Source organism: Mytilus edulis, chromosome 12 (genome assembly GCF_963676685.1).
Source record: "Mytilus edulis chromosome 12, xbMytEdul2.2, whole genome shotgun sequence".
In the NCBI taxonomy this organism is placed as follows: Eukaryota; Metazoa; Mollusca; class Bivalvia; order Mytilida; family Mytilidae; genus Mytilus; species Mytilus edulis.
Window position 1 is genome coordinate 2,797,982 of NC_092355.1, and position 72,089 is coordinate 2,870,070.

Below are 72,089 nucleotides of genomic sequence, written 5' to 3' on the forward strand. Positions count from 1 at the left end.
AGTTCAAAAACCGGATGTTTATGTGTTGCTAGAGTCAGTGAGTGTATTTTAGGAAAAAGTTGCAAAACTGTTTAAGTGAATATTTTTTTACAATGTAGTGTACATTTACAGTTAATCATCTAATTTGATGATACAAATGAAAATATGGTAATAATGATGGCACGATTCACAGTAATTTAAAGGAAAATTTCAGCACCAAAATAGATCGACCTTCTTTCCCCATGCATGCGCATTAGCTTTGGATCATAAAAGTACCATTGCAACACTGACATGTCTGAATTCATTTGTACTATTTTATAGAAAAAAGTATATGAGGTTCTCTTCTGGGAATAGTATACTGTTAATCCATTATGTCGGTTGATTGATTTTGTTTGAAGTTAAACGTCAAGTGGCATCTATTTCATTCAAGTGCGCATTGAGTATAATTTTGACGAACTTGACGAGATTGTTGATAGTTTTGTCACAGCGTATGCTTACGGACACTGTACGATTTCTGTTAGAATATTCTGCGGAAAATAGAATAGTAAATCCATTGCAAACAAGTTAAATAACAATGAAATATCCATGCATGTATACATTTATGCATAAAGTAACATTTAGGAATGGACAGGTAAAAAACGGGGAACGAAGCAACGTCGACAATGTTGTTGATATTCCGTGATAAAAGAATATTGTTCCGATGCGTTGGATAACCTTTCTATCCGCCTTCTAATGAAAAAAACCCCACTCTCATTTGTTTTATGAGTAGCTGTATGTGCTTGTATAGCCATTGTTTTATGTATATAAGGAAACATGTATATCAAATAAAAAAAGGAGAATTTTGTATAATGTCTAGTACAGTCTAACGAGTAAATAATTAAATTTGATATCTGTGGAAAAACAATGCGAATGTTGTTTACATATTTTTATTAAAGCTCAAGTCTGATAAGAAAACTCCTATAACGACGATCTGTCATAAGCAGAATTCTCTTTTTTTATTTGACATACATGTATTCTTATGTACATAAAATAATGGCTATGCAAGCACATACAACTACTCATAAAGATAATGATAGTGTTATTTTTTCATTAGAAGGCGGATAGAAAGGTTATCTAACGCATCGGAAAAATATTCTTATATCACGGGATATCAACAACATTTTTGTCGACGTTGCTTCGTTCCCTGTGTTTTACCTGTCCCTTCATAAATGTTACTTTATGCATAAATTTATACATGCATGGATATGTCATTGTTATTCAACTTGTTTGCAATGGATTACCTATTCTATTGTCGAATGCGAAATTTCAAACGCGCAATTTTACACCGGTACCCATACCCTCCTTCCTTGATGGGTGCATTTTACATAGACAAATATAATCGTATAATATAATCAAAATGAGGATGTTAATTTGATGTATGCCTTTTTGTGCTTCTTCGTTACATTTGTTGTTTTTTAAAGTGATTAAGATGATAACACAATGTTGACTGCTGTACCCCTATTTTTGACATTTTTACCTATTATGTCTGTTTGTTTTGTTCACGCATCGGTGACTATATAATGGAATTTGATGCGACTGTCATACAAGTGAGAGGTTTAGCTAGCTATAAAACCAGGTTCAATCCACCATTTTCTACATTTGAAAATGCCTGTACCAAGTCAGGAATATGACAGTTCTTGTCCATTCGTTTTTGATGCGTTTTGTTATTTGATTTTCCCATGTGATTATGGACTTTCCGAATTGATTTTCCTCTGAGTTCAGTATTTTTGTGATTTTACTTTTTCCACAGAATTTTCTAACAGTAATTATACAGTGTCCGTAAGCATACAGATACTGTTCAATATTATAAATATATAGATATGCAATGCTGACACTCTCAATTTATGCCGAAATTATTTTGCATTAATTGTTTTCCAATATTATTGATAACATGTACATTTACAGTCCTTCTAAAATGTGCACAGTAGCGGCAGGAGAAGACATTAAGGCGCTAGGTACAATACTATGTGGGTATATAGATTTACAAATAATAGTTATCAAAAGTACCAGGATTATAATTTAGTACGCCAGACGCGCGTTTCGTCCACATAAGACTCATCAGTGACGCTCAAATCAAAATATTGATAAAGCCAAACATGTACAAAGTTGAAGAGCATTGAGGATCCAAAATTCGAAAAAGTTGTGCCAAATACGTGCCAAAATAAAAGTGCACATGTGGTCAGTTTTCGTCAAATAATTGTGTTGTACAAGTCAGCATGAGGTATCAAAACTACTGAAATTTTATTACGTATCAATATTTTGAATAAAAGGACATGCTGGCATCCTTAATTTATGCGAACAAAAATGTGTTGTTATTGAATTGCAATATTGCTGTGCATTGTATTATACATTGAACCCCGACATAAAAGCCAAATAAGTACAAAGTTGAGGAGCATTGAGGATCCAAAATTCCAAAACTGACTATATTTGCTCTTTATTATAAAAATCTTGTAGTCATAAAGTAAAACAGTAAAACAGTAATATTCAAGCAACTCTTTTTAGATTTTAAGAACATCCAAATTAAATATAAATATTAATATGGCATTAGCTCTTACATATGAGTTTTACTTCATTTGAATTTTAAAAATGTAAGAAAAATTGATTTCTTGTCTCGAATACAGTGTGTTTTAAACATTTCTTTCCGTTTTAAACATTCTAATTAATGAAGAAATGTTCATAATTACACGAGTTACATTTAAATATTTGATGAATTTGCATTTATTTCAAACATGCACTTAGAGTCGGCTGGCAATAACTCAAGTCTGACTAGTGAAACATAATATTTTTAGACTGCATCAACCAACACTTAAAACATTTGCACTCTTTTACTAAATATATATAGCCTCATAATAAAACAGTCATATGTCAGTAATATGTCTATGTCAAGATGGATTGTATTTAACTTGATAGCAATATTGGAACACAATGACGACAACATTGTGTCCGCATCAATTAAGAGTGCAAGAATGTCTTCTTTGTATCCAAAATATTGGTAAAAAAAGATGTTTCAGTAGTTTTGATACCTCAGGTGGACTCATATAACGAAAGTATCTGTTCGTATCAACTGAAACTGAGCATATTTGCCCTTTATTATATAAATCTTATAGTCATATAGTAAAACAGTAAAACAGTAATATTCAAGCAACTCTTCTTCGAATTTTAAGAATATCCAAATTACATATTAATATTAATATGGAATCAGCTGAATTTAAAGAGCTCAAAAACCTCATAATGGGAGTTGATAATAAAGTAAGTGACTTTTCACAGCAACTTAAAAAAGTAAAACATAACTTAACAGGTATGATCAAGGAGGTGACAACTAATGTGATTGAAAACAAAATATGATGAATCTCAATTAGAAATAACCATTTTACGACGAGACTGCTCAGAGTTCGAACAGGGTGTTGCAGGTATGGATTTGCAAATACAAGCAATTGAAAGTGAAAACTTACAAAAACAAAAAGCTTCAAACCCAGATGAATGAAATAAAGGATCAGGTAGCATTGCTTGAAAATCACGTAAGGAAATATAATGTTATGATTTATGGTATTGATGACAGTAATGCAGACGAGAATATCTATTCAGTTACTCGTCAGTTGTTTAGCCAAAATCTAAAAATCGGACAGAGATAAGCAAATGCCATTCCGATTGCTAATGCTCACCGTGTACCAACAAAGGGTAGTGGAACCAAACCGATCATCGTTCGATTTATCCACTATGGAGATAAACAACTCATTGTATTCAGTGCCCACACACTGAAAGTTAGTCAAATTCGTTCTTTAGATGATCTACCGGTATCTGTGAAAGAGGAAATATTTCTTCTGTCTCACGTAGCCTACAAAATACGCAAAAAAGAAAAATTGCAAACACGTATGCAACATGTCGGGTCACATATGAAACTTGAAATCAGTAAACATAGAGGGGAACCATTGAGCGCAAGAGAATGATGAACTATACATTACAATATAAATTGTTTCAATTTTATTTGGCAATCAGTTGTTCGACCAGTTAGTCAAATGCGTTTTGTTTTAATATACTTTTTCACTTTTTTGGTCTTTTGGAAAATGATGTTTGTGCTGTATTTAGACTCTTCTAAAAGAATTTTTTTTTACATGCACACATGCGGTTTTTATCCAAATCAATCATAGGTTTGAGCGTAGTTTTCAATTTAGAAATTTAGACTCGTATGTATATATATATATATATATATATATATAAGTCTGAAAATTACACCAAACAGTGTTAGAGTTAGATTTTATACTGACAAATTTTTGTCCGTCCCTCAGCGGGATTCGAACTCACACCTTTGATACACTACAGCACCAATCGCTTAGCCTCATGTCCAGCGCTCTAGACCACTCGACCACATCCGCTATATAAAAATATAACTTCAATAGTCGTAGTGTTACCTTGTCACGGAAGGTGAATCTAGAGATAGACATGAGACACGTGTTTTTAAGCGTGTGTAGATGTTATATTATTATTTCATACACAATGTATTTATTATTTGTCAGCAATCTAACTCAACAATTTTTATATATCATATAGGATCATGATTCATTTCATTATGCAGTCACTAGAAATAAGTATATTTTACAAACAAGTCTAAACAAGTGACAAACCATACAATATACATGTCCACTGGATCTAAGAGTGATATAGATACAAGGTTAATGCAAATATTTATATAAGTCTGAAAATTACACCAAACAGTGTTAGAGTTAGATTTTATACTGACAAATTTTTGTCCGTCCCTCAGCGGGATTCGAACTCACACCTTTGATACACTACAGCACCAATCGCTTAGCCTCATGTCCAGCGCTCTAGACCACTCGACCACATCCACTATATAAAAATATAACTTCAATAGTCGTAGTGTTACCTTGTCACGGAAGGTGAATCTAGAGATAGACATGAGACACGTGTTTTTAAGCGTGTGTAGATGTTATATTATTATTTCATACACAATGTATTTATTATTTGTCAGCAATCTAACTCAACAATTTTTATATATCATATAGGATCATGATTCATTTCATTATGCAGTCACTAGAAATAAGTATATTTTACAAACAAGTCTAAACAAGTGACAAACCATACAATATACATGTCCACTGGATCTAAGAGTGATATAGATACAAGGTTAATGCAAATATTTATATAAGTCTGAAAATTACACCAAACAGTGTTAGAGTTAGATTTTATACTGACAAATTTTTGTCCGTCCCTCAGCGGGATTCGAACTCACACCTTTGATACACTACAGCACCAATCGCTTAGCCTCATGTCCAGCGCTCTAGACCACTCGACCACATCCGCTATATAAAAATATAACTTCAATAGTCGTAGTGTTACCTTGTCACGGAAGGTGAATCTAGAGATAGACATGAGACACGTGTTTTTAAGCGTGTGTAGATGTTATATTATTATTTCATACACAATGTATTTATTATTTGTCAGCAATCTAACTCAACAATTTTTATATATCATATAGGATCATGATTCATTTCATTATGCAGTCACTAGAAATAAGTATATTTTACAAACAAGTCTAAACAAGTGACAAACCATACAATATACATGTCCACTGGATCTAAGAGTGATATAGATACAAGGTTAATGCAAATATTTATATAAGTCTGAAAATTACACCAAACAGTGTTAGAGTTAGATTTTATACTGACAAATTTTTGTCCGTCCCTCAGCGGGATTCGAACTCACACCTTTGATACACTACAGCACCAATCGCTTAGCCTCATGTCCAGCGCTCTAGACCACTCGACCACATCCGCTATATAAAAATATAACTTCAATAGTCGTAGTGTTACCTTGTCACGGAAGGTGAATCTAGAGATAGACATGAGACACGTGTTTTTAAGCGTGTGTAGATGTTATATTATTATTTCATACACAATGTATTTATTATTTGTCAGCAATCTAACTCAACAATTTTTATATATCATATAGGATCATGATTCATTTCATTATGCAGTCACTAGAAATAAGTATATTTTACAAACAAGTCTAAACAAGTGACAAACCATACAATATACATGTCCACTGGATCTAAGAGTGATATAGATACAAGGTTAATGCAAATATTTATATAAGTCTGAAAATTACACCAAACAGTGTTAGAGTTAGATTTTATACTGACAAATTTTTGTCCGTCCCTCAGCGGGATTCGAACTCACACCTTTGATACACTACAGCACCAATCGCTTAGCCTCATGTCCAGCGCTCTAGACCACTCGACCACATCCGCTATATAAAAATATAACTTCAATAGTCGTAGTGTTACCTTGTCACGGAAGGTGAATCTAGAGATAGACATGAGACACGTGTTTTTAAGCGTGTGTAGATGTTATATTATTATTTATATATATATAAGTCTATAAAAACGACCAACCAGCAAATTTACTATGTACCGGATCGTCTAGAATAGGCGATACTATGCAGATAAGGAAAAATTATATCAGTCTAAAGATTTGCACAACGGTACTTTGTTTTTCACTCATTTTTATTGTTAATATACACAGTCACGTATATTGAGTTATAGTGTTTTGTTTATTTTATGATATTCAGGATTTTGGATTAAAATCAATCGACCAAAACTTACCTGTATTATTACTGATCTGTTTTTACACCTTATACATTATGTATCAGTATTGTTAAAACTGGTGACACTTGAAGAAGGCCATTTGTTGAGCCGAAATATCTGTCAACACGATTTAATAACAACATTTTCGTATTATAACATCTTATATCTGTACCGTTGTGCAAATCTTTAGACTTTTACAGATCTAACATTGTTGGGTTGATGTTTAGACGAGTTATATATATATATATATATACAACTCGTCTAAACATCAACCCAATCAAGCAAATTTGTTGTTCTTCCCTCGCCGGGATCATTTCATTTAATAATTTGTTTTCGATATATCTTTCAATGTCTTCGTAGTTCAGCTTTTGTTCTTCCTCTATATTTCCTTGATTTAATTTTTTGGAGAAATCATAATGTAGACTCATCAAGTTGGGCGTAATAAACACTTGAGTTGGGTTCTATTGGTTTATTAAAGTAATCTTGAATAAACACCCTGTAACATATAAAATACACAATAAGTCACAATACATACGTTCAAAGAACGATAACTCTAAGTATTATCTCCATATTAATAAAATGAAATGAAATTATCCAAGTAGTTAACTTCAGTTCGAAATATACCATAATTAATAAAGTATGTTTTACTACAAATCACAAACATTATACCAAAGTCTATTTCCGGTAACTGTTCAATATGCAACTCTACAGATATCAATAATACCTTGTGTCAACGATCATTATCTAAAGTAATCGATTCTAATACACTATTCTATTCGGAGATATTCGTAAACTAAACAATAACACATTACAAACACAGACAAGACCCACATTAATTAAAACACATAGTACAAATAGACAACACGTAAACAAATAAGCATGTAAACACAGAACACAGCTTACTGTGTATATAATACAAGGGATGAGCAGTGCTCCTCTATAAAGTTACTGTACTCTTTAATATACTTCACATACTGAAATCTGAATGTAACGAAATATGACTTCATAAGTCTTAATGTCAAAAATAGTATATAATCTAGATAAACTCAATGCAAGACAATATTCCATGCTGGAATCTAATAACAGCCAAATATGAAAAATAATACAATAACTGTAATATTCTTTCTGTCTTGCAAATACCAACTTAAAGTAAAAATATGAACTCTTTCATACTCATGGGAATCAAAGTAGACTTTCATACGTATTTTCATAACACATTCATATCTTTTATACCAAGATAAAAATATAGAAATACATGCATCAAATACTAATGTAAAGAATATAACTGACCTGAATATAAAGAATGGTTGACAGAATAAGAAGAATAAATATATTTAAATCACAATAAAGTATCAGTGTGCTATATCTCTGTGTAGAATTTGAAAAGAGTGCCTCATTATCAAAGGAGTTCACAGAGTAACCAATCGGAATAAAGAAATAGAAAACCCAGGATGTAAATACCTAAGTGAATAGAAAATCTGTCACACTGTATACTATGTCAAAGTCAGTCAACAATTCAATGCATGAACAAATATATACAAATACTATTTATTAACATAAATGATAAAATCAAGCTGTACTACAAACTCCCCTGCACCGTCATTGCAGTCAAGTTTTAACAAAATACAATACATAATACACATATGAAGTTCTGACTCTCAGTACTTCCTACTAACAATTCATGAAATTAACTAATGAATATATAAAAGATAAAACACAGATCTCAATCACTGAATGGAATAGTCTCACTGAATTTCTAAGATGATTTCAAAATAATGTCTATCAAAGCTTTCCCAGCTTCTTTTTCTAATCCAGAGAGAGTTCCACCCTTAATGGCAGAAGCCATAAATTCTGCTTTTGCTTTCCAATCGCAACACACTGCACTTTTTACAACAAAATCTCCAGATCTAAGCCACTTTGGTTCTCTCCGAGCACGACGCGACCTTCTAAGTGGAGGTATCGGAGTAAAACCAAATCATCTAACGCGTCACTATGATCTGATTGAACGGTTTCATCTGCGTGCAATAAATCATGACTAGATTCATCATTTCCAGAAGCGCTTCCTAATTCAGAATCATCTCTGATTTCCTGAATATCAGATTGGGCGTCCCCAACTGATTCTGTTGTATCCTGTTCTATTTCCACTTCCTGTAATGCAACAGTATCCCCAGTGCTTGTTGGAGCACTGTCAGTTGTCATATCAGGTACAAAATAACATTCATCCTCTGATGAAGATTCACTAGCTAAGTCTGAAGTGTCTGTAATTATATCTGATTTCGGTTTCTGTGGTGATTTTATCGGTTTTAATCTTGGTTTCGGTTTTGGTGGAGTTTTAACAGTATTGTCTGAAATATGGCCAATAGGTAGAAGTAGATTTCTATGGAGTGTTTATAATCTTCCTTCTCCATTTTCCTTTTTAACAACGAAAACAGGTTTTTCTAAATTTGGTTGTGATACAATAATATACGGTTCATCCTCCCACTTATCAGCAATTTTATGTTTTCCGTGAAATGCAACTTTTCTAACTAAAACCTTGTCTACTTTTTCAATTGCTGCACCTCTTGCTCTGATATCATAACCTTCCTTTTGTTTCGCTTGAGCTTTCTTTGAGTGTGCAGCTGCTAATGCATACGCCTTAACTAATCTTTCTCTTAATTCCTGAACATATTTTGTTTGCGGATTGCGTTGTTTTTCAGTAACTAATCCAAAAGCTAATTTCGGTTCTCTTCCAAACATTAAAAAGTATGGTGATTGATTGGTTGATTCGTGTTTTGTACAGTTATACGCATGAAAAAGTGATCCTACATGTAATTTCAAATTAAGTTTTTGATTCGGTTCCAAAGTTCCTAACATAGATAGTATAGTACTTGTTTTTGAATGTTTTCTTTGCAGAAGTAACAGATATGTTCGTATTTTTTTCTACAGCTTTGTTAATAATGTTTGAATCAGCGGGAAAAGATTTGTTTTCTTCAAGATAATTTACTAGTTCAGAGATCTTTTTCTCTGTCGAGATTTAGAATAAAATCTTCTTTCTTGTTTATAACCCATTTCTTTATTTTCTCTCCACTCATTGAATTAACCGGCACAGATCCATAATCATTCACATGTACATTTATTTATGTCGACATCTATATCTGTAGGGCTGTGAATATCGGAGTATAAACAACTACAATCTAAAACTTTCGAATTTGAGATAATGTAAATAAAATCTAGCGACCCTATGAAATAATCAACAACTGCAGCATTTCTGCTCGTCCGTTCCCCGTCATATTTTCTCATATGCGACCGTTTATAATATACATATTTGTAAATTTGCATAAATCAAGTAACAGTTTCCCATTTTTAGTTTTTGTTTTATCTTTATTTTTTCTGGCTCTCTGTGTGTTATAGATGTCAAATTTATAGGTGTCGTTTTCTGTAGTTTATAGGTGTCGTTTTCTGTAATTTATAGGTGTCGTTTTCTGTAATTTATAGGTGTCGTTTTCTGTAATTTCTGGTAAATTCATCAATGACATTTCAATCAGTTGGGATGAAATCAGCATCAGTCGATGTTCTAATGTTGAAATCGCCATTTAAGCACATGTATTTGTATTTAGTTGAAAACTTTAGAATATCAGTTTCGATTTCGCGAAAGGCGTCGGATGAACTTCATTTTGAGTTTTCCGGTGGAATATAAACAGACCCAATGATTATTTCAGCATCTAGTTTAGTATATGATGGTGAGATTTTAAACCATATAACACAATTACTATCACTCGATAGAACTTTCATATGATTGCATAATTTTTCTTTATATAGAACCATAAGTACACCAGATTTTCTAAATGTCATATCGTGTCTGTTTTTCATTTTACAGATATAGCCAGGTACGAAAATTTAGTAGATAACAAATATCCAAAGCCAATCGGTATCAACATTTTGACAAGATATGAAAAATAAGAATACGCACCACATATGTCATTTGTATATGATTTTATATTAAAAATTTCAATGGAAAATAAGTTGAAAATGTTCGGATGGAAACTACTTCAGCATATTATCCCTACAAAGCAGCTCAGACTATTAAAGTGGAAAATATTTGAGAACGATATAGCAATTTTTGTAAATTAAAAAAAGAATATTACACGTTCATTGTTTTAAAGATATTTGGGAGAAAGTACATTATCTTCTAGCCAAAATGAATTTGCAAAACAGGATATTAGTAAAACATATAGTATTTGTATTCAAAATATCAGATCAAGGGTAACACGGTTTTAATTATTTCTTGACTATAGGTTTTTGTATTTACAAGTCGTACTATGTATCCGAGCAAAAACTGAAATATTTAGATGTGTATGATATGTTGATAAAGAAGCTACGAAGGTTTATGAATGAGAACAAAACACTATCTCCAAATGTATGTTTCATAAGGTGAAAAAGATTGATATAATTAATTGAAAAAAAAAGTTTATATTTTATCATATTATGTGTATTTTCCTGGATACTCAGAAAGTATTTCACAGGGATACTTTTGGACACTGAAGTAAAGTTGTAACAAGCAATTTGAAGAATAAAGAAAATTTATTTGTTGAAAAAAAAAATATTATTGAATCGTAAACAAATATTAGTAGTTTTGATACCTCACGCTGACTCGTATAACAAAGTTTATTTTACCGCATCAACCAAAACTGACTTTACTTGCACTTCTTTTTCTTAATATATATAGCCTCATAGTAAGTCAGTTGTATTTCTATGTAATTAAGGATTTTACAACAAAGATGACAGCAATGTTGGAACACAAATTACTACAAGATTTGGTCCTCATCAATTTATCTTATTTTTGCTTGCCTTGGATTATCGATTCTGTATTTGCCAAATGTTTAATCGAAAGTTGTTCAGTCTATCCAAAATGTCTTATTCCATTTTTACTTTATAATTAAAAGAAAAACAAGTTCGATTGTTAATAGTATACTGTAAGTATATTATATCGGTTGATTGATTTTGTGTGTAGGCTTACGGCCATGGCAAATATATCATTCATCTAAATTGATGAGATGATACATGTTCTTATTTATTCAAACACTGAACAATTTTCGATTGATCATTTAGAAAATACAGAATCGATAATCCAAGGCAAGCAAGTTTAATTTAAGTACATATTAAAATGCAAACGCATCGTACACATAGTTTAATATGAATAAAAACAAATGTTTAATAAATGTTTACAAGTTTAATTTAAATACATATTAAGATAGGAAACGCATCGTAAACATAATTTAATATGAATAAAAAACAAGTGTTTATGTTAGTCGGTATTTGTACATGTTCTTCTGAAAAGAAAATATACAACTTCTATACTTGAAGTTCTCGTAACTATTTTTTTGCTACGATAAAAGTTGATATATAAAAAAAAAAACAGTTTTGAATTGCTTCGGTTTTAGACACATATACTTACAATATCAAAGTAAAAGTGGTTTTAATACAATGAAATAAATGTACAAATGTTTCTGAAGTTTATTACATAATTTACATAAATTATGACAGGGTTATAGATATAATAACCGGGCCAAAAGAAGAAGTAACAAAAAGTATTAATGTTTATTCATTAGGAAATACTCCTGTTAAACTATCAGTCCAGGACAATTATTTAGAATTTTACCCATGTAACAATGTAGCACATGAAATTATGTCTAGTTTCACATATGTTTTTTCATTAAAATATTTTGACTCAAGAAAACCAAGGGAGATTCCAATTTAAGAAAATCATTACAGCTACCTAACATGTTGAAAAAAAAATAATGAAGGGAGTTCCTGTAATGCTACAGTATCCCCAGTGCTTGTTGGAGCACTGTCAGTTGTCATGTCAGGTACAAAATAACATTCATCCTCTGATGACGATTCACTAGCTAAGTCTGAAGTGTCTGTAATTATACCTGATTTAGGTTTCTGTGGTGATTTTATCGGTTTTAATCTTGGTTTCGGTTTTGGTGGAGTTTTAACAGTTTTGTCTGAAATATGGCCAATAGGTAGAAGTAGATTTCTATGGAGTGTTCTTAATCTTCCTTCTCCATTTTCCTTTTTAACATTGAAAACAGGTTTTTCTAAATTTGGTTGTGATAAAATAATATACGGTTCATCCTCCCACTTATCGGCAATTTTATGTTTTCCGTGAAATGCAACTTTTCTAACTAAAACCTTGTTTGCTTTTTCAATTGCTACACCTCTTGCTCTGATATCATAACCTTCCTTTTGTATCGCTTGAGCTTTCTTTGAGTGTGCAGCTGCTAATGCATACGCCTTAACTAATCTTTCTCTTAATTCCTGCACATATTTTGTTTGCGGTTTGCGTTGTTTTTCAGTAACTAATCCAAAAGCTAAATCTATAGGTAATTTCGGTTCTCTTCCAAACATTAAAAAGTATGGTGATTGATTGGTTGATTCGTGTTTTGTACAGTTATACGCATGAACAAGTGATCCTACATGTAATTTCCAATTAAGTTTTTGATTCGGTTCCAAAGTTCCTAACATAGATAGTAAAGTACGGTTAAATCTTTCCGTCATTCCATTTCCCATTGCATGATACGGCGTAGTTCTAGATTTTTTAGCTCCTAAAAGTTTACAAAGTTCCTGTATTAAATTCCCTTCAATATTTGGTCCCTGATCTGAATGTATGCGTTTCGGTATTCCGTAATGGACAATGAACTGATGAAATAAAACTTCTGCTGGAGTTTTAGCTGTCTGATTTCTTGTCGGATAGGCTTGAGCGTACCTAGTGAAATGATCTGTCACTACTAACATATGCTGATGTCCTCCTCTTGATTGTTCCAAAGTTAAGAAGTCTATACATACCAATTCCAAAGGTTGTGAAGTTGTTATACTTACCAGTGGTGCTCTAGATGGTTGTTTCTTCCTTTTGATGAAACGATCGGAGTTCTCTATCCAATTGTCAACATCTTTTGACATACCTGGCCAATAAAATCTGTCGTGCAATAATGATGTAGTTCTATCACGTCCAGGGTGTCCCATTTCATTATGTAGAGCCTCTAACACTGTTTTGATATAATCTGATGGTAGTACAAGCTGATTGAGTATCTTACCATTCATATCTGTTACTTCTTGGTATAAGATGTTGTCTATCAGTTTCAGATGTTCAAACTGTCTGAGTAACGGACTCTGTATAATTTCTCTCTTCTTCGGTTTCTTTCCTATCTTAACGCATTCAATCCATGGTTGTAGTTCCTTATCCTGATGTTGTATACTTACCCAATCTATGTCGTTGTAAATTTGATGTTCAGTATCTATTGTTGTTTCATCAACTACTTCTGGTGATATTGAGATAGTTTCCACTAATAGTGTTGAAATCATTCCACAAATAGCTTTAATAGATTCCATTGGTATGTTTGTCTCTTTGTTGGTTGGTATTCTTGATAAACCATCTGCATCAGAGTAGTTTTTGACAGGAAGGTATGTTATATCAAAGTCTATCTGAAAGAGCAGCTAACCACCTATGTCATGTGGCATCTAAGTTGGCCGTTGTTAAAGCATAGGTTAGTGGATTAATTTGAGTGCCGGATAATTCTTTTAAGATTTTGATAGTCCACGGCTTGCGTATGCTATTACTCTATCATGTCCTTCTTGATGTTGATATAAGACAGCACCTAATCCTGATCCACTAGCATCGGTGTGTAATTCAAACGGTTTCGTATAATCGGCATATCCTAAAATTGGTGCTGTTGAAAGAAGTTCCTTTAATTTTACAAATGCATTTTCCTGTTTTTCTCCCCAAGTCCAACATGTTTGAGTATGAGTTTTCTTTTTGTTCTTTTTAGCTGGTGTCGGCATTAATTCGGTGAATGGTTTAGAAATCTGACTGAAGTTTCGAATAAATCTGCGGTAATATCCTGCAAAACCACTAAATTTAAAGAAGGTACATTTAGCTGGTGCCATTTTCAAACAAGCATCTCTAATTCTGTCAAAAACAAGTTTCAATCTCTCCATATGTTCTTCAAATGTCCTAGAAAATATAATGATGTCGTCTTTAAATATGCAACACATTTTCAAGTGTAAATCTCCTAAACAATCTTGCATTAGACGCTGATAAGTTGCAGGTGAGTTAGATAGTCCGAACGGCATCCTACAAAATTCAAAAAATCCTAAAGGGCCTACAGTAAAAGCTGTGCGCTCTTTATGCGGTTCGTAAATCTCTACTTGATGATAGCCTGATTTCATTTCGACGGTAGAAAAGTACTTATTTCCTGCAAGACAGTCGAGTATTTCCTCTAGACGGGGAATCGCATATGCATCAAGACGGGACTTTTTGTTGAGTTGTCTAAAATCCACTCACATTCTTAGACTCTTATCTTTCTTCCTTACTAAGACTATATTTGATGAGAAAGGACTATGTGATTTCCTTATAATACCTGTTTGCATTAATTGCTGTAAGTAGGATCGGACTTCTTCAAACATTGAAGGCGGTATTCGGCGGTATTTTTGCTTAAACGGTCTATCATCCTCTTATTCTATTCTATGTTGTACAATTGTAGTATGTCCCATATCTGAGTCGCCTTTCGAAAATATATCTGAGTAATCACGGATAAGTTGTTTTCCTTTTTCAAGTTCCTGAGTCATTAAGTTATCTGTACTAACCTTAACTTGTTCTAAAAGCGGTGGAGTAAATTCCAAGTTTTCAGATCCAATATTGTCCTGAATAGATACAGGCTGTATCTCGCAAAGTACAGCATGTGGTTGAATATTTACTATTCTTGTTGTTACATTGCTAATATCAACTGAGATGTCATGATTCTGATGAAATTTATACTAAATGAGTGAAGGTGATAAATCTAAATCAGACGGTATAACGGAATTCTTAGTTGGATGTATCATAGCTGATGTATTGCAATACGGAAGTTCTTTATCTATGTAGCCTGGTAAAGTAACGTTACTGTTAGGTGGTATAATAATGTTGGTATTTCCAGCAAATTTGACAATAGCTAAACGATGGTTGTTTCGGCTTAGTTCCTTTTCTCTAAGTAATATACTTCTGAACGATGAATACCAAGGAGTGTCATAATGGTACTACAATAGTGAAATATTAGGTTGTTTCTTGCTAGAGCCTCCATTTAGAATTTTCCAGTACTCTTTTGAGTTCGTGGTTTCCATATTTTTCATATCTTTTCGCACTTTCCTTCTATATTTTTTGTATATTTCTGTTCATAGTATTTTTGTATTGTCTTTCACTGCGTTTTTTATATTCCTAGTTGACAATGGATTTGTTTAATTTATATTTTCTTCTGTATTTTCCCGCATATTTGCTAGCAATTCTACAATCTATGTTAAACCATTGTTTTTCATCTCGTGATCTTGTACTCTGAGGTGTATTTTCGTTCTTTGACTTGTTTTTGAATGTTTTCTTTGCAGAAGTAACAGATATGTTCGTATTTTTTTAATAATGTTTGAATCAGCGGGAAAAGATTTGTTTTCTTCAAGATAATTTACTAATTCAGAGATCTTTTTCTCTGTCTAAATTTAGAATAAAATCTTCTTTCTTGTTCTTAACCCATTTCTTTATTTTCTCTCCACTCATAATAAAATCTAGCGACCCTATGAAATAATCAACAACTGCAGCATTTCTGCTCGTCCGTTCCCCGTCATATTTTCTCATATGCGACCGTTTATAATATAAATATTTGTAAATTTGCATAAATCAAGTAAAAGTTTCCCATTATTAGTTTTTGTTTTATCTTTATTTTTTCTGACTCTCTGTGTGTTATAGATGTCGAATTTATAGGTGTCGTTTTCTGTAATTTCTGGTAAATTCATAAATGACATTTCAATCAGTTGGGATGAAATCAGCATCAGTCGATGTTCTAATGTTGAAATCGCCATTTAAGCACATGTATTTTTATTTAGTTGAAAACTTTAGAATATCAGTTTCGATTTCGCGAAAGGCGTCGGGTGAACTTCATTTTGTGTTTTCCGGTGGAATATAAACAGACCCAATGATTATTTCAGCATCAAGTTTAGTATATGATGGTGAGATTTTAAACCATATAACACAATTACCAGATTTTCTAAATGTCATATCGTGTCTGTTTTTTTATTTTACAGATATAGCCAGGTACGAAAATTTAGTAGATAACAAATATCCAAAACCAATCGGTATCAACATTTGGACAAGATATGAAAAATAAGAATACGCACCACATATGTCATTTGTATATGATTTTATATCTAAAATTTTAATGGAAAATAAGTTGAAAATGTTCGGATGGAAACTACTTCAGCATATTATCCCTACAAAGCAGCTCAGACTATTAAAGTGGAAAATATTTGAGAACGATATAGCAATTTTTGTAAATTAAAAGAAGAATATTACACGTTCATTGTTTTAAAGATATTTGGGAGAAAGTACATTATCTTCTAGCCAAAATGAATTTTCAAAACAGGATATTTGTAAAACATATAGTATTTGTATACAAAATATCAGATCAAGGGTAACACGGTTTTAATTATTTCTTGACTATAGGTTTTTGTATTTACAAGTCGTACTACATTGTACTATGTATCCAAGCAAAAACTGAAATATTAAGATGTGTATGATATGTTGATAAAGAAGCTACGAAGGTTTATGAATGAGAACAAAACACTATCTCCAAATGTATGTTTCATAAGGTTAAAAAGATTGATATAATTAATTGAAAAAAAAAGTTTATATTTTATTATATTATGTGTATTTTCCTGGATACTCAGAAAGTATTTCACAGGGATACTTTTTGACACTGAAGTAAAGTTGTAAAAAGCAATTTCAAGAATAAAGAATATTTATTTGTTAAAAAAAAAATATTAGTGAATCGTAAACAAATATTAGTAGTTTTGATACCTCACGCTGACTCAAAGTTTATTTTACCGCATCAACATTTATCCAATCCTGAGAATAATTCAATAAATGATTTTATTGATAAGTTCAGTGCAGTACGTTTCGGTGAACGAAGCTGCATGTTTTATTAATAGACACAACATTTGCCCGTTTTAGTCAGTGTGAGTAAAAGCGTTTGTTCGCTTGTTGCCAATTGCACTGCAGGATTTTGACTTGTTGGAAATAAAATTTACAAGAGCTTCGCATTGGATAATACAGCAAAAAAGCGAAAATGATAACCTTCTCCGTTGTTTAGATGCTTTTCTTTTTGTCGAGTCGAACCAAACATTACAAGTTTGCAATACTTTGAAGATATTCCAAGAGGTATGTGACAAAATATGTATTCCTCTTGCTAATGAAAAAACTACTTTGCCTACTACATTACTTATTTTTTTGGGTTTAGAATTTGATAAACAAAATTAAATTATGCAGCTGCCAATCTTCTTGGTCTGCTGAATTGTGTTTGTAAGGTGGTTGATCAAGGCCGCACCTTCTGTTGCAGACTCATAAATTCAACAATCGCGGTAAGAAAATCATATCACAAAATTCGAATTAACAAGCAGATGAATGCAGATTTAGAAGTTTGGTTAGACTTTTTAAAACCATACAATGGTGTCACTGTCATAACCGACAATGTATTGGTTTCAAATAAAAAGTTAGAGTAGTTCAATGATAGTGCAGGCGGGTCCAAAAGTGGGTATGGGACTTATTTGGAAGGTCAGTGGGCCCAAGGCATATAGCCTAAACATTAGGTTAAAACTGGAATCACCAGAGATATGACATTACTAGAGTTGTTTCTAGTTGTAGCAGCACTTACGTCATGGGAATTATATTTTGTTAACAAAAAAGTTATATTGATAATCAGGCGGTTGTTCAAATCATTGATATGAAAACTAGGAAATCAAGTAGAGTTATGACTTTAGTAAGACAAATGGTTGTAATGAACCTAAACACAATATGTCAATTAACGCAATTTATATCCCTTCAAAACAACACAAAATTGCTGATTGTCTTTCTCGTTCTCAATGGGAGAAGTTCAGAAGCCTAGTAGACCAGTGGCCAACCACAATTCCAACAAAGATCTAGAACATTTAAGGCAGGTGGCGGATTATATTGCCAATCAAATACACAAACATCATACAATTTGACTCTTTCTTGGGGTACCATATCATATTATATATCAGAAGTTTCATACCATCATGAAATACAAGGCATACAGGATACTACAAAATTCTTTATATAATTGCCAAGGCATTAGAAGGAATAACAATACTTCAAGGAGAAATCATATTAGAGCTAATTCCAGTGCAATTGTTATCAGATATGATAAGTTGTTTAGATAAAGTATGTCAGAATAATTATGAAGCAGTTTTTTTGCAGCAGTTTTTTCAGTTGCCTTCTTTGGTTTGCTAAGGGTAGGGGTAATCACTACTTCAAAAACTAAGTCTGTTATAAATGGCTCCAACCTAACAATTTCTGGAAAAGTCCTGGAGCTAATCGTAAGGTGGTCAAAAACTGACAAAATTTGAAAGTCCGTTACTTAATTGATACCTAAGAACAGAAAAAAAGTACTGTCTGATATGACTCATTTATGAAGTCTTAAAGGTACGACCTAATTGTAACAATAAAGATTTGTTTGATCATTATTGGATGATAACCTATTGTTGTTTAAATTGTATGTTATGTAGTGTCTCTTAAAAAGTTGAGTCATTGACAATTATATCACATCTGTTATCATTCTAAAAACTGTAAAAACTGCTTATGTTTGTATCTACATGTGTTTTCTTTAAACAATGTTAAATATCTTTATTTGACTGATGACAAACATTTTGCTGTTATACATATTAACCATAAAACGGTTTATAAGTTCATCTCTCTAAAAATATAATAAGTGAAGTATAGCACAATAAAAAAACGGAAACTAAAATCATACTATGTATGAGCACGAATAAAATCGAAAACATCGTAACATAGACTAAACATAATTGTAAGTCTTATTTCACTTAATTTTATTTCCTTACTGTGAAGTTTAACTAGAATAACACACTTATGACATGTATGATTGATTGATTGTTGGTTGCTTAACTTCCAGTGGCAAATATTTCATGCATATTCAGGACGAGAACAAGTTCACAATAAATACAATAGGTAGGTTGATTCAATAGAGGCCATCTTGGATGATGGTCGGGGAAATTTAGACTGCCACTGGAAAATGAGGGTATATGGGATAGGGACAGAAATTTTGCCTCGCAACAGGCCACCTACGGAACCCTCAAAGAGTTGTTTCAAGGGTTCTTAACGTGCAAAGAGCGTGGCACTTTCTTTACACGAGGCATCGGATTTAACGTCTCCCTTCTGACCGGACGTGACTGCGAACTTGATACATCCCGCACAGCCAAACGGACGCCCCACTTCGGCAAGCGTTTTACTGCCGCCGGTCGGGAGAAGACCAAGTGACCATATTTCTACACCCCAGTCACCCTTGGGGTTTATGACATGTATGATAATCACCTTTAAATATATTTGTTAAAGTATGAATCAATGAAAATTTTTCAATGAAAAGTATTGGAAATTTCCAGCAGGATTTTCTTTCGTTTTCATCCTTCTACGACTTCATCTTCCTACAACTATAGCGATATATCATAAAAGTGGTGTGGTGGTCAGGAGTTACAACTGTGAATGTGTCTTCAGTAAACAAAGGTAAGATTTCGCTCATTCCAGAAAAAAAAACTTCAAAATACTGGTTATTTAAAACAGAAAATTGTCATATTCCTGATTTGGTACACAGTGGTGGATTAAATCTGGTCTTAAAGCAAGTTAAAGTGACTAAATATTAGTTTATACATTTTCTTAAGTAGAAAATGGTGGATTGATATGTAAAGTCAGATAAAAAAAATGCATTTACAACTTTTACTTTTGGTATCATGTCGAAGCCTATTGGCATTGCATTTATAATAAAATGTAGATATTTTAAGTCTTACTTCAGCTACATGTGTCAATCATATTCAAACGCAATTCAACTGTATATATATAGGTAATATAGGACTATGGTAATGATTAAAATTTACACCACTCCAGACCCTTTTGTTGTCCACATAATTAATATTGCCAATAATTAACAAGTTCCGAGTCGAATCCGATACCGATACCAATAGTATATTCCCCTGTTACCTATTACCTTATATGTTCGTTCGGCATCTGACAGGCGCACTATCATACGGTGTTTGTAGGATTTTGCTACAAACACGGGTTATAACCACAGGGTTGACATTATTCAATCATTGTCACATTGTTCTCTATTGTAGTATTTTAATCAGCAGGACTTTCTAAATGACAATACGAATACTAAAAAGCTGGACTTAAATTAAGGCGTATATGTACAGTTTTCATTATTTGTTAGCCGGCATGACGTAAAACAGCGAACCAAAGAATTCAACTTTATTTATAACTAATATGGAAGGAGGATGTTGATAAAAAAATACTCCATTCCTGGCACAAGGATAATGCCAGGACAATCACCCATAGGAGTTTAGTAACTGGGATAATGCCAGAATAATCAACCACAGCAGTTTGTTTACTAGGATAATGCCAGGAGAATCAGCCACAGCAGTTTAATAACTATGATATTGCCAGGAAAAATCAGCCACAGCAGTTTAATAACTCGGACAATGACAGGACAATCAGCCACGGCACTTTGATAACTAGGATAATGTCAGGATAATCAGCCACAGTAGTTTGATAACAAGAATAATGACAGGACAATCAGCCACAGCAGTTTAATAACTAGAATAATGCCAGGAAAAACACAGCAGTTCAATTAGGAGGAAAATATCCGCTCATCAGTGATCTTACTAAGATAATGTCAGGACAAAAAATCACAGCAGTTTACTTACTAAGATGATGCCAGGACAATCAGCTAAATCAGTTTAATAACTAGGACAATGTCAGAGCAATCATCCAGAGCAGTTTAATTACTAGGACAGTGCCGGAACAATCAGCCACAACAGTTTAGTAACTAGGATAATGCCAGGACAATCAGCCACAGCAGCTTACTCACTAGGATAATGCCAGAACAATCAGCTATAGCAGTTTAACAACTAGGAAAATGCCTGAACAATCAGCCACAACAGTTTAAAAACTAGTATAATGCCAGAACAATCAGCCACAGCAGTTTAATAACTATAATAATGCCATGACAGTCAGTCACATCAGTTTAATTTTTAGGATAATGCAATGAAAATCAGTTAAATCATAAATCAGTTTACTAAAAAGAATAATGCCAGGACAATCAGCCATAGGAGTTAAATAACTAGGATAATGCTAGGATAATCAACCACAGCAGTTTGATTACTAGGATAATGCCAGGATAATCAACCACAGCAGTTTAATTACGAGGATAATGCATGGACAATCAGCCACAACAGTTTGATTACTAGGATAATGCCAGCAAAATCAGCTACAGCAGTTTAATAACTAGGATAATGCCAAAACAATCAGTCTAACCATCGACCTGTTCTGCATGGGTAACCCTACCAGGAGACGAAGCTCCAGCTGGCATAGCCCCGGGGGTCACTGAGACACGCAAGCCCCCCGATCCACAGAGTTAATCAAAACCTAGGATCTTTTGATTTAAGGTCCTTTGTCTAAAAAACTGAAAATGAAGGTCATATTCTAAATTTTGATTTTGGCTCATTTTCACTTTTATTCAAAAACGATAAAATATAGACAAATGATTTTTACGTAATGGTTAGTTGCGACATGTCGTAACACGTAAATTTTTATTGCAAGGGAACGTGGAACGCAAAATGGAGTTTTCTCCCCTCTTGTATTTAAAAATACGCATTTGGTGATATAAATCTTTAACCAAATATAATTAAGAACTATGGTCTTTTGATTTTGGGTCCTTGGTTTATAACCTTGAAATTGATCTCAAGGTCATTTATTGATTTGCCTTACTAGGTTTTTACCTTTGCTTTTATTTCATATGTATACATGATAAAGCCATGGAAAAAGCAACTAGAAGTGACCTTGTGTAAACTGGAAGTAGCTATTGTTCATACCTTATTAAAATAAAAGTATATAGAATCAGACATATTTGGAATCACTGTTAAGTAAATATTCAAATAGTATCGGGTGTACCATTTTTCAGACTGGAAGTTACAAATGATCTCCCTTGAATATTGAAACGAAACCATATATTTATTTTATCAGCGTACAATAAACTATCATTTGATGTTTGAAATGACATTTTACACCTAATTTTACTTATTTCATATTTGAAGACATGTTTTTTTGGTGAAAAGACCTTCAATTGTTCTCTGAACAATTGGTTTTTAATTATTATTTTTTTTTCTTCTGCCAAACTTTATTGTCGCGTAAAAATTTGGTTTTGCTTAGATATTTCTTTAAATTTACAGTTTGATGCAGTTTAACATGTTTAATATGCGGGTTTTTTTTATTTCCATCCATTCTAAGCCGATGAAATTTTTTTTTCTTTGTTCGTTACATCCGCTGAATTTTTGGACTAATTAGGACCTAAGTTAATTTATTGACAATCATATAACATCTGTATTGATTTTAAAAACTGTAAAAATTAATTAACTGCATCTTAATTTCACTGATGACAAACATTTAGCTGTAATACGTATTAGCAATAAACCGGTTTAAAAGTTCAACTCTCTAAAAATATAATAAGTGAAGTATAGCATAACAAAAAAACGGAAACTAAGATAAAAATAAAATCATATTATGTATGAGCACGGGGAAAGTCGAAACATAGCAAAATAAACTAAACATAATTGTAAGACTTATTTCAATGTTTCACTTCATTTTATTTCCCTACTGTGAAGTGCAGCTAGTAATAAACACTTGATCATTCAATTTATTTGTTAAAGTATGAACCAATGAAAAGTTTTCCACGACAAGTATTGTAAATTTCCAGCAGGAAGTTTTTCTTCTTTCGTTTTCTTTCTTCTACGACTTCATCTCTCAACAAGTACAGCGTAATATCATAGAAGTGGTATAGTGGTCAGGGGTTTCAACTGTAAATGTGTCTCCATTGAACGAAAGGTAAGGTTTCTCTCATTCCAGGGGGTGGGGGATTCTTGTACGACTACAGTGTTAAATGATAGAAGTAGTGTGGTGGTCAGGGGTTATAACTGTAAAAATAGTTAATAGTTATCAAAGGTACCAGGATTATAATTTAATACGCCAGAGGTGCAATTCGTCTACATAAGACTCATCAGTGACGCTCATATCAAAATATTTATAAAACCAAACAAGTACAAAGTTGTAGAGCATTGAGGATCCAAAATTCCAAAAGGTTGTGCCAAATACGGCTAAGGTAGTATATTCCTGGGATAAGAAAATCATTAGTTTTTCGAAATATTAAAATTTGTGAAAACAGGAAATTTACAAAAATGACCACATTATTGATTTTCATGTCAACACCGAAGTGTTGACCACTGGGCTGGTGATACCCATTGGGACGAAACGGACACCAGTAGTGGCATTGACCCAGTGGTGCAAATAGTTATTAAAGGTACCAGGATTATGATTTAATACGCCAGACGCGCGTTTCGTCTACATAAGACTCATCAGTGACGATCATATGATGAGTTATCACAATAGTACTTTCATTCTTTTTTAACTCGTATTTCACTTTGAATTATGAATACGACCTTTTACTGTTAGTTTCATATGCTGATATACCACATTGCACTATTGTTATTTCTCCTTTATTGGTTTGGACATAAACAAAATGTAATACAAAGTGTGTCCCTATTACATGTGTATATTAACATCCAGCTTATCAGGTACAATTGATAACATATAAAGCAATATTTTGACTGTTTGATGTGGTTTTCTGTCAATGCATGTATACAAATAAGAATAGAGTGGAGATTAAAACAGATGATTCATAAAGAGATGTTTCGGTTAAGTCCATTGATATAAGTGTTTATCAGGATTTCAATGTGTTTGTGTTAACAAAAACAATAGAATATATCATCTGAACAAGTTCTTTACAATAAAACTCAACTCCTCAAACGACGATATAAATATTTCAAGTGATATTGAGGTAGAAAGACACAAATGTTTATTAAGAACTCCCATGAATGTTTTCCTTTTAATTGTTTTACATTTATATTTTCGGGGCCTTATCCAATTTAATAACGGGATATCTTGGCTTATTTTAAAAGGCCGTACGGTTACCTATTTTGAAAATGTTCTATGTCATGTGGTATCAGGTGGAGAATTATCTCATTAACTATCATAATACAAACTTGTATGTTTCTGAAAAATATTGAGAAATTGTTTAGTCCAATCTTTTTTTTTTTATCTTTCCCTCGATTGGTTACATGAAAAGTATTATACTGTGTTTCGTTTCTTTCACGTTAAAGCTTATGTCTTTAACAAATAAAATATGGATAATTCAGTGTAACTTCAAGTCTCAATCACAACTCAAATATAACAATTAACGATGATTAAGACGAATATAACGTTGTATATCTCCAGTGGTAAATCTTTTTTTTTTAATGTTTAATAAAAACACATCAAGTCTACATCCAAACTAATCATCAGTAATAGTATTATACGTGTTTGCCCTTTCATTTGGTACACTGTTTGTTATGTGTGTACAACGTTAAGATAACCAGCAACTGCAGTTTACTTACTAGTAAAATGCCAGGAAAATCAGCCACATCAGTTGGATTAGCAGCATAACGCATTTTTAGGCTGGTATTATCTCAACAATTCACAATGTTAAGAGGAACAAAGTTTGAAAAGTCTAATCTTAATTCAATAGGATTGTCAATTGTAATGCGGCCGATCGTTGGTTCTATTCGGACTCCGGAAGTTCTGTGGTTCTTTCTGGTTCCGTCAGCTGTGCGGTGGTTCTTTTCTAGGCCCTCCAGCGTCCTATGTCAATAAAACCTGAACCTCATGAAAAACCAAAAGTACTGAAATTGATGTTAAAAAACAAGAAATAAATAAATCAAACAACAATATTTATATCGACTCTTTTATTTAGTAAAACCATGGTTTATCAAACCCGGGAATTACTTTGTCCGTTTTTTCGAGTTTTGCACACTTTTTGGCATCGATGAAAACACGGTCTAATTAAACGCAGCAGTAGTATACCGCTGTCCAAAATTCATAAATCGATGGAGAAAAAAACAAATCCGCGTTACAAACTAAAACTGAGAGAAAACGTATCAAATGCAAAAAAAAACAAAAAAAACTATGACACAACAGAGACACAACACCGAAACGTAGCACACAGAGAAACGAACTTTCATGTAACAATGGCCATTTTACTGACTTGGCACAGGACATTTAATGAAAGAGTTAAATTAATTCACGATGAAAAATATCGAACAGGGCTGTCACATCTCGAATACACTGCTCTTATATAATAATGTAGGTTTATGATTTCAACTTTGATAATTTCTTTTTTTAGATTCATCATGGACCAGGCAAATGACGACAAAAAGCATATGATTGGAATAAGAAAATTTACATACTGGAAGACATATGGGGTTAAACGTTTTCCTTACCGTGGAAAACGGAAATACACGCCATTGGTTTACCAGTCTGATGATGGAGGAATCGTAATCTCAAATGATGTTTTCGGATTGACAATCAGACAGTTTGAACGAATGTATAAAGATTGTTTAGACAGAAGAAAAACACACGAAAGCTGGATAATGAATCTTAGATATCCTGACAAAGCTTCAAATGAATATCTGGAATACTTAGATAATTGTACAGACTGCAATAAAGGTAATTTCTTTTTTTTTTAAATTTCTGTCACAAAATAGAGAGTTGGATTTGTGTCTTACATTTTGATGTAGAACAAATATAGCAAAAACCTTAAAAGACATGTGTTAATCTAGAACCATAAGTCATAGACACACAGAGTCAGGACCATATAATTCAGGCGTTGTCTTTTGTCTTTGTATATCATCATATTTATCTATTTGTGTTTGTTTATTTTTTCTATACAAGCAATTGATTGTTTCGCTTAACATTATTATGACAAAGCCATCAAACGCTTGCTTTTTGTAATAAGTTATGTTCATTTGGTGAGTCAACTACGACCTATAGCTTCAAAGCATCAACCCCAATTAATCTATGATGGATAGTTGTCTCATTTATAAGCATACAACATCTTCTTTTAACTTGACAACACCATGACCTGTTTCTCTTTCTTCTGTTTTTTGTATAGATTGGACTACTGTTGATTTTCTTGTTTGAATGGTTTTACACTAAAATGTGGTGGGGACCTTTACAGGTTCCTGTTCGATGTAAGCCAAGGCTCCGTGTTGAAGACCGTACTTTGAACTATAATAGTTTACTTTTACAACTTGTGACTTGAATCAAGAGTTGTTTCATTGGCACTGATGCCACATCTTCTTATATATGTCTACAAATAAAAAAAACTCCCCATGAAAACTAATCTGAAAAACACTAAAATTTTGACTTGGAAGGAAACTCAAAACGAGATTTTCGTCTCTATTATACATCTGCTAGGTAGTATTTGAATCAAAACAGTGGTTTGACATAATACATTGTACTGCTTTAGACATGTTTATTCAATGATGCCAATAGAAGTACATGTTCTTTTGGCAGAAAAGCGTCCGTTTCATATAACATTTACATTGTATCACACTGAAATTTACTATAAACTACCGAATGGTAGTTCTTCATCTTCAAATTAAGTAATAGGTCGAGGGGGTGACATATCCAACAATACTGTTTTGTTCAATTGGTTGTAAGATGTCATTTTTTATTATGTAACCTATGTCAGGGTATGTACATATATTTTACGAACGTCATTATACGATTTAAATATGGCGAAATATATTTACATATCTTTATTTATTTTATAGAGTATCTGTCTTGGACTGAAAATGATTCTATAGAAAACCACTTGGTTAACCACCTTATAAGAACAATAGGAACTGAAATAGACATACGTAAAAGACAAATTATGTTTATCTTACATGATAAAATATACAATGCACATGAAGAAAATATAACAAAAATATCAAGTGGGAGTTTAGCAGAAGGATTGGATTTACCAGGAAGTGACGTAGATATAATGCTTGTCGATGAAGTGGTAAACGTAACACAGATTGAAAGGAATATCAAACATCCGGTACAACGTACTGAAGTATTTATGGAGACAGATACTGATCATCCTGGATTTACTAGATTCAGATTGATAGCAGTAGGGAAAAGAGCAAATCCATTTGTATTTAAAGAAAATATTGTCTATACACAAACAGGTGTATATTTATCAACGACTAACTTTGTAAATCGTATGAAGCAGTCTAATATACAAAGGCAGAATGTCTTAACACACTGTCCCTGCTTATCAGATCAAAATCAAACTGTAGATATTGCATTCTGCCTTAGAAGTAAATATTTACCATACCATGCCATGCCATGGACATTGCGTTATCGACGGCAATGGCCCCCTAATGCAATAATTGACAGGATAATAAATTACGGTTGTTTATTAGTACCTATAGGACCCAGGATTATGGCAAATTGTAATTTATTATGGAGAATATCTTTCTCAGTGGCAGAAAAACAACTTGTACATTCGTTTAATTTAACTCAAGTCTTGTGTTATGGTCTTCTTAAATTAACATTAAAGCGTATCGTAAACACAAACGACGATGTTAAAGATTTGTTGTGTTCTTACTTTTTGAAGACGGCTTTATTCTGGGTCTCAGAGGAAGTTGATATAGACACATTTCAATTACCTAAATTGTTTATTTGTTTTTCTCTCTGCATTAATAAGCTAATATCATGGGTGAACAACTGTTACTGTCCGAACTATTTCTTACCTGAACACAACATGTTCTTAGGAAAGATCAATAAATATAACAATAACTCACTACTCAGTGCACTTAATAGTATAAAGTATAGTGGAATCAATGGATTGATGCAGAATTTATATCATTCTTATAATTGTAATATTAGTTGTTATCCGCCATTTAGTGAAACCAGTGAACAATCAATACTGATGTTAGACCTCCTGATTTACAAAACTTCTAGTATTATGTTGTATAATACAGGTACAATGTTAAGTCTTACAAAAAGTTATGACGTACTAACATATATTGAATCTTTACAAAATTCTGAATCGACATTTAATATCGGTGTTTGTAAGTTTTATTATGCTTCCATCAGTCAATATGCAGCACAACTGTTACCACCACCGAATACAAACTATAACATACGCACAAGTTATCATAGACATTTACAAAACGGTTTACAGAGGGATACTGTGACAGGTTGGTTGTTGTACGCGTCGTTTTATTATGAAACAGCACAGTACAATGTAACACTCAAACTTACGGAGTATGTGCTATCAAAATGTTTACCAGATATGGTGTGTTTAAAACGATACTACTACAATGAAGCAGATGTGGATAATTACAGACATAAGGTACATTCATCGATGTCACTGAATGTTAAGATGAAAACAGCTGTTGAAGATGATGTCATGTACATACAGAACTCATCATTAATACCAAAAGAACTAGAGCTGGATGTAGAAGACGAATATTTCATAGTTTCACCTATTATAATGGCTCACTGTCTAAGCTTCCTATGCTATCATCATATTGGTGATACTTTCAACAGACAACAGGCATTACGTCATTTATGTTTAACACAGTATGCGTCATCTACAGTAGCATCTAATTGTTTAACACTAGTTGGAGTATGTTGTGAAATATTCGGTGATAAGGACGCAGCTTTTCATTATTATGATAGAGCTATGCATTGTGATAATGGTATATGTACCTCAGCAGAAAAAAGAAAGTTAAGACTTTTAAAAATCTAAATCATAGTTTATCGCAACATTACTTCGACCTTCGAGGCCTCACTAAATATGCATCTGTTATCAAGCTGCAACATGTAAGAGGTGTTTGTCTTTTTTAGTTGAATTATACCGCACTAAAATATTGTATTGATACAGTGTCGATGCAACCTGATATGTGTACGTTTTTATGCTGCAAATAAATTATATATATATGAATAAAACCATCTCTTGATGGGGTTCGCTGGTATGAATCCATCTTTGTTTTACAATATAGCATCCCGCTATTTGTTTTTTTTTATCTATAAATAAACTTTATCATAAACGTAATAGAAAAATAAAATCAAACAAATGGGGTCACCGTTCATTAAAACTCACAATCTGCTTTCAAAAGAAACATAAGTTTTTATTCAGGTACTTTTGTTCTGTTGAACTAATAGGAGAAATGAAGGTCATATCGAAATAAAAAGAAACCAAATTACATGCAGAAATCGAATATTTTACAATTGTTAAGTTTAAGTACAGCTTGTTTGACACCCCTCCCCCTAAAAAAGGTCACCAATGAGTTTAAAAATATATTTGAGTTTAAATGCAAAAAATAGCATTTTCGCAATAAAAGGAGATAATTTGGAGCTTTTCAATTATATGAACATTTTAAAAATCATCTGGGACTAAAAAGAGTTTATTGTTTTGGTTGATTTTCTCACCATAGCATTAAGTAACAACTAATAGTGTAATAAAACTATTTGTAAGGGAACAACAATGTTTACATTGTTGCTGAAATTTTGTGCCATCGAGCCTCCTTAAAAACAAAATGATGATGTAACAATTTCTGGAATGATTTGTTTTCATTTAGTATGTTTGTTTAACTTATCATACAACATTTAAATAAAATGACGAGATATATTTCAAAACTTAGGTGTACTTGCTTAAACCTTCATGTCTAGCATAAATGGTCGAACATTTTTATTAAATCCGCCAAACCAGATCATTTAAATGAGGGTGGCGTCCTTTAATAAAGGCAACAGTATTATACCGTTGTTGAAAATTCATAAATCAATAGAGAAAAAACAAATCAGGGTTACAAACTTAAACTTAGGGAAACATATCAAATATAAGAGAACTACGACACAACAAAGACACAACACTGAAATGTAACACACACAGAAACGAACTATAATGTAACAATGGCCATTTTTCTGACTTGGTACAGGTCATTTTATGAAAAAAATGGTGGGTTGAACCTGGTTTTGTGACATGACAAACCTCCCTTTTGAATGGCAGTGTTAATTATAACATGAAAAGGACAACATTACAAGACAGGGCTACAATAAATAACTGGGAGTTAGTCTAATTCGGTAAGTCACTTTCATGAAAGGGAAGGGGAGTGTAGTTACGACGTAAGGAACATATCAGATATCATTTGTGAAACGGTTATTCGGTAACGGTCAACCAACTCGTGATGGCGTCCGTAAAATTTACGAAGGGATGATTATAACTTCACCATTTGGAACTCTTGGTTTGATAGCTTCCTTGAGAGCAGCAACCTTCTATCAAGAAAATCAAGATAGGAAATGCAAGCACGGAAATATCGTATCAATTGGGTGATATATACCCCGTATGCAGGTGCTTTTGGAATGTTCAACTTTGTACTCTGTTAAACTGTTTTGATCTGAGCGTCACTGCTGCGTCTTATGTAGACGAGACGCGCGTCTGGCGTATTAAATTATAATCCTGGTACCTTTGATAACTATTAATCAAGGCCCCCAATGAATGTTTTCCTTTTAATTGTTTTACATTTGTATTTCCGGGCATATTCCAACTTACTTACGCGGTATGTTGTTTATTTGTAAAGACCGTACGGTTACCTATTTTGCTAATGTTCCATGTCATGTGGTCTCAGGTGAAGAATTATCTCATTAACTATCATACTACAAATTTGTATTTTTTTGAAAACTGTAAAGAAACTGTTTAGTCCAATCTTTTTTATCTTCATGCGTTTTACCTAGATTGATTTAATGAAAAATATTATAACGTGTTTTGTATCTGTATCAAACCGGTGTATCTGCTCAACTTGAATAAAAATAACATTATCATATGAATACAATGAAGTTTAAAACATCGCAAAATAAATTAATCATATTGTAACTCGTATTTCACTTTATTTTATTTCCTTACTGTACAGTTAAACTAGTATTCAACACTTATGATAAGTAACTATTTATTAAATTATAGGCAAATGAAAATTTCTCTAGGGACAAGAATTGTAAATTTCGATCAGGAAGTTTTTCTTCTTTTGTTTTCATCTTCCTACAACGGCATTGTAAAATCATAGAAGTGGTGTGGTGGGCAGAGACTATTTACTCACGTTAAAGCTTACTGTCATTACATGAATAAAATATGCATAATTCAGTCTACCTTCACGACTGCTTTACGTAATTTATCCAATATTGAATAAGTCAGCAAAAACTGTTTATCCAGGAATCACAGACAGTTTGTCAAATCAATTGTTTTTTTTTATTTTTATTTTCGGGGCCTCTAATAGCTTATTACCACGGTATATGTTTGTTAATTTTAAAGGCTGTACGGTTACCTGTATTTGTTAATGATTTGTGTCATGTTGTCTCCGGTAGAAAGTTATCTCATCAACTATCAAACCAAATATTTGTATGTTTCTAAAAACTTTTAAAAACAACTGTTCTTTTCAATATTATGTTTTAATCTACATGCGTTTTCTTCCTAGATTCATTTATTGTCTGAGGAAGTTTTTTGCTGTTGTATGTATCTGTAACAAGCGGGAGGTTTAGCATTTCACTAAAGCAGGTTCAACCAACCATTTTTTTTATTAAAATTTTCTGCATCAAGTCAGGAAAATGGCAAATGATATATTAAAGTTCGTGTTCGTGTGTGTGTGTGTTATATTTTAATGTTGTGTTTCTTTTGTGTCATTTTTCTCCTCTTATATTTGATGTATTTCCCTCCGTTTTAGTTTGTAACCCGGATTTATGAATTTCGAACAGCAGTATTCTACTGTTGCCTTTATGTATATGCTCAACTAAAATAAAAATAATACCATCCTAAGAACATCTCAAAATATAACAACACATAAATGTAATTCCTATTTATTTTCATTTTATTTCCTTACTGTACAGTTGAATTAGTGTTAAACACTTATGATAATTATCTTTTTATATTTTTGTTAAATTATGAGCTAATGAAAATTTCTCCAGGACTAGAATTGTAAATTTCCCACGGGAAGTATTTCTTCTTTCTCTTTCATTTTCATAGAATTACAGCTCAATATCATAGAGGTGGTGTGGTGGGTAGAGGTTAAGACTGTTCATTTATCTCCATTGCAGAAAAGGTAAGATTGATGTCATTGTAGTAAATGTATCTTCATTGCAGAAAATGGTAGGCTTATCTCATCGCCATAGATGTATCTTCATTGCAAATGTGTTCTCATTTAAGGAAGTACAATGTGTATCTCATTGGTGTACATCTATCTCAGTTGACGAAAAGGTAAGAATTATGTCAATGCAGTAAATGTTATCAGAAATCAAAAACAGATTTCCAATACCACTTTATTTGCTAATTTATCACGTTAAAGCTTACTGTCATTAGATATAGGAAGATGTGGTGTGAGTGCCAATGAGACAACTCTCCATCCAAATAACAATTTAAAAAAAGTAAACCATTATAGGTCAATGTACGGCCTTCAACACGGAGCCTTGGCTCACCCGAACAACAAGCTATAAAGGGCCCCAAAATTACTAGTTACATGAATAAGATATTGATTCATACTGCAATCAGCTATTTTACTATACAGATAAAGCTATACGTATAAACTTTAGCTTTATACTTCAATGACCTCAACTAACATATAAGCCCCGCATACTTACCGGAACTACTGTGTTTCATCAACAAGTTTACGTCACAACCATGACAACGTGTAGTAACAATGGTCAAACTTACATGCATTTAAACTTGTTATGTATTCAAATTGGTTATTTATATACCATGTGTATCAATTGTTATTAATTAAGTTCATTTTTCCTTTCTAATTCCTCAAAATATCAATGCCTTACCCCCTCGACTACGCCCCAAAGGGAAATACCCCAAAATGGTAACCGAAGAAGGAAATTCCAAACATTGTTTTTAAACAATATTTGTTACACATTTTTATCATTATTATTATTTTTTTATTTCAGTATAAAACAATATACGTATAGTGTCTTGAAATATGAAATTTATTTGTATTCGGCACGAAACGCGAAAATGCTCTGTACAACCTCGCATTTCCCCCGTTTCTAAGCTCATACAAATAAATTTCATATTTCAAGACACTATACGTATATTGTCTAAATATTAGTCTAACTTCACCTGTCAACCACAAAAAAAGGTAACAATTGAAACGTGTACAACGTTGATTATCTGTAGATGTCTATCCTTTATTTGTGTATCATGTAAAACTCTGTCAAATATACCCCTTCTTAATTTTCAAGACATTTCGTGCTAGGTAAAAGTGCCAACGTAAATTAAGTCAGATTTCACTATATCTTGTGTCTGGTCAGCACCTGTTTTTTTTCTAATGTTGTGATTCCAGAGGAGGAGGATGTAGGTGGTGACTATTCTAAATTGTACTTATAACTCGTATATCACTTTGAATTATTATGAAGTATGTCAAAGGCTATTTACTGTTTGTTTAATAGGCAAACATATTACAAAATAGCCTTGTTTAATTTATCCTAGAGCTAATAGTGTTTGCTTTCTAAGTATAGTAACACAGCTATATTTTGTGCAACGTCAATTTCATCATGGAACACTTTTTCCATAATCATATGTTCATTTAGGGATGAACATAAGTTTGAAATTTGTGTGACAATTCTAATATTTATCAATTGATCAATTTAAGTTGTACTTTCAAAAACATATTAGGTCAATGCCGTAAAGATATCAACTTAAGTATATACCGCAAAACACTTGGGAAGGGCTCGGCAGTACATTCGGATAACAATACGAATCTACCGGAGGAAGATAGAGAGCATTCATAGGCAAATACAACATTTCCCCTTTGCTCTTTCTGGCTTATATTTCAATATCATGGATAGGACTTGTTACTCGTGATACTCGAAAATAATAGGCAAAGACGTCATGTCTCAGTGTAGTGACGTCACATGTTCTTGTCCATCCGATTTAATCTATTAATGAAAAGCACGTGACATTATTCTTACAACCAAACAACGAACCCAACGTTTTAAACGCGTAAAAGTAGTGTTACTTATTATTTAATTTTACTTCTTATTCTTGACAAAAAGCATAGAGTTGAGATAGATTGCTGATATTCCTGCCAATAAAGTCAGTAACAAAAACAAAAATGCCATTTTTCTATATCTAATTCACTTTTTTTCTATTGTTTAAGGTAAATGTATGTATAAAAGTAAAAATGGAGTGTGATTTCGAGGGATAATTCATAAAAATGGGTTTTCGTTAAGTCCATTGATATAAGTGTTTTGCACTGTTAATCAGAATTTCAATCTCTTTGTTTTAATGAAAACAATAAAAGATAGCATCGGAACAAGTGCTTTACAAATCGCCTACCAGGAAGTTTGTCTGTTTCAGCTTCCGTAAAACATTTTTAATAATATCTTTAAATGTTTTACATTTCTATTTTCGGGACCTTTTATGGCTTACTAACGCTGCTTTTTTTTTTTGAGAATTTTTGATTGCCATACGGTGATCTTAAATTAATATTTATTGCAGTTTTAAGTAATGGGTTGTGGCGGAGAGTTGTCTTATTGACAATTATACGGCATCATTTTTTATTGTTTCTAAAACTGTAAAACGCTACCTTTGTTAACTATTTACATTACTGGGTCGATGCCACTGCTTTTCGGGGGTATCACCAACCCAGTAGTCAGCACTTCAGTGTTGATATGAATATCAACTATATTGTCATTTTTATAAATTTCCTATTGACAAAACTTCAAATTATTAAAAAAATTAAGGATTTTCTTATCCCAGGTTTAGATTACCTAAGCCGTATTTGACACAACTTTTTGGAATTTTGTGTCCTCAATGCTCATTAACTTTGTACTTGTTTGACTTTATCACCATTTTAATCTGAGCGTCACTGATGAGTCTTATGTAGACAAATCGCGCGCCTGGCGTAATAAGTTATAATCCTGGAACCTTTGATAACTAATCCAATATAAATTATATATATCTTCATGCGTTTTGCCTAGATTAGTTAGGATTTTTGTTGTATGCGTATCTATCTTAAAAAAAAATAATTTGAAAACATCGCAAAATGATCAAAACAATATTTAAGACTTAATCTCTTATTTTTAGTTCCTGGCAGTTGAACTAGTATTTAACATGTTAAACAATTTAGCTAATTATCTTTTCATCTCTTTGTTAAATTATTAGCCAAATAAAATTTGACCAAAACTGTACGTTCATGTATCTCCTGTGAAGGTAATGCATGATTCATCTATTACAGTTATTATTGTCAGAAAACCATATATCATTTATAATTTTATTCACTTTTCTGTTACGGCAAAGAATTTTGGCAGCATTAGAATTATAAAATATGAATATTTTAGTCTAACACCAAAATGTACAATAAAAACCAATTAACATTGATCATCTTCAAATTTATGTCGTTTTTTTTTAGTTTTAATTGTTTATTATGTGAGGCTTTGTAAAATACACCCCTAAATAAACCCGACATTTGAGAGTAACAAGAAAATACAAAAGTTCCTTACTTAATTTAGTCAGGATATTAATCTGTTTGTTTGAATATATGCAATACAAGATATCATCTAAACAAGTGCTTTATGATTCTTTAACCAGGATTTTTTCCTTTCTGATTCAGCCTCCTTAAACAACTGCTGGTAGTAATTCATTCGATATTGAGGTAATAAGAAACATATGTTTAAAAAGGAATCCAAGGAAGTTTTTTCCCTTTAAAATGTTTTTTTCGGGGACATTATTGGTTAAACCCGGTATATGTTTGCTGATTTTAAACCTGTACCGTTTCCTGATTGTGTTAATGATCTATTGCATGTGGGATCCGGTAGAGAATTGTCTCATTACCTAATCATACGACATATTAGTATGTTTGTGAAAACTGTTAAAAACAGATTAGTTCAATATTATATTTATCTACAAGCGTTTTCTCTAGATTGATTTATTTGTCTGATGATAAGTAGTTTGCTGTTGTACATATAACAACAAAAACTAAAATAAAAATATGTCATCTTAGGAGCATAGAAAAAATCCTGGGATAAGAAAATCCTTAGTTTTTGAAAAATTCATAGTTTTGTAAACAGGAAATTTATGAAAATGACCATATAATTGATATTCATGTCAACACCGAAGTGTTGACTACTGGTCTGGTGATACCCTCGGGGACGAAACGTCCTCCAGCAGTGGCATCGACCCAGTGGTGTAAATTGTTATCAAATGTACCAGGATTATAAAAAATAAAAACACAAAAATACTGAACTCCGAGGAAAATTCAAAAAGGAAAGTCCAAAATCAAAAGGCAAAATCAATTTAGTACGCCAGACGCCCGTTTCGTCTACATAAGACTCATCGGTGACGCTCATATCAAAATATTTATAAAGCCAAACAAGTACAAAGTTGAAGAGCATTGATGATCCGAAATCCTTAAAAGTTGTGCCATATACAGCTAAGGTAATCTATGCCTGGAATAAGAAAATCTTTAGTTTTTCGAAAAATTCATTATATATTAAACACTTATGATAATTATCATTCTATCTCTTTGTTAATGAAAATTTCCCCACCTGTAAATTCCCTCAAGAAAGTTTTTCAGCTTTCGTTTTCATCTTTCTACAATCACATGTTTAAATTATAGAAGTGTTATTGTGGGTAGAGGTTCTGACTGTTGATATTTCTCAAATGAAGGAATGAACCATTACAAGCAGCGACGGTAGTTTATTAACTAAGATAAGGCCAGGATAATCAGCCACATCAGTTTAATAAATAGGATAATGCCAGGATAATTAGCCACAGCAGTTTGATTACTAGAATGTTGCCTGGATAATCTTCTACAGCAGTTTGATTACTAGAGTCATGCCAGGACAATCAGCCACAGCAGTGTGATTACTAGAATAAGGCCAGGATAATCAGCCACAACAGTTTGATTAATAGGAAAAAAACAAGGACAAATCACCAACAGCAGTTTAAATACTAGGATAATACCAGGACAATTTGCCACAGCAGTTTCATTATTAGGATAATGTCAGGACAATCACTCCAGACAGTTTAATTACTCAGATAATGCCAGGATAATCAGCCATATCAGTTGAATAACTAGGATAATGCCAGGATAATTAGCCACAGCAGTTTGATTACTAGAATAGTAACAGGACAATCAGTAACAGGAGGTTGACAACTTATATAATGAAAGGACAATCAGCGACGGCAGTTTAATAAATAAGATAATGCCAGGATAATCAGTCATAGCAGTTTGATTACTAGGATACTACTAGGACAATTAGTCACAACAGTTTGATAACTAGGAAAATTCCAGGACAAATAACCAAGAGCAGTTTAATTACTAGGATAAAACCAGAACAATTTGCCACGGCAGTTTAATTATTAGGATAATGTCAGGACAATCACTCTAGACAGTTTAATTACTACAATAATGCAAGGATAATCAGCCACCGCAGTGTAATATCTAAGATAATGCCAGGATAATCAGCCACAGCAGTTTAAAAACTGAGATAATTCCCGGATAATCAGCCACAGCAGCTTGATAACTAAAATAATGGAAGGACAATCAGCGACGGCAGTTTAATAATTACGATAATGCCAGGATGAGCAGCCACATCAGTTTTATAACTAGAATAGTAACAGGACCATCAGTAACAGGAGTTTGAAAACTTAGATAATGAAAGGACAATCAGCCTCGGCAGTTTAATAACTAAGATAATGCCAGGATAATCAGCCTCATCAGTTTATTAACTAGGATAATGCCAGGATAATTTAGCCATAGCAGTTTGATTACTAGAAAAAATATCAGGATAATCAGACACAGCCATTTGATTACTAGGATAATGCCAGAATAATCAACAACAGCCGTTTGCTTACTAGGATAATACCAGGACAATCAGTCACAGCAGTTTAATTACTAGTAGAATGCCAGGATTATCAACCATAGCAGTTTGATTACTAGGATAATGCCAGGATAATCACCATAGGCAGTTTGATAACTAGGATAATGCCAGGAGAATTATCCACAACAGTTTGATCACTATGATACTGCTTGGTCAATCACCCACAGCAATTGAATTACTAGGATAATGTCAGGACAATCAGTAACAGGAGTTTGAAAAGTTATTTAAGGAAAGGACAATCGGCGACGGCAGTTTAATAACTTTACATGGCCATAAAAGTGCGAGGTTTGGCATGCCACAAAACCAGGTTCAACCCACCATTTTTTCCTTTAAAAATGCCCTGTACCAAGTCAGGAATATGGTCATTGTTATATTATAGTTCGTTTCTGTGTGTATTACATTATAACGTTGTGTCGTTTGTTTTCTCTTATTTTTGAGTGTAAATTCACATTGCGATAAGACGTGTCACGGTACTTGTCTATCCCAAATTCATGTATTTGGTTTTGATGTTATATATATATGTTATATTTGTTATTCTCGTGGGATTTTGTCTATATGTGTTACATTTTAGTGTTATGTCGTTGTTCTCCTCTTATATTTAATGCGTTTCCCTCGGTTTTAGTTTGTTATCCCGATTTTGTTTTTTGTCCATGGATTTATGAGTTTTGAACAGCGGTATACTACTGTTGCCTTTATTTAGATAATGCCAGGATAATCAGCCACATAAGTTTAATAACTAGGATAATGCCAGGACAATCAACCACAAATGTTTGATTACTAGTATAATGCCAGAATAATCAATCACAGCCGTTTGATTACTAGGGTAATGCCAGGACAATCAACCACAACTGTTTGATTACTAGTATAATGCCAGAATAATCAACCACAGCCGTTTGATTCTTAGGATAATGCCAGGATCATCAGCCACAGCATTGTGATTACTAGAATAATAACAGGACAATCAGCGACGGCAGTTTAATAACTAGGATAATGCCAGGACAATCAACCACAACTGTTTGATTACTATTATAATACCAGGATAATCAGTCACATCAGTTTAATAAATAGGATAATGCCAGAATAATTAGAGACAGCAGTTTTATTATTAGAATATTGCCTGGATAATCTTCTAGTACAGTTTGATTACTAGAGTCATGCCAGTACAATTAGCGACAGCAGGTTGATTACTAGAGTCATGCCAGGACAATCAGCTACAGCAGTGTGATTACTACGAGAAAGCCAGGATAATCAGCCACAACAGTTTGATTACTAGGAAAATTCCAGGACAAATCACCAAGAGCAGTTTAATTACTAGGATAAAACCAGAATAATTTGCCACAGCAGTTTAATTATTAGAATAATGTCAGGACAATCACTCTAGACAGTTCAATTACTAAAATAATGCAAGGATAATCAGCCACCGCAATGTAATATCTAAGATAATGACAGGATAATCTGCCACATCAGTTTAATAAATAGGATAATGCCAGGATAATTAGCCACAGCAGTTTGATTACTAGAATATTGCCTGGATAATTTTGTACAGCAGTTTTATTACTAGAGTCATGCCAGAACAATCAGCCACAGCAGTTTGATTACTAGAATAAGGCCAGGATAATCAGCCACAACAGTTTTATTACTAGGAGAATTCCAGGACAAATCTACAGCAGTTTAATTACTAGGATAATACCAGGACAATTTGCTACAGCAGTTTCATTATTTGGATAATGTCAGGACAATCACTCTAGACAGTTTAATTACTAAGATAATGCCAGGATAATCAGCCACCGCAGTATAATAACTAAGATAAAGCCAGGATAATCAGCCACAGCAGTTAGATTACCAAAAAAATACCAGGACAATCAGCCACAGCATTTCAATAACTAAGATAATGCCAGGATAATCAGCCATATCAGTTTAATAACTAGGATAATGGCAGGATAATCAGCCACAGCAGTCTGATTACTAGAATAATAACAGGACAATCAGTAACAGGAGTTTGAAAACTTAGATAATGAAAGGACAATCAGCGACGGCAGTTTAATAACTAGGATAATGCCAGGATAATCAGCCACAGCAGTCTGATTACTAGAATAGTAACAGGAAAATCAGTAACAGGAGTTTGAAAACTTAAATAATGAAAGAACAATCAGCTATGTCAGTTTGATAACTAAGATAAAGCCAGGATAATCAGCCACATCAGTTTAATAACTAGGATAATGCCTGGACAATCAGTCATATCAGTTTGATTACTAGAATAAGGCCAGGATAATCAGCCACAACAGTTTGATTACTAGGAAAAATCCAGGACAAATCACCAAGAGCAGTTTAATTACTAGGATAAAAATCAGAACAATTTGCCACAGCAGTTTAATTATTAGGATAATGTCAGGACAATCACTCTAGACAGTTTAAATACTAAAATAATGCAAGGATAATCAGCCACCGCAGTGTAATATCTAAGATAATGCCAGGATAATCAGCCACAGCAGTTTAATAACTGAGATAATGCCCGGATAATCAGCCACAGCAGCTTGAAAACTAAGAAAAGGAAAGGACAATCAGCGACGTCAGTTTAATAATTACGATAATGCCAGGATGAGCAGCCACGTCATTTTAATAACTAAAATAGTAACAGGTCAATCAGTAACAGGAGTTTGAAAACTTATATAATGAAAGGACAATCAGCGACGGCAGTTTAATAACTCAGATAATGCCAGGATAATAAGCCACATCAGTTTATTTACTAGAATAATGCCAGGATAATCAGACACAGCCGTTTGATTACTAGGATAATGCCAGAATAATCAACAACAGCCATTTGATTACTAGGATAATATCAGGACAATCAGCCACAGCAGTTTGATTACTAGTAGAATGCCAGGATTATCGACCATAGCAGTTTGATTACTAGGATAATGCTAGGATAATCACCCTAGGCAGTTTGATTACTAGGATAATGCCAGGAGAATAAGCCACAACAGTTTGATTACTAGGATACTGCTTGGTCAATCACCCACAGCAATTGATTCACTAGGATAATGTCAAGACAATCAGTAACAGGAGTTTGAAAAATTATACAATGAAAGGACAATCATCGACGGCTGTTCAATAACTAAGAGAATGCCAGGATAATCAGCCACATTAGTTTAATAACTAGGATAATGCCAGGATAATTAGCCACAGCAGTTCGACTACTAGAATATTGCCTGGATAATCTTCTACAGCAGTTTGATTACTAGAGTCATGCCAGGACAATCAGTCACATCAGTTTGATTACTAGAATATTGCCAAGATAATCTTCTACAGCAGTTTGATTACTAGAGTCATGCCAGGACAATAAGCCACAGCGGTGTGATTACTTGAATAATGCCAGGACAATCAGCCACAGCAGTTTGATTACTAGAAAATTGCCAAGATAATTTTCTACAGCAGTTTGATTACTAGAGTCTTGCCAGGACAATAAGCCACAGCGGTGTGAATACTTGAATAATGCCAGGACAATCAGCCAAGGCAGTTTTAATACTAGAATATTGCCTGGATAATCTTTTACAGCAAGTTGATTACTAGAGTCATGCTAGAACAATGAGCCACAGCGATGTGATTACTTGAATAATGTCAGGACAATCAGCCACAGCAGTTTGATTACTAGAATATTGCCAAAATAATCAGCTACAGCAGTTTGATTACTAGAATATTGCCAGGACAAACGTTTGTTAAGGCTGGTATCCCTACGACTTTTCACAATGTGTCGGTTTTAGTTTGTAGCCCTGATTTGCTTTCTCTCAATCGATTTATGACGTTTGAACAGCGGCTTACTTCTTTTGCCTCTGTCTTTCAGAGAATATTTTTTGAGAAGTCTAGTCTAAAGATTGTCTGTTCAGTGGTTCCTTCTTGGCCCTATGAAATTTAAACCATAACGTCATGAAATAGCCCAAAACCATTGTTCCAAATGCAGACATAAATTACAAAAACGGTATGTCGTCAAATATATTCTGTTTGTTGGCACTCATAACCCGTACAATCCTAACATATTCAAAGTCATAAAAGAAAATTTGCCGTTTACAAAAAACGAAACTAATTAAAAAGGCTTTTCCTACAGAAAAAAATCCTGAAAAGTAAAAGACAGCCCTTAAATCTTCAAAAAGGTTTTAACAAAGGCTAAATTCTTTGATCTAAATGGAATACAATACAATGTTTCAAAATGTAATGACCCAAGATGTGGTCTTTCTGCATTTATGGAAACCGGGCCGCAAATAACATTTAAAAACGTCCAAACCATTGTTCCAAATGCAGACATAAATTGCAAAAACGGTACACCTAATTAACTGTATTGTATGCAGTACGTGCAAAGAAAGTAAAAAAAAAAAAAAAATAAAGAACTCCGAGAAAAATTCAAAAAGGAAAGTCCCAAATCAAATGACAAAATCAAAAGTTCAAACACATCAAACGAACGGATAACAACTGTCATATTCCTGACTTGGTACAGGCATTTTCTAATGTAGAAAATGGTGGATTGAACCTGGTTTTATATAGCTAGCTAAACCTCTCACTTGTATGACAGTCGCATCAAATTCCATTCCATTATCAACGATGCATAAACAAAACAAACAAACTCAAAGAGTTAAAATGTCAAAAATAGGAGTATAGCAGTCAATCTTGTGTTTTCATCTTAATCACTGTAAAAACAACAAATGTAACGTAGAAGCACAAAAAGGCATACATCAAATTTAACATACTCATTTTGCTTATCTTATACGACTTTATTCATCTATATAAAGTCTACCCGTAAAGGATGGAAGGTTTTTAGTACTGGTGTAAAATTGCGCGTTTGAAATTCGCACAGGTAGACATAAAATAATTTTGTCGTTCAAAGTATGACGGCATACATAAATGCAGAGTCAAGTAAAGTAGATATAACAAAAAAAAACAGACTTAACAGTAATAATAATAAATAAAATAATGGTGTGGTTCAAAGTATGACGGGATACATAAGTACAGTTTCACGTCAAATGTATATCATAAAAAAACAGACTTAACAGAAAAAGTAGTATTATTGAATAACATAGTTTTGTCATTCAAAGTATGTCAAGATCCATAAATAAAAGTAATATTAATAAATGAAATAATTTTGCCGTTCAAAGTATGATGTTTTACATAAGCATAGATTCACGTCAAATGAATATCTCAAAAACTGACTTAACAGTAAAAGTAATACTAATAAAGACAAATAAAAGAATACTATAACACGTTATTAAGATGATAACCAACATCAGTACGCAAAATCTATACTTCAAGAACATCTTGTATTATTTGTGAAGTTGATACGGAATATTTATCAACAAGTTATTAGTATCTTCCGATGACCTTTTTTTAGAAAAAGGACGAGACGTTCTTTGACATACCCCTGGTTCATCAACTTTCTGCTCAGACACCGGTAGCGTTTTACAAAGTCTGAATAGGAGCTGCAAGCTCTTGAATACCGAATAAAACTTGTTCATTCAATAAATGAATGTTTCTATATATTTTTGACTGAAATAAGAAAAAATATTTGTCAACTTCCGTTTTAAAAAATGTTATGTCCAGTCTCACTTGAAAGATACAGTTACACAGATTCTAAATTTTATGGTTTTTACATGTTCTATATACTTTCAGCTAAGTGAAATTCACATCCGGTATCAAATGATTGGTTTATATATGTACAATTAAAACATTGTTACTTTCTTAATAAAAAAAATAGTGCAAAATAGCTACTTCCGGTTTACTCAAGGTCACTGCCTGCTGATATCTTGCTTATCATGCACCAAGTTGGAGCAATAATCAATTAACCTTATATTGAATAAATGTAGGTCTAATAACACTCATAAGATGTCATTGAATTGTTGCAAACAAAATGTTTCATATCTTTATTACAAGAAGGCAAATATTTTTCGCTAGTTTTTTTATAAATATCATTAAAAATGACAGAAAAAAATACAATTTGTAATTTGATCTTTACCTTTGACCTTGACCTGATATTTTTCTTTGGTCTAAGAACTTCAAAAACTAATTTTGAAGATGGACATATCGATATTGGTTGCGTGGAGTTAAATCGTTATTTTGGATTTTTCCTTTTTATAAGGGACTTTCCGTTTTGAATTTCTTTGGGGATTAGAATTTTGTTGTTTATTTTTAAGAATGAAATATTAAATACAGTATCAAATTCTTTAGCGGCAACGTGTAGCCGCGTGTACACAGCTAACATCACAACCAAAAGTATTAAACATTTAATAAATTTTCGTTGACATCTAAAAAAAATATTCTGGCGGACTGGTGAAAGATGTAACACTATACCTCTATCATTGATCTCAGTTGTGCAATGGGAAGATCTGAATAAAAAGTTTTTGGGTTACGGGTTTTCAACTGATTGTCACTATGTTGAACGCAATACAGTGTACACGCTGAGGTCACCATCACCATATAAAGTTAAGGCCGATAGACTAACGGCTTTAGGTAATGCATTAACAGGGTTGTTAAACTTCGGAAAAATTGATCTTTAAAAATCATTTTGGTTTATAATTAAAATCTTTAATAATTTCTACTTTTAGATTCGTCATGGACACAAATCATAGTAACAAGGAAAATGAAAACAAAGAGCATATGTATAGTATGAGAAAAATTACATACTGGAGGAAATATGGAGTTAAACGTTTTCCTTACCGTGGGAAACGGAAATACACGCCATTGGTTTACCAGTCTGATGATGGAGGAATCGTAATCTCAAACGATGTTTTCGGATTGACAATCAGACAGTTTGAACGAATGTATAAAGATTGTTTAAATAGAAGAAAAGCACACGAAAGCTGGATAATGAATCTAAGATATCCCGACAAAGCTTCAAATGAATATCTGGAATACTTAGAAAATTGTACAGACTGCAATAAAGGTAATTTTTTTTTTAATTTCTGTCACAAAATAGAGTTGGTTTTTTTATGTAGAACAAATAAAGCAATAACCTTGAAAAACATGTGTTAATCTAGAACCATAAGTCATAGACACACAGAGTCAGGACCATATAATTCAGGCGTTGTCTTTTGTCTTTGTATATCATCATATTTATTTATTGTTTGTTTGTTTATTTTTCTATACAAACAATCGATTGTTTCGCTTAATATTATTACGACAAAGCCATCAAACGCTTGCTTTTTGTAATATTTTCTGTTCATTTGATGAGTCATACTGCGGTGTATAGCTACAAAACATCAACCCCAATTAATCAATGGTGGATAGTTGTCTCATTTATAAGTATACAACATCTTTTTTTAATTTGACAACGCCATGACCTGTTTTTTCTTTTTTCTGTTTTTTTTTTGTATAGATTGGACTGTTGGTTTTCTTGTTTGAATGGTTTAACCCTTATATGTGCTGGGGTCCTTTACAGGTTCCTGCTCGATGTAAGCCAAGGCTCCGTGTTGAAGACCGTACTTTGAACTATGATAGTTTACTTTTACAAATTGTGACTTGAATTAAGAGTTATCTTATTGGCACTTATGCCACATCTTCTTATATCTATCATGTCCAAATTAAAAAACTCATCTAGAAAACTAATCTGAAAAACAATTTTAACTTGGAAGGAAACTCAAAACGAGATTTTCGTCTATATAATACCTCTCCTTGGTAGTATTTGGATCAAAACAGTTGCTCCACATTATACATTATACTGCTTTAAACATGTTTATTGAATGATGCAAATAGTAGTACATATTTTTGTGTAGAATAGCTTCCATTTCAAATAACACTCACATTGTATCACAGTGATTTTTTCTCTAAACTACCGAATGACATTTCTTCATCTTCATGTTAAGTAATAGGCCGATGATTCACCAAGGTCGAAAATTCTAACAATAAAGTTTTGTTCGATTGGATGTAAGATGCTATTTTTGCCATTATGTAACGTATCTCGGGGTATGTTCCTATATATATATTACGAACGTCATTATACGATTTAATTATGGAGAAGTATATCTGTGTAACGTTTTTCGTTTATTACATGCATCACTGGGTTTAATCATCATGGTGTAATCAGATTAATTCATCTCATTAAACGTTATCAAGTAATTCCTTACAATCTATTTTTATCGCTTTCAATCAGATTGTACTTGTTAAATGTCAAATCAATCATGTTAATCAGCTGGTGCCCCGTTACGATGTTGATGCAGGTGTCTCAGTTGACCTCAGTTTCGATTGACCTTAGCTCCGGGCTCCGGGCTCCGGGCTCCGGGCTCCGGGCTCCTGCAATATAGCTCCTGTAGAATATTTCTTTGTTCAGAGTCATTTAACCATATTGTAATCAGGTTACTAGAGTAGTATAAAAGAGAGAAATAGATAGTGAGAAGGGAGACGAGATACGATATACGAGGAGAGACGATTTTGTGTACGAGAGGTGCATATGTAGGAGATTTAGGATTATGTCACCGTATTGTTGAGCCTGCAGTTAAGATGTTGTAAACTTGTATTACTGTTACATGTACTTTGGATTTTGAGTAATACAGTATTGAACTTTTAATCGACTTTGTGTTTATGTTAACTTGCAAGACTTCGTTCAGACTACACCAGGATCCATTTATTTATTTATGTGACCAGGATTCCCTTAATCACGCTACCAGAGATTTTTAGGGTTACCCTGTTTAAGAGTTTACTTGGCATTTGTCGTCCGTGGACGTGTGAAACGTAGACACCAAACAACAAAGCACAAACACAAGAATACACACTTTAGTTTAAGTCCCCATACTTAAACAAGCTTTTTCGTCACATTGGTGGCAGCGGTGGGATTTACTGTGTGTGACTTCAACGAACTTGCTAGACATTATACAATGGAAACACCAAGAAGAACAACAAGGACATCAACTCAGGCTCCAACGCTCTCTCAGGTAAGGCAGAATTGCTTTAGAAATCAAGTTTCCCCAGCAGATTCTGGGTTAGGTAATTCGCCTGCCACTGGACGTACTCTTAATGATATTCATACGGAGACTATGCCAGAGGTCCGGTATCGCCGGAACATCGGGCACTGTTACCCAAGAAAAAATCATTATAGAGTTATCCAGGAGATGAGCAATACAGAAAAAGACGGAGGAAATGGTTGGAAGAAATTTTGGCAAATATGGGTTATTTTGCTTACACTCAGTAGCGGCCTCGTCGCATCAGCATGGATTTATTTTCCTAACAACCGGGTTGTACAGAAGTCTCAGAAATACGTTATGACTGGACTTATAGTTATAATAGGACTATTAATTTGTACAATTGTTCTAAAATTAATATGGAATTTCGTTCTTAATGGTCAGGAAACAGACAACGCTCCACAAACATGGTCCGAGAAGAGACGAAGACCTGATGACATTCGTAGAAAGTATATTTATAGGACTCCAGCTCACACCATAATGGATGAAAGCGATACGCCCTATGACTCAGATGAAGTGCCCTCTTACTCCTGTCCTAGTCCTAATAGCCCTTTTAACGGGCAAAGGAACACGGAAATGGAGTTATCCGGGCACGAATCGGAAAACATGGACACATCGACAAAACAAATCCAATCGCCAGATTTTCATAATCGGGCAAATGAATTAACTACGGATATGCCGAAAACTAGGTGTTTTCGTGTGAGAAATATTCGACCAGCAAACGAATACCCTGTCCGTAGAACGTTTTCCGGAGTTAGCGATGACGTTTGGAATGAATTCATCCAATACTTTGAGAATGTATCCGAGCTAAATGTTTGGAATAATGAAAAGGCTCGTAGGGTACTACTTGGTACTTTAAGAGGACAAGCTGAGACCTTTGCATACGGGATGCCATTAATTATTCAAAGAGATTTTGAACACCTGAAACGGAAGATGGAAGAGAGATTTGGACATACGGCGATGAAAGAAAGGTATGTGACAGAGGCGACACTGAGAAAAAGAAAACCGGAAGAATCTTTGAGAGATTTCGGTCAGGCCATAGAGGATTTGTACCGTAGAGCGCATCCGGGCAATCCTGAGATTGTAGAGGAGAACTCTATTAAAGCGTTCCTTGACAAGTGCGGACAATCAGAGGATTTTCGTCTTGCTGTCAAGCGAACCAGACCTAATACCCTGCAGGAGGCGGTAAATAATTCAATGCAGGAAGAATGCTTAAGAATTGGAGAGAAGGATCTCGTTAGCAAGAATTTCAAACCAGTTCAGCGGCCGATATTTGAAGTTGAAGACTGGGATAGTGATGAAGATATAACTACAGAAGCAGAAGGAACACGAAGAGACAATGTCGACAGAAATAATGTTCCTGATAATTACCCACGGAATAACGGTATAGAGTCCCGAGTGCGATTCTATAACCGTGATAGATGGCGTGGAAGAGGCAGATCCCCGATGTTTAAAAATCGTCCACCAGAATTTCCGGAACCGAGAAGGGGACCGTAGAGATTCTCGAGAGACAGATTTACGCAAAGGAGATCGACACCAGAGGCCAGGTGTCGGTCACCCGGGCATGGACGGCCTAATGAAAAGAAAAAAACAACACAATGAAACGACGGAAGATGATAGTGAATAAACCAAGTGACTTTATGAACAATTGTTTATTTATTGTGTAAACTATCATGTTGTTTTGTACAGAAGTTTTCTGTGACTGTTTATAGTCGAAATTTAAACTTGATTTGGTGCACGAGACCCTAAACATATTGTTATGGTGTCACGGAGCCCTTTAAAAGTACAAGTTGGTGCACGAGATCCTAAACATATTGTTATGGTGTCACGGAGCCCTTTAAAAAAATGATTAACTACATTTTTTTTTATTCTGTAGTTATAAAGGTTTTTAATCTAAAAAAAAAAAAAGAAATTGTAGACTTAAATAAATCATTGTCAGCCCTTGTTAGCAAATATATATATTTTTTTATATTTCGTGTTTTGATAGGTGCTTATGTTTTTATTTATATAGACTTTAATTTTATTCGCAAAAATTATTTTAAAGTCGTAATGAAAATTTGGAACCTGTGACCCTACTATTTGCTTGGTGTCAATCGGAACAAATTTTATTTTGTCTTTTAGTTACTCTTGGATCTCAAGTTTTTTTTTTTGTGTTCCAGGAATAGTTAGGATATCACTATAGGATGAGTAATTTTTATAGTTTTATTAATTTTGTTATGGTGCAAAAACTGAACAGTGGAAGTTCAGGGCTAAGAGGGGGGCTGTGTAACGTTTTTCGTTTATTACATGCATCACTGGGTTTAATCATCATGGTGTAATCAGATTAATTATTCTCATTAAACGTTATCAAGTAATTCCTTACAATCTATTTTTATCGCTTTCAATCAGATTGTACTTGTTAAATGTCAAATCAATCATGTTAATCAGCTGGTGCCCCGTTACGATGTTGATGCAGGTGTCTCAGTTGACCTCAGTTTCGATTGACCTTAGCTCCGGGCTCCGGGCTCCGGGCTCCGGGCTCCGGGCTCCGGGCTCCTGCAATATAGCTCCTGTAGAATATTTCTTTGTTCAGAGTCATTTAACCATATTGTAATCAGGTTACTAGAGTAGTATAAAAGAGAGAAATAGATAGTGAGAAGGGAGACGAGATACGATATACGAGGAGAGACGATTTTGTGTACGAGAGGTGCATATGTAGGAGATTTAGGATTATGTCACCGTATTGTTGAGCCTGCAGTTAAGATGTTGTAAACTTGTATTACTGTTACATGTACTTTGGATTTTGAGTAATACAGTATTGAACTTTTAATCGACTTTGTGTTTATGTTAACTTGCAAGACTTCGTTCAGACTACACCAGGATCCATTTATTTATTTATGTGACCAGGATTCCCTTAATCACGCTACCAGAGATTTTTAGGGTTACCCTATACTTGGCATTTGTCGTCCGCGGACGTGTGAAACGTAGACACCAAACAACAAAGCACAAACACAAGAATACACACTTTAGTTTAAGTCCCCATACTTAAACAAGCTTTTTCGTCACATCTATATATCTTTTTATTTTATTTTATAGAGTATCTGTCTTGGACTGAAAATGATTCTATAGAAAACCGCTTGGTTAACCACCTAATAAGAACAATAGGTACTGAAGTAGACATACGTAAAAGACAAATACTGTTTATCTTACATGATAAAATATTGAATGCAAATGATGAAAATTTAACACAAATTTATAGTGGGAGTTTAGCAGAAGGAATGGATTTACCAGGAAGTGACGAAGATATAATGGTTGTCGATGAAGTGGTAAACGTAACACAGATTGAAAGAAATATAAAACATCTGGTACAACGTACTGAAGTATTTATGGAGACAGATACTTATCATCCTGGATTTACTAGACTCAGATTGATAGCAGTAGGGAAAAGAGCAAATCAATTTGTATCTAATGAATGTATTGTAAATACACAAACAGGTCAATATTTATCAACGACCAACTTTATAAATCATATGAAGCAAAAAATCACGCTTTATGATTTTTCTACACACGGTCCCTGCTTATCAAATACAGATCAAACTGTAGATATTGCATTCTGCCTAAGAAGTAAATATTTGCCATACCATGCTATGCCATGGAAATTGCGTTATCGACGGCAATGGCCCCCCAATGCAATAATTGACAGGATAATAAATTACGGTTGTTTATTAGTACCTATAGGACCCAGGATTATGGCAAATTGTAATTTATTATGGAGAATATCTTTCTCAGTGGCAGAAAAACAACTTGTACATTCGTTTAATTTTACTCAAGTCTTGTGTTATGGTCTTCTTAAATTAACATTAAAGCGTATTGTAAACACAAACGACGTGGTCAAAGATTTGTTGTGTTCTTACTTTTTGAAGACGGCTTTATTCTGGGTCTCCGAGGAAGTTGATATTGACACATTTCAATTACCTAAATTGTTTATTTGTTTTTCCCTCTGCCTGAATAAGCTGATATCATGGGTAAACAACTGTTACTGTCCGAACTATTTCATACCTGAACACAACATGTTCTTAGGAAAGATCAATAAATATAACAATAACTCACTACTCAGTGTACTCAATAGTATAAAATATAGGGGAATCAGTGGATTGATGCAGAATTTATTTCATTCTAATCCCTGTAAAAACAGCTGTTACCCACGACATAGTGAAACCAGTGAACAATCAATACTAATGTTAGACTTCCTGATTTACAGAATTTACAGGTGGACGAATGTCCCGGGAATGATGTCAAATCTTACAAAAACATATAAATTACTAAAATATATTGAATCTTTACAAAATTCTCAATCGTCTTCATTTGTTATCGGTGTTTGTAAGTTTCATTATGCTACCATGAGTCAACAAGCTGCACAACTATTACCGACACTAAAACAAATTAATACAAATTATAACATACACACAAGTTATCATAGACATTTACATGACGGTTTACAGAGGGATGCTGTGACAGGTTGGTTGTTATACGCGTCGTTTTATTATGTAACAGAACAGTACAATGTAACACTCAGACTTACAGAATACATTCTATCAATGAATTTACTCGATATGGTGCATTTAGGTAAAAATTACTACAGTGAAGCAGATTTAAATAATTACAGACATCGTGTACATTCATCAATGTCATTGAATGCAAAGATGAAAACAGCTGTTGTAGATGAGGTAATGTACGTACGGCACTCATCATTAATACCAAAAGAACTAGAGCTGGAGGTAGAAGACCATTTCTTTGGAATACCACTTATTATAATGTCTCAATGTCTTAGATTTCTATGCTATCATCATATTGGTGATACTTTCAACAGACAACAGGCGTTGCGTCATTTACGTTCAACACATGTTGTGAACACTAGCGTAGTATCTAATACATTAACACTATTTGGAGTATGTTGTGAAATAGCCGGTGACAATGACGCAGCTTTTCATGGTTATGAACACGCTTTGAAATGTGATAATTGTATATGTAGTTCAGCAGAAAAAAGGAAGTCAAGACTTTTAAACATCTAAATCAAAGTTGTATCGCTGCAATGCAAATGTATTCTCAAACAATACTATGTTATCGAACTTGACTATGTAAGGGGTGTTAGTCTTTTTTTAATTCACATTATATCTAGATACAAATAATGTATTGATACAATGTCGAAGAAACCTGATACATCTGTGTATGTACGTATGTATGCTGAAAATAAATGATATATAAATAATGTAATCTCTTAAAAAAGGAATGAAGGCGAAAGAATTTGATGAATGGTTTATATTTACTTATTATGTTTGTTTAACATACCATACAACATATATATATAAATGACGAGATATATTTGGATACACCCGCAAAGTGGAATTGGATAAATATAAGTTGCATTAACTTGTTTCCCAATCCACTATACATAAATATATGTTTTAACTTATCAACGGAAATGAAACAGTGATAATAATCGAAAGTAGTACTCGCTAAGCATGTGACATATGTACATGTCCGTTTCTAGACGTTACAAAACACTTTACATCATTCAAGTTTTTTTTTTATATTAATAAGTTGCAAATATGATACAAATGTTATTTAAACATAATGATACATGCCGATTTATCCGTATTTAAGATGATTTGATACAAATGTTATTTAAACATAATGATACATGCCGATTTATCCGTATTTAGGATGATTTGATACAAATGTTATTTAAACATAATGATACATGGCGATTTATCCGTATTTAAGATGATTTGATACAAATGTTATTTAAACATAATGATACATGCCGATTTATCCGTATTTAGGATGATTTGATACAAATGTTATTTAAACATAATGATACATGCCGATTTATCCGTATTTAGGATGATTTGATACAAATGTTATTTAAACATAATGATACATGCCGATTTATCCGTATTTAAGATGATTTGATACAAATGTTATTTAAACATAATGATACATGCCGATTTATCCGTATTTAGGATGATTTGATACAAATGTTATTTAAACATAATGATACATGCCGAGTTATCCGTATTTAAGATGATTTGATACAAATGTTATTTAAACATAATGATATATGCCGATTTATCCGTATTTAAGATGATTTGCTTATATCATTTGATAGATGAAGGTATGCTTCAATTTCCGTTAATGTAAATATGTAACACTGTTCAGCAGTATGTTTTCATCTCTTTAATTTATCAAAAGCACTAAAAGATATCATCTGAAAAAAGAGCTTAACAATTTGTTAACCCGGATAGCTTGTTTTACTCTTTTGTTTCAGCTTCTTTAAATGATTGCTCGTACTTATTCATGCGATATTGACTTTGTAATAAACAAATGTTCATCCATAATTCAAGGACGTTTTTTTTCAACTTTTATTTTCGGGGCCTTTTATAACTAACACCCCATTCATACTTGTACGAAATTTAATCGACCTTTATTTGAATCGATCTCAAAAAGATTACTTCGCGTTTACATTTCATAATCTTATTTAATCCAGTGCGTTAACATCAATGTAAATATCACGGAAATTGATGAGACTGTCATCAAATTGAGAGGGTTAGCGTTATAAAACCAGGTTTAATCCACCATTTTCTTCATTTGAAAATGCTTGTACCAAGTCAGGAATATGACAGTTCTTGTTCATTCGTTTTTGATGCATTTTGTTATTTGATTTTGCCATGTGATTATGGACTTTCCGAATTGATTTTCCTCTAAGTTCAGTATTTTTGTGATTTTACTTTTTACACTACATCATAAAAAGAACCGGTCTGACCTTATTACCTTATATTTCGTAAACAAATAATCCTTAAAAAAAAAGAATATTAAAGAAAGTTTTGCAGTCGCACATACTGCAAAGTGATGTAGAAAATAGTTTGCTCATTTGGATTTCGTATGGATTTATAAATCATTATTTTGGTTCATACATCACAAGTTATTGAAAAAGAAAAAAAAGAACTACAAATGCGTTTGAAGATGGGGATTTGCAGCAAAGAAATATAACTTATCGATTTAGAGGATAATCCTTTAAACAGCAGAATCTATGTTTACTTTTCTTATTCCATGCATCGATTTGAAAAACGTGCATGTTTGCGGCCGAACATTCGCTGATTTTCTTTATATCTAAATATAACGTTCAGGTATTTCACATCCAATAGTTTATGGTAATATTCTTAACAAAACACAAACATGTCAGTATTCAACTCAAAAGCTTACAAAACCTTTAAACAGACTTATTAAGAAGTGATATAGTTACGATACTGTTGTCAGGTCATTAAAGATTGCATATTTTGACTTTAATATTGATTCACTTATAGAGTCTTTGCATTGAAACTAAACACATTTATTTAAAAAAAAAAAACAGTTATTGGCATGACACGGTTTATGTTCTTTTCATATATTTTATGATAGTAGTATAATAAACCCCTAACGAGAGGGATTCTGCCTGATATTCATATGATGAAGACATACTCTTTCAATCAGTTTAATTGAGGTCTGGAGCTGGCATGTTAGTTAACTGCTAGTAGTCTGTTGTTATTTATGTATTATTGTCATTTCATTTATTTTCTTTTGTTACATCTTTTGACATCGGACTCGGACTTCTCTTGAACTGAATTTTAATTTGCGTATTGTTATGCGTTTACTTTTCTACATTGGCTATAGGTATAGGGGGAGGGTTGAGATCTCATTAATATGTTTAACCCCGCCGCAATTTTGCGCCTGTCCCAAGTCAGGAGCCTCTGGCCTTTGTTCGTCTTATATAATTTTTAATTTTAGTTTCTTGTGTATAATTCGGAGTTTAGTATGACGACCATTATCACTGTACTAGAATACATATTTTTTAGGAGCCAGCTGAAGGACACGTACGGGAGCGGGAATTCTCGTTACATTGAAGACCCATTGATGGCATTCGGCTGGTGTCTGCTCTATGGTCGGGTTGTTGTCGCTTTGACACATTCCCCGTTTCCTTTCTCAATTTTATCTGAATAACGATCGATCTACTGGCATTGCATTGACTATAAATGCGAATATTAAAGTCTTACTTCAGCTTCACCTGTCTATATCACAACTAAACGTCAGTATTGGTATCATACGTGGTGTCCTTTCAATGCATATAGTGAGTCTTGTGTGGACGAGGCGCGTTTCTGGCGTTTTGACTGATGCCTTTTGTTAGCTATCATTCATGTATTTCTTTGTCTAATATGCTGTCTTATTTATTTGTATTGTAGTCCTGTAATATGTTGTTGTCACAAAACCAGGTTCAACCCACCATTTTTTTCTTTAAAAATGTCCTGTACCAAGTCAGGAATATGGCCATTGTTATATTATAGTTCGTTTCTGTGTGTGTTACATTTCAACGTTGTGTTTCCGTTGTGTCGTTTAGTTTTTTTTATATTTGAGTGTGAATTGACATTACTATAAGACGTGCCACGGTACTTTTCTATCCCAAATTCATGTATTTGGTTTTGATGTGATAATTGTTATTCTCATCGGATTTTGTCTAATGCTCAGTCCGTTTCTTTGTGTATTACATTTTGAAGGTGTGCCTCTTATATTGAATGCGTTTCCCTCAGTTTTAGTTTGTTGCCCCGATTTTGTTTTTTTGTTCATAGATTGACGAGTTTTGAACAGCGGTATACTACTGTTGCCTTTATTTAGTATGAAATAAAATAACTTAATTACTGAACTGCGATGAAAATTCAAAACAAGCCAGTATATGTGTATAAGGTTTAGAAATCAGCCACTGCGGTTTTATTAAAAGGATAAGACCAGGGACAAATAATGATGATCATGCAACTCAAGGCATATAGTTGGTAAGTTATCTCAATATGACGTACATGTTTTAACTCATATTTCACTTTGAATTAATATAACGGCCTTTTACTGTTTGTCTCATATGCTAACTAAGCAAATCGCATTATTGTTATTTATCCATTATTGGCTTGAACATGAACAAAATTTTATACAAAGTGTGTTACAAGAACACCTGTACATGTGTCATGTTTGTATCAAGTTAATTACGGTTGCGTTCAATATCGTAGGGGCTACAGATATTTTTGTCGACTGAATGAGTCGCTAGCCCAGCTTCTTTCAATATCTTAGCTAGGCTAGCTACACGTTCAATATTCATAAATCTACATAGCCCTATGTAGCCGCTACGATATTTAACGCAACCCAGGTACATTCAATAAGATATTAAGCATTCAATGGACTATTTCGTATGATTTTCTGGGAATAAATGTATAAAGTAAGAATTGAGTGGGATTTCGAAAGATGATTCATGAATATATGTTTCCGTTAAGTCTCTTGATTTGAGTGTTTTACACTGCTAATCAGGATTTGAATTGGTTTGTTTTAATAAAAACAATAAGTATAAATAAGAAGATGTGGTATGATTGCCCATGAGACAACTATCCACAAAAGACCAAAATGACACAGACATTAACAACTATAGGTCACCGTACGGCCTTCAACAATGAGCAAAGCCCATACCGCATAGTCAGCTATAAAAGGCCCCGATAAGACAATGTAAAATAATACAAACCAGAAAACTAACGGCCTTATTTATGTAAAAAAGTGAACGAAAAACAAATGTGTAACACATAAACAAACGACAACCACTGAATTACAGGTTCCTGACTTGGGACAGGCACATACATAAATAATGTAGCGAGGTTAAACAGGTTATCCTCCCCCTAACCTGGGACAGTGGTATAACAGTACAACATAAGAACGAACTATAAAAATCAGTTGAAAAAGGCTGAACTCATCAGATGGACAATAATAAAAGTGGAAGGTATATCATATGAACAAGTGCTTTACAATTCTCTAACCAGGAAGTTTGTGTTCTCTCTCTTTGCTTAACTCCTTAAACGACAGCTATAAATATTTCAAGTGATGTAGAGGTAGACCGCAATAAATGTGTATCCAAGACTCCAATGACTGTTGTCCTGTTGATTGTTTTACATGTTTCTTTTCGTGGCCTTATAGAGGTTTCCCGATTTACTACGTATCAGGTACGGTTGGTACGTAACGCAACCGTTTGTGCTGTTTTGGAGGTATCATTTAATGCTAATATTCTTCATCATGATAAAACTAAAAGAATTGAAATGCGTGTTACTAAAAAACTAGTTTAACGATTTATTTGATAACGAGTTCCAAGTTTCTAGAACATATTGTTTATGATTCTTTATGGAATAACTTAGTAATGCATGAATAAAAGAGACCCTAAACGAACACGGTGTTTAGATTCTTAATATAGATTTGCGTTTCTGTTTGTTATAGTTATTGTTTATGTTTCATGCATTTATAGAAAACAAATATTGTGTTTTACCAGACTTTGGAATAATTAGAATAATAAACATAAACTACTTCAAAAATAAAAACGATGCTGGTGTTGGTTATATTTGTTAACGTGTCAAAAGTGCGTAGTTCATGCATGGTTCTGAAACTAGTTTGTATTGTCCAAGTAATCTATTTCGATCATTGCAGTCAAAGAATTTTTTTCTGAGAAGATGAAGGAGCGTAGATTTCATTTGAATAAGAAAAGGGAATTCTTCGATATCTTTTTCTAGAAATGTATTTTAGAAAGTAAATTAAAAAAACAATCAGTATTCACTATTCGGTTGCCAATGGAAAAAAACCTCATTTCTGGATTTTAATTGACTCGAATATTTGTCACATAAATATATAAAAATACAATTGTACTGTGAGACACTTGTGTTCAATGAATATTTTACAAGTGTATATTTATTTGATCCTTTATTCGTACTTTTAACTTTGGTAAACTTTCTTATACATTGTCCATAGGAATGATGATTTTTGCCAAATTTCAGAAAAATATAAGAATAGTAATATAGATAGTGAATTTAAACAACTAAAATAATCTTCAATATTAAATTCCGACATAGAATAGAAAGATGTCCTTCTAATAAATAAGTAAACACAAGTTAGTTGTTTATCGTTCATCTATTTTATCATATATATTCATAAGGATTTATCAGGGCAGGTTTTGTATTAATCTTTAACATTATACATTTTCCATGGGGTAGGTTTTATATGTTAATATAGCTCTTATTTCTAATGTTTTCTAAAAGCCTACCCTCGAAAATGCCAACTTATCTATTTTATACTATTATATCAATATGACAGGAAAAGATAAGATGAACTATGAATGTGCTTTATGTTTAGTCTTTTCTTTTGCCGGTGCCGTTTCAGAGGAAATAAGTCTTAATTACAAACCGTTCGCTGCAACGGTTACTAGCAACGGTTTGTAGAAACCATAATCGAGTTCACACAATATCGTTTTTTTATGAATAGATATCATATCTACATGGAAGTAATACAAAGTTGTAGCTAAAAATCATCCAAATACTTTAGATATAGATCCATAAAACATTCATTGACATTTAGGGCATATTCAAATTAATTTCAAAAGTTCAATGATGGCTGTCAGTTCGTACGATGCTTGGTACGGTACCAAATCGAGAAACCTCTATTACAACCTACTAACGGGGTATGTTTGCTGAATTTTAAAGGCCGTATGGTTATATATTTTGCTAATGTGCAATGTCATGTGGTCTCAATTATCTCATTAACTAGCATACTACATGTTTGTGTGTTTTTGAAAACTGTTAAAAAGCTGTTTAGTCCAATTTTATTTTTATCTTCATGCGTTTTCCCTATATTGATATAATGAAATGAATTATGCTGTTTGTTTCGTATCTGTATCAAACCGTTGTATAATCACAGCTCGAATAAAAATAACATTTATAAACATATCCTCTAACCAGAATGAAAGTTTAAAACATCGTTTTTACTCGTATTTCACTTCATTTTTATTTCTTTTCTGTACATTTGAACAAGTATTAATCACTTATGTATCTTTCTATATATTTATCAAATTATAAGCCAATATAAATTTATCTAGGGTCAAGCATTGTAAATTTCCAGCAGGAAGTTTTTCTATTTTTGTTTTCATCTTCCTACAATTGCATCGTTAAATCATAGAAGTGTTGTGGAGGGTCTTTTTAACCAAGTTAAAGCTTACTGTCATTTGAACAAAACAAATCGTTGAATATATCCAGTGGTAAATCTTTTTTTAAATGTTTCATAAAAACAAGTAAAGTCTGCATCCTCAGTCAATAATGGTATCATACGTGTTTCCCCTTTCAATTGATATAGTGTTAAGTATTAGGTAAATTTACAGAAATACTGAACTCCGAGGAAAATTCAAACTGGAAAGTATGTGTGTATAACGTTTAGACACTTAGCCACTGTGGTTTCCGTAAAAGGAAAACACCAAGAGCAAATCTTTGAATGATTTATGTTGGTGGTTCTGTAAAATGTTACACCTGTAAATTGTGCATTTTTGTAAATATTGAAAATGCAATTTCCCCAAAGGAACTCCTTATATTGCTAAAACTGTACTACTTTTACTATGAAGTTTTGAACAAAATCTTATCCTACAATTGAAAGTTCATATGCACCACAATTTTTTTCAAAGGTCAAAATATAGGGCTGTGCGGCATATTTTCAACGTTTATATGCCCTGATGTAATGTTTAGCAGTCAATCATTACAACATTCAAGATTATATAAAGTATTCAATCCGACCTCTGTGTCCAGTCCACATCTTACTGTATGCCTATTTGTCAATTAAAGTATACATTTTTTGCCTAAAATGGTCAATTTATAATTCTTGTCACAACAGTATCATCTGTAACAATATATCTGACACATTTTACATGATTTAGCTAATATATATATACTAGAAGTGTTCAAACAAAGCTATATTTGCAATAGTTGTATATATGCAGATACCAATCTGAGATTTAGATTCACTTAAAATGATATAGAGATGACTGCTAACATCTGATTTTTGCATAAATTGCAAGCATAGTTATTGTTTTCTATATCAAGAATTTTAAAAATCATAAAATCATCGCATTTACAACTTAAATTATTTGTTTCAGGACCCAGGGGGTAGACAATTCCTCTGTATTTTGTCCCTGGGGCCTCAAATTTCCTAAACCATTCTGCTGTTTCTCTAGCAATTTGGAATATTTAGTACATATTCAGGATAGAACACACTATTGTAAGTTTGGTTGAGATATTTTTGTTTTTCTAGCTTGCATTTGTTATGCCGTGGTGATAAAAAAGCAGATTTAGGTGTGGCGGCTTTCTTTTGGGTTATAGGAAGGACACAAACACCCCACAAATAATATCCAGGAAGGATCTATGAGTTTCAATGACTGTGAAGAGTAAATATAAGCACTTCTTAACATTTTAACTAACAAATATGCAAATATTATGAATACATTTTGTATCTAGGACTTTAAGTCAACTATGCATACTGTAAACTGTGAATTTATACTGAGTCATCATATTTAAGGCCTAGGATTCTATCAATCTTCATTAAATATTTATAAAACTTCATACTAGTGTTAATTTCTTTAAAATCCGTAAAAAAGCAAGTTTGGTTTAATTCTGAATGTTCCCCTTTTTCACCCTATATATATAGGTTGCATTTCTGTAAATATTGACAATGAAATTTCCCATAGCAACTCCTTTTATGGCTAAAACTGTACCCCTTTTACTATGAAGTTTTGAAAAAAAATCGTATCTTACAATTGAAAGTTCATATGTACCACAATTTTTTTCAATGGTTAAAATAATAGGGCTGTGCGGCATATTTTCAACGTTTATATGCCCTGAACTTCTCAGAGTTTAAACTAACGCTAATTTTCTTAACTACCCCTACCTCGAATGAAAGGCTACCACAGATTCCAATGTAAACAATATGCACATATAAATTTACTGGTAACATTCCCAAGTTATGGCTCTGTGAGATGAAACATAGAGAGCATATATAACTTGGAACTAGTATGTAAACAACATTAATTTTCTATGAATATTCAAGATCTCCCCAAAAAGAGGCGTGTTTTGAGAAACAGCTGTATTTACAAAGTGCAACCTTTAGTTATACATAAAATGGAAAAGTATCAACAATAATTTGTTTAGTTCCACCATATCTTGTTTATGTGTCTGGTTAGTACATGTGTTCTCTTTCAGTGGTCGTTTTTGTTGAGGAGCTAGAGGATGTAGGTTGTGCGTTATTTCAATAGTAGTTTCACTTTTCTAACTCATATTTCAAATTTACTTATCATGACGGCCATTTACTGTTTGTCTCATATGCTGACATACCACATTGCATTATTTTTTATTTCTCCGTTATTGGTTTATTCAGGAACAAAATTTAATACAAAGTGTGTCACTATTACACGTGTACATTTGCATCAAGCTTCTCAGGTACAATCAATACGATATAAAGCATTCAATGAACTACTTCGTCTGATTTTCGGGAAATGTATGTATAAAGTAAGAACGAAGTGGGATTTCGAAAGATGATTTATCAAGATATTTTCCGTTAAGTCTCTTGGTTTAAGTGTTTTACACTGTTAATTAGGATTTTGATATGTTTGTTTTAATTGAAACAATAAAATATATCATCTGAACAAGTGCTTCACAATTCTCTAATCAGGAAGGGTTTTTTCTCTCTTTGCTCAACTCCTTAAATGACAGCTATAAATATTTCAAGTGATATAGAGGTGGAACGCAACAAATGTTTTCCCATTGACTGCTTTCCTTTTAATTGTTTTATATATTTATTTTTGAGGCCTATTACATCTTACTAACGGGGTATGTTTGCTTATTTGTTAAGGCCGTACGGTTACCTTGTTTGCTAATGTTCCATGTCATATGGTCTCAGGTGGTGAATTATCTCATTAACTATCATACTACATATTTGTATGTGTTTGAATAACATCAGCATATGAATACAATGAAAGTTAAAAACATCGCAAAATAAACTAATCATAATTGTTACTCGTTTTTCACTTTATTTTATTTCCTTACTGTACAGTTGAACTAGTATGTAACACTTATGATAAGTATCTTTGCATCTATTCATTAAATTATAAACAAATGAAAAATGAAAAATTGTAAGTTTCCAGCAGGGAGATTTTCTCATTTTGTTTTCATCTTCCTACAACTGCATCGCTAAATCATAGAAGTGGTGTGGTTGGCAGGGACTATTTTATCACGTTAAAGCTTACTGTCATTACATAAATAAAATATGAATAATTCAGTCTAACTCCACGTGGCAATCACGATTCAAATATAACAATTAAGACGGATATAACGTTGGATATTTCCAGTGGTAAATCCTTTTTCTTAAATGTTTATAAAACCACATGTTAATAGGTCTTCATTCAAACTAATTAATAATGGTATCATACGTGTTTGCCCTTTCAAATGATATAGTGTTTAAATCATCCGTTGCAGTATCCTTAAAAAGTAAAATTACAAAAATACTGAACCTAGAGGAAAATCAATTCGGAAAGTCCATAATCACATGGCAAAATGAAAGAACAAAACGCATCAAAAACGAATGTTAAAAAATGTGTGAAACTCTGTCAAATGTTTTTTTTGGAAATGTGTTTATAAAAGTAGGAATGAAGGGGGGTATCGAAAGAATATTCTTACACTCGTGTTTCAATTAACGTAAGTCCGTGCATATAAGTGTTTTACATTGTTAATCATTATTTTAATCTGCTTGTGTCAATATAAACAATAAAAGATATCATCTGAACAACTGCTTTACAAGTCTTCAACCAGGAAGTGTTTTTGTCTGATTTAGCTTCCGTAAACGAGTACTTTGCGTAATGTATCTGATATTTATTTAGTCAGCAAAAACTGTTAATCCAGGAATCAAAGGAAGTTTTTCCAATAAATTGTTTTTCATTTTTATTTTAGAAGCCTCTAATATCTTATTAACACCTGTATTTGTTAAGTATATATATGTTTGTAAGTTTCATTATGCTTCCGTCAGTCAATATGCAGCAAATTATAATATACGCTCACGTTATTATAGACATTTACAAAACAGTATACAGAGGGATGCTGTGACTGGTTGGTTGTTTTACGCGTCGTATTTTTATGTAACAGATCAGTACAATGTAACACTCAAACTTACGGAGTATGTGCTATCAAATTTTTTTCCTAAGATGTGGAAGTCAGCTGTTGTAGATAATGTCACGTAAACACAACATTCCTCATTAATACCACACGACTTAAATCTTGAGGTAAAAGACACAGACTTCGATATATCACCTATTATAATGTCTCATTGTCTCAGATTGTTATGCTACCATCATATTGGTAATGCTTTCAACAGACAACAGGAATTACGTCAAATATGTTTACCCCAATACATGACAGATAATGAAATATCTAATGCATATACAGTACTTGGAGTATGCTATGAAATATCCGGTTATAAAGATGCAGTTTTTAAATGTTGTGATAACGCTTTGCAGAAAAAAGGAAGTCATCACTTTTAAACCTTTAAACCAAAGTTCTATCGCTGGAATGATAATGTTTAATTGAACCTTACTATGACCTTAAGCCAAACTTAATATAATTGTGTTATCGGACTGCACTATGGAATGAATGTTAGTCTTTTATAATTTAAATTATATCACGGTACCAAAATGTATTGATACAATGTCAACAAATATAATGTGAAGGTTTGCATTTTGATATGAGCGTCACTGATGAGTTTTATGTAGACGAAACGCAAGTCTGGCGTACTAAATTATAATCATATTACCTTTGATAACTATTTACACCACTGGGTCGATGCCACTGCTGGTGAACGTTTCGTCCCCGAGGGTATCACCAGCCCAGTAGTCAACACTTCGGTGTTGACATAAATATCAAGAATGTAGTCATTTTTAAAAATTTTCGGTTTACAAAACTATGAATTTTTCGAAAAACTAAGGATTTTCTTATCCCAGGCATAGATTACCTTAGCCATATTTGGCCCAATTGTTTTGAATTTTGGATCCTCAAATATGCTCTTCAACTTTGTTCTTGTTTGGCTATATAAGTATTTTGATATGAGCGTCACTGATGAGTCTTATGAAGACGAAACGCGCGTCTGGCATACATTTGTACCTAATTGAAATCCTGGTACCTTTGATAACTATATTCATGCTGACAATAAACTATAAAATAATGTAATCTCTCAAAACAGATGATGACAGAATTTGCTGAATGTCTTCTATTCACTTAGTGTGTTTGTTTAACTTATCATACAACATATGAATATAATAACAAGATATATTTAATTACTTCTGTGGACTTGTTCATATCATTATGTCTAGTGCATCAATGGTCATACATTTTTAATGTAGATTCATTTATTTTTGAGGGTAGCAATTTTCGTAGTTTGATGAAAAATTGCATCTTCGTGGATATTTGATTTCGTGGTTTTGGCAAACATTCTTTAGAAAATTTGTAATTTGTTGAACATTTAACTTCGTGGTTCAACAACCACGGAAATTTGTATCCAACAAATACTAATGAATTAACAGTACTTATTCCGCCAAACTAGATCATGTCTGGTGTCCTTAAAAGATACTTATAATTGAATGCATATGTTACATAGAAAATCATATTGTAAACATACATATATCTTTTACCCCCTAATCAGGACATATGTTAAAAAATATACTTATTTATCTTTTTAACTTCAAATTCCAACATTATTATGGTTTTTTTTTGTTTTTTTTTTCATTAAAAAAGGTTTTCCCCGGCTTTATACAAAAAGAGGATTACTGAATTATTAAAATCTGCTTACTAAATACTTAAAGGGAAACCGAAAATGACTTAAAACAGTTGAAACATATGAAGATACCACAAGCATAATGTACATAACTTATGTCTGAATATTCTCACAACTTTTAACCATTACGTAGCCAATGGTAAACATTCCAAAACCCCAGACAACAAGTAACACATTGAAAGAATAACTTATGGACCATCACCCTTATACAAACACAATCGAGGGGCATTTTTTTAGATATCTATATTGCTTAAGTCTAACATGCTTAAATGCAAAATGCTTATTATTTCGACAGCCAATGGGAAAACAAGAAAACCCCTTCGAAAATGCGCGTAGATTTATCATTCTAGTTACAGAAAAGCGAACATTTTATCGTCTATACCATCAATACACAATGTGCAAGTTCTAGATAAATTTTTCATAATATTACGGACAGCATCACGAGTTGGTTAAACGTTATCGAATATTCGTGATACAAATGATATCAGATATATTCCTTATGTGGTAACTAATATCCCCTTCCCTTTTCACGAATGTGACCTGCTGAATTAGACTATTTACCGGCTTTGTAACAACTTGAGCAACACTACATGTGCCACATTTGGAGCAGGATCTCCTTCCCCTTCCGTAGCACCTGATATCATCCCTAGTTTTTGGTGGGGTCCGTGTTGTTATTTACCCCTATTTGTGACATTTTGCTCATGTATTATTGTCAATATAATGGAAAATGATGCGACTGAAGTACAGGTGAGAAAAATTCAAAAGGTAAGACCCCATTCGAAGTGCAAAATAAAAATTTCAAACACATCAAACGAATGGACAAGAGAACTAGAAGAATTGTCCAAAAATTTATTGATAAAGTCACAAAACCTTTTGAAGAAGCTCTTAAATAAACCTGGTAAGTGTGCACCTTATATGTAAAACTAAACAGGTTTTTAGTGTTTAAACAAACCATTTACTTTTCTACATTGGCTACATATGTAGAGGTATAGAGGGAGGGTTGAGATCTCATAAACATGTTTAACCCCGCCGCATTTTTGCGCCTGTCCCAAGTCAGGAGCCTGTGGCCTTTGTTAGTCTTGTATTTTTTTAATTTTAGTTTCTTGTGTACAATTCGGAAATTAGTATGGCGTTCATTATCACTGAACTAGTATATATTTGTTTAGGGGCCAGCTGTAGGACGCCTCCGGGTGCGGGAACGCCTCGCTACATTGAAGACCTGTTAGGGACCTTCTGCTGTTGTTTTTTCTATGGTCAGGTTGTTGTCTCTTTGACACATTCCCCATTTCCATTCTCAATTTTATTAGTCTATCTGTCCATTTTACCCGAAGTTTTTATTTATTTACCATTATGAATGTTAACATACTTAAAAGAGAGACGAAAGATACCAAAGGGACAGTCAAACTCATAAATCTAAAATAAAAGAGGGACGAAAGATACCAAAGGGACAGTCAAACTCATAAATCTAAAACAAACTGACAACGCCATGGCTAAAAATAAAAAAGACAAACAGAAAAACAATAGTACACACGACACAACATAGAAAACTAAAGAATAAACAACTCATAAATCTAAAATAAACTGACAACGCCATGGTTAAAAATGAAAAAGACAAACAAACAACAGCACACACGACACTACATAGAAAACTAAATAATAAACAACACGAACCCCACCAAAACACTAGGGGTGATCTCAGGTGCTCCGGAAGGGTAAGCAGATCCTGCTCCACATGCGGCACCCGTCGTGTTGCTTATGTGATAACAAATCCGGTAAATGGTCTAATTCGGTAGGTCACATTCATGAAAGGGAAGGGGATTGTAGTTACGATGTAAGGAACATATCCGATATCATTTGTGAAATGGTTATTCCATAACGGTCAACCAACTCGTGATGGCGTCCGTAAAATATACGAAGGGATGATTTCAACTTCACCATTTGGAACTCTTGGTTTAATAGCTTCCTTGTGAGCAGCAACCCTCTATCAAGAAAATCATGATAGGAAATGCAAGCACAGGAATATCGTATCAACTGGGAGATATATACCCCGTATGCAGGTGCTGCTCTAATGTTGCTACTTAGAAATGGAAAGTTCACAATTGGAAAGCTGAAATCATCTCTTTTGTCGTAAAATAGAGAAAGGAAATGGGGAATGTTTCAAAGCGACAACAACCCGACCATATAGCAGACGACAGCCGGAGGCCACCAATGGGTCTTCAATGTAGCGAGAATACCCGCACCCGTAGGTGTCCTTCAGCTGGCCCTAAAAATATGTTTACTAGTACAGTGATAATGGACGTCATACTAAGTTCAGAATAATACTCAAGAAACTAAATTAAAAATCATACAAGACTAATAAAGGCCAGAGGCTCCTGACTTGGGACAGGCGCAAAATTGCGGCGGGGTTAAACATGTATATGTTAAAGTAAATAGGTGAAATTAGGAATTACACGTAATTACTAAACATTTCAGTAAATACCTGTAATTACTAGCCAATTTAGTAATTACATGTATTTACTAGTTGTTCCAGTGATTACTGGTATTCACTGATTTTCTTTGTCATTTTTACAGCTATTTACTAACTTGATATTTTTGTTTTAAAATTAAAGATATAATCTAAGATACAAAATAAGAAAGTAAAATGGTAGGTATTTTAGGGCTAACTTAATTAAGGATTAATGAATATAATGCACACCTTTAGTGGTTGTGAATTGAAACTGAAAAATGGTTGTTTTAAAAGTATTGAAACTCCTAATAATATCATTTGCAGCATGCAAGACAATGATATCAGTCCAAAATTGAGATATACATTTGTGAGAAGTTTATAGGCAACTTTGCCAGCTCTTTTTGATGATAAACATTTGATGATGCTAAATTTGGTTGAATAATTCTTAAAATCTCATAATTTCTTTATATTGCAAACTCCATCAGGCATACCCTGCTTACTTCATTTGCTTTAATATTTTATATTAATCAATTAAATCAAAATCAATCATATGTCCTTTTTAACCTATTTTTAATTTACTTTACATTATGTTTGAAAATTACATTGTAATTGTTCTGCTAATTTTGGGCGCCGTGATTGGCAAATAAAATATTTGTTGTTTGTTGTTGTTGCATATAAACTTGCCCAATGACATAAGTCTAATTCCTTTTACAAAATAGTTTTATTTACGACTTCTTTTGTCAGACTGTTGTGATAAAGCTGACATTCTTCACAAACAAATTTATACAATTTGATGGTGTTAAGAGTCACATTTCATATTTTTGTGTTTCTCTTTTTAATGAGTTTTTCAAGACCTCCAAACTCCAGCTTATATACCTGCAACAAAATTTTATTATTGGTTTTTATCTGTATAATAATGATATTTTGTGGATTGAATCAGCCATTCCCTTTTGATTTTCTTTCAATGTTGTCATTATGATTATGTTTCTTTTTGTCAAGCCTGCGACCTTTGTCGCAAAAGCGAGACAGAGCAAACCATTCTGTCGTTAGCATCATCCACAAGTATTCACTATGTGGTTAAAGGTGTTTAAATTTTGACTATAATTATGAGATAATTTTCAAGAAGTAAATTTTGTGAAAATAAAATCAAGTTTTTCTGTATTTTACTTATAAATGGACTTATATGCCAGTTAAAATTACATTCACATTGTGGGTAAAGTTTTTAAAATTTTGATGACTTTCTCAGAATATCCTTGATTTCTACCAAACTTGGACGGAAGCTTGTTTGTGATCATAAGATAATACCCAGAAGTAAAGTTTGTAAAAAAAAATCCCTTTTCGTATATTACTTATAAATGGACTTGTTTTTTTTCCAGTTAACATTACATACACTCTGCGATTAAAGTTTTTTTTAAACATTTATTAGATTTCATTAACCATCCTGGATTTTGACCAAATTTGGACAGAAGCTTCTTACAGCACTAGTCAAAAGATTTGATATTTCCCCCCATTTTTGTTGAGCTTGTAACTAACAGCTAAAGTAGGCGAGATACTGGGTTCTGCGAAACCCTTACAATTTTAAATCTGAATACATCGGTAACCTCGGTAACCTATCTCCAGCTAGGTGTTGAATTGAAGGTCACATGAATACGTATTCAATAAGGTCCAATTATTCACTTGAAAGTGCAAAAAAAATCATCAACCATGTTTCTCTGCTTATTTTAGTAAAATAGAACCAGATTGACATCTAAAAGTGAATTATAATTTCACTATATAATTCTCATTAATGATTTAACAAACAAAAAAATAATATTTAATTTATTTTATATCTCGTAGCTAGTGCTCTTATAACAAAAAAGGTACATTTTAAGCTGATCACTTTTTAAAAGTACTCACTAATCTTCTATAGCTAGAATTACCATAACTTTTGATCAGCTTACCATATTAGAACATTGTTTTAACAGTTAGTAAATAGGTGTAAAAATTCATTTTAAAATTAGTAATTACTGGTAATAACTGGGTCGTTTCAGGAATTACTTGTATTTACTAAGTACATCGGGGATTACATGTATTTCCTAAATTTTAGTAATTACATGTAATTCCTAATTTCACCTATTTACTGTAACATATATATCAAATGCAGTTTATATGCTTTAAAAAAGGAAAATAAAAAATCAATGTATTTAGTTTTAATGCTGGAGCGTTTTCAACTTACTTAAATGAACAATTATGAAATATCAAAGATTTTACAGTTATCCAGAAGTTGAGTACGGTGATTTTATCTTCCATTGCTACATTGTAATTATTTTCTGAAACAATAATTCAAAATTGCTTTTAGTGTCAAGAATTTAAAATAAAATTCCTGATCATTGTACATCTAGCTACATAGAAGGAGGATAGGATCAGGAATATTAAGAAAACAAAAAATATAGTTTAGGTCAGAAACCCTGTTAAAAAGTATAGAATTATCCCAACATACAAAAAGAGTTACCAAATTTAAATGAAAAATCTGTAGGAAAAGTGTTTTGTTTAAGTAATTTCTCCTCGCAGTCAATATATACATGTGAGTTAATTGGTGTACGCACTAAATTTGTGGGCCTGAAATATGGACGTTTTTCGTGTAAAAAGTGCAAATTATTATAAAAACAATCTTGATATTGAGTGCACTTTACTCCTCAATTCACAGAACTTGTTCAATCCAGTTAGTAATTAGTAATGATGATAGATATAATGGACAACTTTCGAGTGCGATGCATTTCCGTCAAAAACTTCGGTTTTAGTGAACATCAGTTGTGCGTTTTAGGGCATCGTCACTTTCATTCCAATGTTGAGCAATTGGTTAAAAAACTTTAAAGCTATATTGCACGAAAGTTTCGGCAAATTGAATTCTAATAATTGTCATAATGCTCTGCTGTAATTAGATAATTGTGATTGAGTATCTACAGAACAAATAGTATTTCAAGTTTGTTCTGCACAATGACGATCACTAAGAGGCTTGATGAACGTTGATAGTGCAGGGATAAAGGCGATCACCTCTTTCTGGTAAATGACGTCATAAAGGCGTGCATAAATGATGAGTTGTTTTTAGTGACGGACAAACTCGAAAGTAATTAATGCATGTTATGTCAAGATGACATATTTTTCAGACCCTTGATTCTGACTATTGCAGATGCATCTACTGCCAAAACATTAGTTCTCCACGAATTGTATCTCAAACGTGGTTTCTAATGCAAACCTTAATCAGTCACTCATATGTGAAATGTAGGTCAAGATAATCGTAATTGTTATCAGGACCCCTTAGTTTTTCAAGATGCATCTATATACAAAATTTCATGGACAAAATCTCATGAGATATAACTTATACTTTCTACAGATAGATGGGGAGTCGTAGTGTCGTGGTTATTACATCGGACAACTAACACAAAGGCTCCTGTTTCGATCCCCGTTCTGGATCTCCCTTGACACCATTTGCGTATGTGGTCTTGGGAAACAATGGTAATCCCTCGGAAGGGGACAACACATTGTTGATTCGTGTTAAAAATAGCCATATATCTTTAACGACGTATAAGACACCCTTGTAGATTTCGGTAAAAAAATGCTAATACCGCTACAAGGTAGCACTCGCATCGCACAGTGGAAAGAGATTATTATAATTTGCAATAACTTGTTTCCCAATCTACTATTAATAAATATGTTTAAACTAGATAGATAGACTTGATGGTGGACAGATGAAACAATAAATCCCTTCCCCAACTTCGTTTGATAAAAGATATAAACATCTTAAACATCTTAAGGCAAAGAAATATCAAACTATTCCTCTCTGTAAGGTTGAGAAATCCTAGACATTATATTTTCAATTATATTCGCTTCTGGTGAAATTTAAGAATATCAACAAAAAGTAATAAAAATTGGAATGTAGCTTTGTATACTATCTAACCATTAATTCTGTTCAAACCAGTGGGAAGGGTCAATTTGAACTAACTACCGAGTATGAAAAATATTAATTATTGTTGAATACCTCATGAAACTTGAAGATGAAGGACAACAATAAAAACTTTCTATACTTGAGTTTTACCATGTATTGATATTAATATTGTCTCATGTGCATTTACTTCATATCCCCATCATATTTTATTGGGTATGCGACATATTAAAGAACTGCGTCATGCTACAACTCAAAACCAGAAAGCTTCAGACAGTAAAGCAAAATATTCTTTTCGTTATAACTGACAAATCCTTCAAACTGTTAGGTTGCACATGTTGCAATTAAATTGCAAAGTATTAACAAAAACCCAGTGGATATCTAAGAGGTTTGAAATTCCCTTTCAGTTACTGAAACATGTTACATATAAAAACTCACGATATCGTTTACGTTGAAAGTAAGGATATCTTTAATATGATTATTTGTCTAAATGATGAAAACTGTATATACTATAATCAAAATAGAATATAAAATAAGAACATTACGCAAACTATAAATCAGTTCCCATGCTCCGA

General features: G+C 32.9%; 2 protein-coding genes across 2 annotated transcripts; both read left to right on the forward strand.

Moving 5' to 3' along the window:
- The first annotated feature begins 23,474 nt into the window (after positions 1 to 23,474).
- Positions 23,475 to 30,443, forward strand: LOC139499450 (uncharacterized). Its single transcript, XM_071288128.1, has 3 exons — positions 23,475 to 23,582; positions 25,972 to 26,294; positions 27,404 to 30,443. Exons 2-3 carry the CDS (start codon positions 25,979 to 25,981, stop codon positions 29,371 to 29,373), a joined length of 2,286 nt encoding a protein of 761 aa, XP_071144229.1. The 5' UTR covers positions 23,475 to 23,582; positions 25,972 to 25,978; the 3' UTR covers positions 29,374 to 30,443.
- A 2,186-nt stretch (positions 30,444 to 32,629) lies between these two features.
- LOC139499451 (uncharacterized) lies at positions 32,630 to 52,796 on the forward strand. Its single transcript, XM_071288130.1, has 3 exons — positions 32,630 to 32,713; positions 45,083 to 45,420; positions 50,507 to 52,796. The coding sequence occupies exons 2-3, from the start codon at positions 45,090 to 45,092 to the stop codon at positions 52,480 to 52,482; spliced, it is 2,307 nt and encodes a 768-aa protein (XP_071144231.1). The 5' UTR covers positions 32,630 to 32,713; positions 45,083 to 45,089; the 3' UTR covers positions 52,483 to 52,796.
- Positions 52,797 to 72,089: the final 19,293 nt, after the last annotated feature.

Excerpts from the sequence above, each read along its gene's own strand:
- LOC139499450 (XM_071288128.1), top strand. The coding sequence starts at position 25,979 with ATGGACCAGGCAAATGACGACAAAAAGCATATGATTGGAATAAGAAAA. Across the intron at positions 26,295-27,403 it reads TTGTACAGACTGCAATAAAG|AGTATCTGTCTTGGACTGAA; the intron begins GTAATTTCTTTT and ends TTTATTTTATAG.
- LOC139499451 (XM_071288130.1), top strand. The coding sequence starts at position 45,090 with ATGGACACAAATCATAGTAACAAGGAAAATGAAAACAAAGAGCATATG. Across the intron at positions 45,421-50,506 it reads TTGTACAGACTGCAATAAAG|AGTATCTGTCTTGGACTGAA; the intron begins GTAATTTTTTTT and ends TTTATTTTATAG.